The following is a 72,089-nucleotide window of genomic DNA, read 5'->3' as shown; positions in this document are numbered from 1 at the left end:
CTCTGCGCAAGCATAGTAACCGAAGAAGATGACACAGCAGATATTATAATTATATGCAAATTAAACACCAATCATTGTAACTGGGAGTGTACTACTTAGTAATTTTTGTGTATAAATGTAACAGTAAAATCGGCATAGGTGTGCTTGATTTGTGGGGATTCCACCGAGCACCCAGTGCTGCAATAAAGAAATGCCTGCTTATCTACTTTGTGTAGATGGGTTTTTTGTTTCCCAGCTAACAGTTTTGATGACCCAGATGGGACCTTACAAGTGAGACTGAAATAGATTGAGTGCTGATTGAACTCCAGCCGGCACCAAGTAATTCTCGGGGAGAAACATCACCCTTGACTCATAAAGCTCCTCACAACATTCCCTGGAAAAGGAGGTGTAAGGCACTTCTTTAAAATTTTGTTTGGAAAGCCTGTCTTGTGATAAAACAAGGCAAGAATTTTGTTAGAAAGCCTGCCTGTAAGATGCAGCGCAGGGTTAGAGCTAAGAGGGTACCCGTTTGCATTCAGAAGCCTAGGCGTCCGCCTGTCAGTCATAAGCGAAAGCTATTGCTGGGTTGGACTTTGTTTGGTGGTTTGTTCTGGTAATTACCTTTTGTGTGTGTGTATATATATATATTTATTATCTTTTTCTTTTGGACTTTGATTGTTCTGGTAATTATCTTTTATATATATATAATGTCATCAGGATTTGTAATATTGTTTAAGAGTAAAAAGTGCTGGAAATTTGGTGACAGACAAAAAGATACCAAAAACATCGCTGTTAGGGTGACTGTCAGCACATTGGGGAGATTTGCATGATGATCTACGTAAAAGCCAGATGATTTAATACTGTAATCATTGGTGGCCTTTGTATGTTTTGGAGGATCAGGAAAAATGGCCAAAGAATGGAACCTTGAGTTATAATACTATTTTGCAGTTAATATTGTTCTGCAGAAGAGAAAGTACATGGAATGAAGTGCCATATGTAGATTTGTTCTTTTATTTGAGACAGCAAACAGATTGGCAGAATGAATGTAAGCTAATCAGTTGAGACAATTTGGTGATGATGTTAACGTCAGAAAATAAGAAAACAAAGAGTTGCGGTTTGGCTTGTGATATTGGAAAGAGGTGTATTAAGTGTATAGTACCAAAAGAGGATGAAATGGAATTAGAACTAGAGGTAGCATAGCACCTCCAGGGGAGGGACAGAATTTCCCTCCCTCACATTTAAAAGAAAGAAGTATTGAAACAGAACTGGATAGTAGCGGAGTGGGGGATGAGATGGAAGAAGTAGTGATTCATACTCCAGTGTCTCGAAGAACTAGACACCAAGCCCAATTATTAGCTCCCTTGAGACAAGGAGTAGAACAGAATGGGCCAGTATATGTAAAGGTGCCGTTTTCAATAACAGACTTAATGGCGTGGAAACAAGCAGCAGGGGTGTACAGAGAAGATCCAGAGAGGGTAGGAAGAGTAGTAGAGACAATTATTAAGACTCAGGAGCCTGACTGGAATGATTTAAATGTAATATTGGATAATTTATTGGATAGTACTGAGAAGCAGATGGTATTGAAGGTTGCAAAGGGACAGGCAGAAACAGCACATATGAATGAAATTCCCCCTGGAACTTTGGAGCACAATTTTGCTTCAGGAGATCCCCAGTGGGATCTGAATAATGTGGAACACAGAAGAAGGTTAAATCGATATAAAAAATGGGTGCTGTATGGAGTAAGGCATGCAACGCCAAGAGCCTTAAATTGGTCTAAATTATATGAAATCAAACAGGATAAAAATTAATATCCTTCTGTGTTCTTGGAAAAATTAAAGGAGACTGTTAGAAAATATACTGATTTAAAATTGGAAACTGAGGCAGAACAACAACAATTGGCTGCGATTTTTACGGGACAATCAGCACCCAATATAAAAAGAAAACTCCAAAAGTTAGAGGGAGATGATTCTAGGAATTTAAATACCATGCTTGAAGTAGCATGGAAAGTTTATAACAATCAGAAAAGGAAGAAGAACAAAGGAAAGAGAAGAAAGAAAGAGGTAGGGATAGCAGATTGGTGGCTCTTTTAAACAGGGAATGCAGTAAAGGGAAGAGGATGAGCCAGAGGAAGAGGTTTTAGAAACTTTGGAAACAGAGAACAAAATGCACCCTTAGCAACAGATCAATGTGCATATTGCAGGGAAGACGGGCAGTGGAAAAATGACTGCCCTAAATTGAAAAAGGGTCGGAGAGAGGCAGCAAGACCCTGGACGACTGAAGAGGACTGGAGGGGAACTCAGCTGAGCTTCTGGTTATAATTAAGCTGGGATATGATAAGGTTGAATTCTTAGTGGACACGGGATCAACATATTCTGTTTTGAATACTTGCAAAGGGAAATTAGGAAACAAAATGGCCAGTATAATTGGAGCAACTTGGAAGCAGGAAAATAGGCCATTCTTTCAATCCCTAGATTTTAAATTTGGAAATAAGGTAATTACATATGAATTTTTGTACGTACCAGACTGTCCAGTACCTTTGTTGGGGCGAGTTTTATTGTCCAAATTAAACGTGCAGATAGTGTTTGAGGAAGGAGAAATTCTTTTAAAGATATCAGAGTCAAATACGGGGGAAATATTAATGATAAAGGAGGAAGTTAAGGAACAAATACTACAGGAGATAGAGCAGGCTGTTATACCTATAGCCTGGAATATAGACATACCTGGTAAGTCAAAGAAAACACAATCTGTAAAAATAGTGTTGAAAGAACAAGCAAAACCAGTAAGGATTAAACAATATCCAATTAAACCAGAGGTTAAACATGGAATCAAGAAATTGATTGATGAATTTTTAAAATTTGGAAATCTGGAGGAATGTGAGTCAGAATATAATACCCCAATTTTACCATTAAGCAAACCTTCAGGTGAATATAGGTTAGTCCAGGATTTAAGGGCTATCAATCAAATAGTCAAAGACATACACCCTGTAGTTGCAAATCCATATACACTTTTAACTGCATTGAGAGAGGATCATCAGTGGTTTACAGTGCTTGATTTAAAGCATGCTTTCTTTTGTATACCACTGGAGGAGGAAAGCCAAAAATTATTTACTTTTGAGTAGGAAAATATGCAAACAGGATGAAAGACATAATTAACATGGACAAGACTGCCACAAGGGTTAAAAAATAATCTGATGATCTTCAGTAACCAGTTGGCAAAAGATCTGGAAAGATGGAAGCAAAGTCATACAGAGCCTAAATCTGGACATCTGCTTCTACAATACATGGATGACACCTTGATTGCTACAGAAGAGAGACCAACCTGCATGAAGGTAACAATAGACCTTTTAAACTTTCTTGGACTAAATGGATATAAAGTGTCTAGAGATAAGGCACAAATAGCAAGCTGAACAGTAACATATCAGGGTTTTGAGATTCCGAAAGGACAACAACAATTTGGAACAAACCGTAAAGAGGCAATTTGCAATATTCCCGAGCCTAAAAACATTCATGAGTTAAAAGCATTTCTGGGAATGGCTGGATGGTGTCGCCTCTAGATAATGAATTACAGTCTGATAGCAAAGCCACTACATGAAGCTCAAAAGGTTGTAACTTTTGTATGGGGCCCAGTACAGTGAAAAGCATTTCTTGATTTAAAACAGGCTTTAATGACTGCACCAGCATTGGGACTTCCAGATCTAACCAGAGATTTTCAGCTGTCTGTTCATGAAAGGCAACATCTTGCACTCGGGGTGCTGACTCAGAAAATGGGAAGCTGGAAAAGGCCAGTTAGATATTTCTCCAAACAACTGGATACTGTAAGTAAAGGATGAACTACTTGTCTTCCAGTAGTTGCTGCTACAGTGATGATAATACAAGAAGCTCAAAAATTAACATTGGGAAGGACAATAACAGTATATGTACCACCCATGGTAATTACTGTTTTAGAACAAAAAGGTGGTCACTGGTTATCCCCTAGCAAAATGATGAAATACCAAGTGATTTTGACAGAACAGGATGATGTCATTTTGAAAACAACTCACTTTGAACTCAGTGCAGGAAGAAGGACAGTTAGAACATGACTGTTTGGTGACCATTGAACATGTCTATTCTACTTGAGAAGACTTAAAAGGATAGACCACTGGATGACCCTGACTGGAATTATACACAGATGGTAGTAGTTTTGTGGAGGATGGAATATGATACGCAGGATATGCAGTGACTACTGAGAATTCTGTTGTAGAAGCAAATTCACAGAATGTCAGCTCTTTTCACTACAAGATAACAGAAAGGGAAGTTCCCAGTCTATCTAGACTATTCACTGTTTTAAATACTTCTATGGCACTGCTTTTGTATACTTCAGAAAGGAAGCTAGTAACCCCACGATCAGCAGCGCTTGCTTATACAGACTTAGACCACTGAAAATTCTACTTTGTTAATGATGGTAGTAGCAGCAACCCCCCTATGTTAGAGATAAATAATCAGAGAATAACTTGCTAGACCTTATTCATATCAAGTAGAATTTTTCAGCTTCTACTGCAATAAGAAAACCACATTTAGTGTGGTACTACATCATGAGTTTGACATCTATGCTGATATAATCTTGTAGGAAGTTATGCCTCAATTATGCTACACGGCCAATTGGCAACATACGTTCAACTATCAGGGACACCTGGGGGACGGGGTTGCAATTCTCATGCACAGTCGAGTGAGGGTCAAAAATAATTAGTCAATAGAGCTATTCACATACAAAGGAAAAAATGGCCTGCAGTACCTAGGCACAAAGATAAATTTTAGCCTCTGTTTTAATTGTCAGCCTGAAGTACTCCAAAAACTAAATCTAGAAACATAATTTTAAAGTTGAAAATTTGTTTAGTCTAATCCTGCCCTCACATTTATATAGCAACATGGCAATGGATACATATTACTTCTGCTATCTGATATTTTTCAGTTTACTATCTATTGCCCTTATTTTGCCATCAGCAAGTATGTCAAATAACGTATTTTCCATTAAAAAAAATAAAATAAACCCCCCTACCCCACAACCTATAAATGACTAAAGCACTACAAATGGCTATATGTTAAGTACAGGAAATAAAAAAAAAAAAAAAAAAAAAAAAAGAGATTCTATTCTCCCCCTCTGCATTCATGCCTTCCATCTCTGCTCTAGTACTAATAAGTGCTACTTGTAATAACAAAACATTAAGAACATTTCACAGGCAAACATAATTCTCATGTTGTGGGTTTTTATAGCTTGATTTACCTTAAGAATAATAAATATTTTATGTCTTCAGCTTAAACTAACAAAAAATTCAACCCTTTGTTCCATGAAAACCCATTCAGATAAGTTTTTAATAGCTGTTCCTTGGTTAAATTCTCACAATGCTTATCTTAGAAATTAGCAATATTTCTCTTAATTAAAGGCATTATGGATTTTTTAACATCCACAAACAGCAAACAAAACTTTCATATTTACCTCAGAAAATCCATACTCACTTTATTCATTCTGGAAGAGGAAGGGCACAATTGACTACACCAGAATTTTCACCTCTGGCATCACTACTCTGTCACATTCAGCTTCACAGAATCTCCAATGCATTACTTCCTATTATCTAAACAAACATTGGGACAGCTACAAAACAAGAAAATGTAGTGTTCCCGTTCATGCCAAAGATATAAGAACTTACAAACTTCTAACTACACATTTGGAGATAACATCCAGTTTGCTGATGATACCAAACTGGGAGGCGCTGTTGACTCTCTTGAGGGACAAGAGGCCTTGAAGAGGGATCTGGATAGATTGGAGTATTGGGCAATCATCAATGGCATGAAATTTAACAAGACCAAATGCTGGGTTCTGCACCTGGGACAGAGTAATGCCTGAAACAAGTGTAGATTGGGAGACTAGTGGCTGGAGAGCAGCCCTGCAGAAAGGGATCTGGGGGTGCTGGTTGACAGCAGGCTCAATATGAGTCAGCAGTGTGCCCTGGCAGCCAAGAGGCCAAACTGCATTCTGGGATGCATCAAACACAGTATAACCAGCTGGTCAAGAGAGGTGATTATCCCTCTGTATTCAGCACCAGTGTGGCCCCACCTTGAGTGTTGTGTGCAGTTCTGGGCCCCACAATTTAAAAAACATGTTAAGGTCCTTGAATGCATCCAGAGAAGGGCAACACAGCTGGTGAAGAGGGCTGGAAGGCTTGTCCTACGAGGAGCAGCTGAGGACTCTGGGTTTGTCTAGTTTGGAGAAAAGGAGGCTGAGGGGTGATCTCATTGCTCTCTACAGCTTCCTGAGGAGGGGAAGTGGAGAGGGAGGTGCTGATCTCTTCTCCCTGGTATCCAGTGACAGGATGTGTGGGAATGGTTCAAAGCTGTACCAGGCGAGGTTCAGAGTTGACATTAGGAAGCATTTCTTTACCAAGAGAGTGGTCAAACACTGGCAAAGGCTTCCTAGAGAGGTAGTTGATCCTCTATGACTGTCCTTGTGTAAGAGGCATTTGGACATTGTCCTTCACAACATGCTTTAACTTTTGGTCATCCTTAAAGTGGTCAGGAAGTTGGTCTAGATGATGATTGTAGGACACTTCCAACTGAAATATTCTATTCTAGAACGAAAGGACCTATGGATACTGTATTAAAATAAATATAAAACTGAAAGAATAATTCTAAACAGGACATCTCTCCCTTCCAATATACCACAGCTATCTTTTGTTGATAACTAGGTGTACTGCATCTAATTTCCCTGACATTCTTTTATTATTTTTTTTAACCAAAAGGCAAGTCTATGAATATTGTCTATAATAACCTTATAAAAGGCTGTCCTTGTGTCCATTAGATGACAGAGTAGTCAGAAAAACAATACTGGTATTTTAAGTGAGGACATTTAAGTGAGGACAATGAATGTATGATAAGCATATCACTGAACTACATCTAAAGAGGTCCAATAAACCTAGACCACGAATTACAGGATTCATATTATACAACTATCCTCAGTTAGCCGTTACTCGGTAAAACGATTTGGCCTTTAAGCTCATAAACCTCCTAAAAAAAACAAAACACAAAACCCCTCAAAACTATAAAAACAAAAACCAAATAAAACACCACCACAGGCCTCCCCCAATCCCACCACAACCAAATTACATCCTCTAGTCACTCTCCCCCCCCATGAATATAGGCTGCTTTTCTTCTTCTTAACAGACTGTTTTGTATTTCACCCATTAGATATGCATAAAATACTACTTAAAATGTATTAGAATGCTGGATTTACTCCTTTTGTACAGTTTTCTCCACAGTCTTGCATTAATACTTACTGGAGACTTAACTTTTCAGTGTAAATATACACAAATACAATGACGTAACAGAATCACTCAGTAACTGCCCTTAGAAGTGGTGGCAGTCACTCACAAGTAGTAAGGGATAGTTTTTAAAAGAAACAAATGTTTCTTCTTCTATTTAGACTGTGGTTCCATAGAACTAACAAGAACAAGATTTGAGCAAATACACAAGCATGCAATCTCAAATTCTTACATAGTTAATTACTGAAAATCTTATATTAAGATTTGGAGAAAAAGCTGAAGTAAATGGAAAAAATAAAACCTGTTTTGAACTACCTGGATGGAAGAGCTACATGCACCATTAGAAATTACTCCAATTAAAAATTATAGGTAAGCAGACTTCTGGGCACTCACAGCAGCAGGCTTTTTGGGGGGATGTTTTTAACTCAAAAGGTAAACATACACCTCTTTTATTAGTTGCATATCACAATTGTAACACCTAGAAAATAAATATTCTTTGCTATTTTCAGCATTTATAAAAATATATATTACACATCTGTTTCTGGAAGTACAACAGGTACAGGCTGCAGTGATAAGAACAGTCAGTTTGGATCTTGAATGCAACACAGCAGAATTTAAAACAGTGACTGGAATATTTTAGGAAGCAAGTTGGTTGGGAGCCTGTGAGCAGTGTTTAAAAAGAATAATCAAAATCCTTGCCATATAGATGCATTTTTATCACCTGACATGGTAATGCATAGTAAAGATAAGAGTTGGTGCTACATGTCTGATCTACCCCACATCCACATTAGCTCACCTTTAATATGCAGAGTTTGGGAAAAACCTATGCCTTCCAGCCTTTCTATTTTAGTTTCTTAGTGGCTATGACAGTTAGATCCACAAGGCATGCTAAGATAAACTATAATTCTACAGCCCAAAAAGGAAAAGAAAAATGAAAACCTTCCTTCATCCCAGGCTCAAGTCCTCAGTCTCTTTCCAAATGCAGCTCTACATGTGATGATAGTGAAGCAAGCTACAGTAAATGGCTTCTGCTAAGAATAAACTTTCCAGGGAAAAAAAAGGTAAAATATTTATGGCTGCACCAACTAGGAAGATAACTTAAGCAATCAGCACCCTATTTGCACCAGAAACTACACAGATACTCCTCCAGGAGGAATCAAGAGGTCTCCCTTTCCTAAAAATTAGTATTTGATACTAACAGCTGATTAAGTCCCTCTCCTAGCTCAAAGATGAAGGGGAAGCTTATAAATAGGGGTGGGAAGGTCTCCTCTCCCTTCAGCCCCTCCCACAAGCCAGCAGTCTAGTAGGACCCCATCAGGACACATCTTCACACCCTGTCCTGTTGCAACCACATTCTGCTCACTCAGCAATTAGTTTCCTCTTGACCTCCATTTGTCCTTTTAATCAGAAGAGGAATAAAAAAAAATTAGAGTACAAATAGTTCTGTACAATAATATTCCATGCATCTCTCAATATTATTAAAACAACCCAGTGGACATAGTTATTTGTTGAAGCCATTATTTGCAGCTGGACCCAGGGCATTAATATATCTTTATATCTTTCACTAAAGCTTAAAAAGCAAATGCAAGTTTCTCTCATACACATTCAGTCTTACAACCTACTGTCATCCATTCCCACATTCTCATTGGTGCATAATTCACACAGCAAGTACCTGCCCCAGCACTGCACTCCTGATGCTAATGGCTGCCATTGCCTCATATTTTTTTCAGTTGCAGCATCCTTAGCTGAAAAGAAATCCCGTGAAACAAAGAATATACTCCTACAATGTTACGCAGTTTATAATATAACCCCAGCACAATACATGTGATCCTACATGCAGCCATCCAGACTCTCCTACTGTTTTTCCAAATAAACCCTATCCTTCCACAGGAAAACTTAACAACTATCATCAGTACAACATGCAAATATATTTGTAACCGACAGGGATTCCCCCTTCCCCTCCCCCCACACATCTTATTCCTAGTCCAATCCTCCCCCTATCTAGTCCAACCCTAAAAAGAGCAGCCGCCTTATACCTTGACTTGATTCCTTGCAGACTATCTCAGCACGCAGGACAGCAATTATGACACCAGTGAAATTGACAGCATAAATAACGACAGAAAGCCTAAGAAACAAGCATTTCCTTCAACTGCTGCTATCTCCAACTCCACCATCTTCTTTCCCCTCCTACTCTAACAATCACCAGCAGAGCCTGCTCCTGCCTACTCCTCTCTCCCCCCGCCTCCCTCCACGTGACCAACTTTCTCTCTCCAGCCTCTAAAACACTAACAAAAGGGGTGCGGGATGAAGCTGTTTTTCTGAGGTAGGCACAGCTGATGCAGGCAGGAAACTAGCTATTCCTTCCCTCAGTAGAAGAGGATGGTGCAGGATCCTAGCCACTCTCTAACAGCAAGAGCAACAAATGCATTAAATCGGATCCTGTTGCTTAGGAAAGGGTATGTATGCAGCTTGCTTTAGTCGCTGTCAGCCCAGCCCATGCAGGAAAACATGCTGCAGTAGAAAGCTTCCTCCATGCACCTTGACAAGTTTATTTCTCTCCCCTAACAAACTAATCCAAATTTCATCACAGACAGTACATTTTAACATGTTTGAACTTAAAAATGCAGCAAATGCAAAAAACCTGCCTAATTATGTAATTGCACCAGTCTATTAGCTACAGATATCAGTGTAAATCAAGTAAATGGATCTTGCAATGAATTCTAAGGAGGTTAGCTATATAGTTACGTGCACATTAACCTGATTTGCATGTACAGCTCAGCAGGGCTGCCTTAAGCCATTACAGCTGCTGAGAAAGTCTGTAGCACCTCAGTTCAATTCATTAACTAGCCCATTTCTAGCACTAGCTCACCTAAAGCCACATAGAAAGCAGGGAGAAACTCACAGCAGGCACCAAACTGCATACTATAGAGGAAAAAAATATTCCTTCTCACCTGGAGAAGCATTTGAAGTAGGAAGTTTTATTGCTGTTTCAATTGCTTTAGTGCAGAAGAGACTGTAAACAATGCAGGTAAATCTTTCCTTCAATGGAGTTGAAGGCTGCAAGTGACCAGCACCCAGATACCTTTTCCCTGCCCCAAACATACCCCTAAAGGCTCAGAAACTTCTTACAAAGTGTACTAAAGAGCAAATTTCACATTAAGGTTATCATGCACAAGCAATTTCCTTTGATAAAATAGTATTTAATCGCCCTGTTTCACTGGAAGCAATGTGTTATCTGAAGGTTTTTAAATTACTGTCCTCTTCCTTATGCCTTTGTCAGCAAGGTCAAACAGCCTTACATCATCCTCTCCATGTGCCAGTGCCCCTATGCAAGGAATCACAGCTCAATCTGCTCTTCTCCAAGCTGAATAGATGAAACCTGTAAAACAGTAATTTCTCAGGATTATTTTTCAGCCCCAGAACACTTTTGTGGTCCTTTTTCCAACATTCCCACATCTTTTGAAAAGTGATCATAAGATCTATGCAGCTGACTAGTACAAGAGCAATCCTCAATGGGTCTGATACTCTTCCTTCTCCTTCTTTACATTAGGGTACATGGGATCTGGCTGAGATGGAGTTAATTTTCCCCATAGCAGCCCTCATAGTGCTGTGCTTTGTATTGGTAGCTAGAAAGGGGGTGGTAACATACCAGTGTTTTGGCTAATGCTGAGCAGTGCTCACACACCATCAAGGCTTTGTGAGCATCTCCAACCTTTCCCCACCCTCTCACCACTAGGTCGGGAGTGGGCAAGATCTTGGGAGGGGGCATAGCCAGGACAGCTGATCCAAAGTGACCAATGGGATATTCCATACCATATGATGTCTGCTCAGATATAAAAACTAAGAGGAAGGGGGGGCATTTGTTATTTACAGCATTTGTCTTCTAGAGTAACTGCTATGCATCCTGAAGCCCTGCTTCCTGGTAAGTGGCCAAATATCACCTGCTGATGGGAAGTAGACAATAAAATATTTTGTTTTCCTTTGCTTCTGTGGACAACCTTTGCTATTGCTTTATTAAACTGCCTTTATCTTGACCCACAGGGTTATTTTCCATCTTATTTTCTCTCTTCCCCCCCTCCCCCCATTCTGCTGAGGAGGGAGTGACAGAGTGACTTGGTGGGCACCTGGGATCCAGCCAAGGTCAGCCCACCACAGGCCTACAGTTCTCAGCAGGTCAGGTGGGGAGGGGCATGCCTAACAGAAGAGGAGCAGTGTCCTGGTTTTGGCTGGGATAGAGTTAATTTTCTTTTCAGTAGCCAGTACAATGCTGTGTTTTTGAGTTAGTATGAGAATAATGTTGACAATAACACACTGATGTTTTTAGTTGTTGCTGGGTAATGTTCATACTAAGACAAGGACTTTTCAGTTTCTCAGGCCCTGCCAGCAAGAAGACTGGAGGGTCACAGAAAATTGGGAGGGGACACAGCCAGGACAGCTGACTCAAACTAGCCAAAGAGATATTCCATACCATATGACATCATGCTGAGTATATAAACTGGGGGAAGAAGAAGGAAGTGGGGGACATTTTGCATTATGGTGTTTGTGTTCCCAAGTAACCGTTACGCATGATGGAGCCCTGCTTTCCTGGGGATGGCTGAACACCTGCCTGCCCATGGGAAGTAGTGAATGAATTCCTTGTTTTGCTTTGCTTGTGCATGTGGCTTTTGCCTTACCTATTAAACTGTCTTTATCTCAACCCACAACCTTTCTCACTTTTACTCTTCCAATTCTCTCACCCATCCTACTGTGGGGGGAGTGAGTGAGCAGCTGTGTGGTGCTTGGTTGCTGGCCAGGGTTAAACCACAACAGGATCCCTCCATCAGCTGGGCTCACATTCAGTCTGCCCAGTAGTTGTCCCTGGATCCTAGTCTCCCCAGTTGCTGGCACCTGGATGTACAAGTCCCCAAGGACACAGTGACGTTCCAGTGGCTGGTACAGACTGTCACATTGCGCACACACACACACAGCTGGCCAGGACTTTCCAGGTCCATATAACTGCCCCCCTGCCATGCTCTCATCTCTAGAGATATACAAGCAGTCTCACACCTCAAATTGGATGGAGCTACCCCAATCCCCAATGCCCTGTGTTCTCACCCTTAGAGACACAAAGGCATTTTCACGCCCAGAGCTGGCCCTTAGAGACCCATTCACTCCCTTACTCCCAGGCTTATTCACCTATTCACCAGCCAGTCCGGCTTGGTCTTTGCTCCAAAGCCTGACCTCCTTTGTGGGTGTATATATGAGCTTTTATTGGGTAACTTCACAAAAACAAAATTTATTTCTTTTAAGTTTTAACAGTCAGAAGAACTATTTTGTGTACTGAGCTGTCACATTAAGAAGGGGGGGTTCCTCAAACCCTTTATATTTGATCATATTTTATCATACACAGGACTGGTTACAAGTTTCTCGCTTCTAATGTAAATTAGTACGCATCCCCAGATAGCACTACTGAAGTTTTTCACTAACTACAGATGCTCCCCAAGTGGGGTTTTGCCCTCTTTCAGGCGGGCTATTTGAGTTGGAGGTCACAGTCTCCCACTACCACAATTACTTTTGTCCTACTTTCAACTAAGTTTCTGTTGATGTATGGGGGTTGTCACACCTTATCAGCTTGTCTTCTCTTTTAGCTAGAACTTCCTCGCTTGAATGCTTCTTTCTTAGATAATGGTGTTCTTTTCACCATCTGTTCTTTGTCACTCATCCTTCCCAAGGCTGACTCCCTTGATTAGAAGTCCCTTCATTTGTAACAACTTTAGAGTGGGTCAGCTTGACCTAACTTTGTGCACAGATGTGTTTTGCATATAGTTAAACACTAAATTAGTGTGGTAATTTGGGAGTTTAGACAACAGTGTCTGTGTGTCCCCCCCCTCCGCCCCCCCCCCTTTGGACTTATTTCAGTCCAGGACCAACCAGTACATTTTCTTTACATTTAGGTGGAGCTTGAGTGACTCTAGTCATACAGATTGTTGTCACTGATTGGTATCACGTGCCCAGTGAAGTGTGGTAGTACCTTGGAGGCAGGTAACTTTGGGATGGAGGTGTGCGTTGGTATTACAATGAGTTTATTTCATCTGAGGAAAGTAATTTCGCCACAATGGTTGGCTCAGCCATGGACATCTCATAGATTCTTCATGCGACAACTGCTATGCATCTTATCAGCTATGTGGTGCCATCAAGTTCCCATTGCTGCAGGGAGACCAACAGAGCCTGGCCGCAGTGTCTCCACTCCGCTGCACCCTCCTTTACTCCTATCAGCATGTGCTGAAGTGGCAGGATGTGTTGCTTAGGGAGCCATTGTGATATAGATTCCGTGCATGCCAACCACCCTGAAATGGATAACTGTCTTTTACACCCAAAAGCTTTCTGTAATACTACGCTTCTATTAGGTCACAGTTTTCTCTAATCCCCCCCCCTCCCCCCCAAGTAATTTTCCCACATGAGCATAAAATAACTTAATTCACTGTGGAGTGGCTGGAAGACAACGGACATATTATGAGCAATCCAGACCGAATAACTTGGTTGTAATAACAGGCCGCAGCCCTAAGAAGCTGCAGGTGTTGTGAAGGACATGTGCAAGGCCAAGGGAGATGGGGAGGCTGTGTATTCACAGGGAGATAAGAGAATTGGATGGAAAGATGAGAAAAAACAGGATGCCTGCACAAGGGGGGAGCAGCGTGTGGGCACCACACCGGGACCAATCATAAGGGAGGTGGAAGCATGTGAACGAGTGGTTTTAACCTATCACCTTTTACATAACAAAGCCTGCGTAGCATGTTTATCTTTTGCTGAGAGTATAAATTGCTCTAAGTCTTTCAATAAAGTGGCACTAACTTGATCACATTGGTTGTATAAGTTGTGTCCGAGCCTTCTGCGTCAACAATTCACACTGATTCACAATTTTTTCCCTATGACAATCTTGTTGCTTTATAAAATAGTTACTTGATTTCCGACAGTTTGGGCTGTTTTTATCCAGAACAGTGTCAAACATGATGGGTAGTTTACTAGAGCCATTAAATTCAGAGATGGTACCTTGCATTTGGTATACCCATCTAGGCTTGTTCATGTTCTCCAGGTACATAAGGGAATACCTTGTTTTGCCTTGCCCTCTACTTCTACTTTGGCCATCTATCTACATATGTTTAATTTCAATAAGTTGATGTGTTGGCTATGTCCTAACTGGCTGTAGTTGCTGGAACCAGCAGGATGGTTTTAGAGTTGTTCATAACAGGTATTGTTAACGTCTTTGTTAGGTTATGTGATTAAAAGTTCTTCTCCATAAACATAAAGGATCAGAAGAACAATGTCAGGTGGAGGAACCCAAAAAACCTAATCAGGGCAAATAGAGCACCCTGACCCAGCTCCTCCCAGGGCTACTAAAGGAGAGCCATCAGCCTGTTGTCCAGGTGTGTCACCCACCAGAGGAGTACAGAGGATAGGCTTTCCCCATAGCACCTTACATACATGGAGTTTGCTGCCTTCCAGGGGTATGGGACTCATGGGATCCAGGGGAAGAGTATTTTGGGATTGCACAAGATCTATAATGGGATGTTTAGAAGAAGGACCAAAGTCAGGGAAAGGGAGGGATTGAGGTGATTTGGGGAGGAACAAATGTGGGAAAACAGAGGGAGAAGGGGATAAAAGGAATCAGTCATGTGTAAATGGGTGGCTTATCGGTATGGTTCTCTGGCCATGCTCTGCTCCTGATCAGTGCAGTCTGTCCTGTTGTGCTGGTTTTGGCTGGGATAGAGTTAATTTTCTTCATAGTAGCTAGTATGGGGCTATGTTTTGGATCTGTGCTGAAAACAGTGTTGATAATACAGGGATATTTTAGTTATTGCTGAGCAGTGCTTACACAGTGACAAGGCCTTTTCAGCTTCTCACTCCACCCCACCAGTGAGTAGGCTGGGGTGCTCAAGAAGTTGGGAAGGGACACAGCTGGGACAGCTGACTCCAACTGACCAAAGGGATATGCCATACGATATGACTGTGACGGATACACTCGACCCCTTAACCAAACTAGCAGTAGTTTGGTACAGGCTCCAAAGGAGGTAAAGGCCTGAGCCATAGCTGGGCCAAGAACTCTTCTAGTTCCAATCTGTACTCTGAAAACTCACAAAGGAACAGAGTGACACAGTGAGAATCAATGCATATGAGCTTGGAACACCGATTATATGATTAACACGTGAATAGCGGGTAGCTTTTCCAAGATTCATTTATAAAGGAATGAAGTTGTGGGTACAAGGAGTCTCGTGCATACTATTAAAGGAAAAATTCACACAGATGTGGGTACCACTAGGCTTGCTTTAATCATAACTCAGAGTTGGGCCACCACCTCAGTGAGTGGAAGGGAACAAAGGGATACAGCACAGCTTATATACACTTATCAAATCATTAGTTAATGTCCAAAGTTTTCAGAAGTTTCCTTTGGTCTTGTCAGTTCTGTGAATCCATCATCTGACCCTGTCCCAGTTGATTCATCTATTCGGTTCCAGTGTCTGCCTCGGTTCCAAGGTCCTCCTCGGATCATGATCTTCTTTCTGCTAGCTTTAACTCACACAATCCTTCAAGCACACTTAGTCTTTGAACAAGCAATTCCTATTCACATATACTGATTTTTTTCTAAAAACACCTGTGTTTCTGAGAGCACCTGTGCACACAAATTGATCATCTATTGTTTTTCTATTCTCCCACTGATTAACTTGACTAAGTTTTCAACCAGCCTTGGATTAGGGCTATACAAGGGCCGAGGCCTGGTTCTGCCATTTAGTAGCTTCAGCACTTTAAATTTCTTAATTCAAAATACATTTTCTTTAACACATACCTTTCCCGTTGCATGTAATTTGACTACAAGCCAACCACTTTATTCCATAAATATGACAGCCTAAGTGAGCCTTCTTTGAGCTCTCCCTGCTAGGCAGCATGGCTGCGTGGCAGCATTCTCCCCTTGAGCTGGGATGCCTCTCAAGATTGCTCCTTGAGGCAGAGAGACCTTTTAGCAACAGCAGATCTTTGGTAAGCAACTGATATTGCTCATAACCTTGTAGTATGGTGACTTTGAATTGTGCCCTTGTAACTTTGATTTTTGTCTTGGTAATTTTGAATAATTGTTCAAATGGTTGTGCCATACAGTAATAGAGTGAACTTTGCCAATGAACTTTGTTAAGTCGCGCTTTTGCAACATCATATTAAAAACACTTTTTCTAACACCTTTTACAGCAGTTCTTTAAGCAATCTAAAACACCCATTCACAACAATGACATCATGCTCAGCAATAAAAAGTTGGGGGAAGAAGAAGGAAGGGTGGAACATTCAGAGTGATGGTGTTTTTCTTCCTAAGTAACCGTTATGCATGATGGAGCCCTGGTTTCCTGGGGATGGCTGAACACCTGCCTGCCCATGGAAAGTAGTGAATGAATTCCTTGTTTTGCTTTGCTTACATGCGCAGCTTTTGCTTTACCTATTAATCTGTCTTTATCTCAACCCATGAGTTTTCTAACTTTTATGATTCTCTCCCCCATCCCAATGTGGGGGGAGTGAGCAAGCAGCTACATGGTGCTTAGTTGCCAGCTGGGGTTAAACCACAACAGCGGGACAGATACTGGAGAGACCAGAGGGTCTGAGAGTTGGCTACTGGAGGGACCAGGAGGTCTAAGACAGCTACTGGAGAGACTAAGGGATCTGGGAACTGATTACTGGAAAGGCCATAGGTCTGGACCTGCTAGCAGAGAGAGATTGTATATGTGTATATGTGTATCTGTATGTGAGGTATCTGGGACAGCAAGGGATCCAGGGGCCAGCCACCGATGAATTATTCTACAAGGAATTAAGGGATATCTCTTGATCAAGCAGGTGCTGATCTCCTCTCTCTGGTGACCAGCGATAGGACACGAAGAAATGGAATGAAGCTGTGTCAGGGGAAGTTCAGAATGGACATTAGGGAAAGGTCCTTCACTGGGAGCGTGGTCAGTCACTGGAACAGGTTTCCCAGGGAAGTGGTCATGGCACCAAGCCTGTCAAAATTCAAGGAGTGTCTGGATGATGATCTTAGTCACATGGTTTAATTTTAGGTAGTCCTGCAAGGAGTAGGGAGTTGGACTCGATTGTTATGGGTCCCATCCAACTTGAGGTATTCTGTGATTCTATGATTCTACTGGATAGACTGAGCATCTAAGGACAGTTACTGGAGGTCGTGTGTGCGTGTGTGTGTGCGTGTGTGTGTGCACGCCGGGTGGGTGGGGTGTCAGTGCCAGCAACTGGAGTGGGACTGTGGCCTTGGGGACTTGTATGTTCAGGTACCAGCAACTAGGGAACCTGGCATCCAGGGGCAGACTGAGTGTCTGAGCCCAGTTGCTGGAGGGATCCACCTTGTATATATGTATATATATTCTCACTAGTGGACTTCCATCCCAGTCAGCCAGAGAGGGGAACAGGATGAGGCCTTTAGTGCTGTTTTTGCTTCTGAGTGCTGTGGTTTTTTGTTTTTGTTGATCTATGTAGTCAACTCTGTGTATGTACATATATATTCATATGTATTGTGTATATGAATGCCTATAAGGAATATGTTGTCAGCCTTGCTACTGGCTGGACATGGCAACATGGAGCTGCAAGAACCTTGCCTCTATTGAGCTACTGGATTCAGCAACTACTAACAGTCTTTCTTCTGGTTTGTGATATGGAAGTTATTTTCAAACACAAAATGACTAGATTCTTGCTTAAAAAGGTTTGGCTTTGTTGCACAGTGCCTTAGGAGTCTTAGCCTTTTTTATTGCTAAGGGACTTCTATATGCAACTCTGTAGCCTGTTTTCCGCTCAGCTCTGTAACTTTTCACCCAAAGTGCTGTGGCAGTAGTTTTCATGTTGTTTGTTCTCTTGGTGTTTGTTAGGTTATGTGATAAAATCTCATCTGCACACCCATAAAGGAGCACAGAGAGGCAATGGCAGTGGAGGAGCAGGGCAGGGGGGAGAGGAAACCCAAATAATACTCTGCCCCAGCTCCTTTCAGGCCCATCACAGGACCCATCAGCAATCAAAGCCCCATCTCCAAAAGCCTAGAGGAGCAGGGAAACCCAAAGGCAGGTGGGGAGGGAACCCAAATTACAGGCTCAGAGGAAGGGACATCCCGTCTGGGCCCCTCCCAGAGCTCTCCCAGGAGAGCCTCGTCCCCATGGTGTAGGTGTGACACCCATCAAGATGAGTCAAAGGGATCAGCTTTAAGACTGAAGGGGGGGTTACTGCCTAGGGGTATGGGACACATTATGGGATGGAGGAGAGCATTTCAGGATTGCGCAAGACTTATTATGGGAAGCTTAGGGGAGGAACCAAAGGTGGGGAAAAGGATAGATCTAGGTGATTAGGGGAGGAACAAGCATGGGAAAACAGAGGGGTAAGGGGATAAAGAGAGTCCGTCGTGTATAGTTTGCTGGTCAGTACACTTGTCTGGCCTTGCTCTGCACCTAGTCAGTGCAGTCTTCCCTGTCTTCTTCTTATGTTAATTTCTAACTCTTCCTGGATGAGGGACTCTATTCTGTGTGCATGTGTGTGTATGGGGATCTGAGTGCCAGCAACTGGAGTGGAACCTAGGGTCACAGGGTCTCATGTGTCTGTGGTGTCAGCAACTTGAAGCGAGTGTGTGAGTATGTTATCGCTAGTGAAGATCAAGCTGGACTAGCCAGCCAGTAGGTGAAGTAGCCTGGAAGCCAGGTGTGTGTGTCTCTAAGGGCAAGACCACAGGGATGTTGGCTACTGGATGGACAGGGGAGTCCTGGACAGCTGTGTATGTATGTGTATGAGCAAGATGGTCTGTACCGCCAACTGGAGTGGAACAGTGGTCTCTGGTGCTCGTATGCCCAGGTGCCAGCAAAAGAGAAGCCTGGGATCCAGGGGTAACTACTGGGCAGACTGTGTGGGAGCCTATCTACTGGAGGGATCCACATTGTACGTAAGTGTATATATTCTCACTAATGGACCTCCATCCTGCTCAGCCAGACAGGGGAGCAGGATGAGTTTGTTGATACTGTATGCATTTGTATGTGCCTGTTTGTGTTGATTTCTGTGGCTTGCCATGTATATTTGTATATATGTGGTGTATACATGTCCTTTATGTGCATGTGCCTACTGGGAATACATCTTCGGCTTCTCTACTGGTTGGACCTGAGGGCATGGAGCTGCTCTCTCAGGCTGCTGGATTTGGCCCTATTCACTTATAGCAGGGGTCCTCAAACTTTTTTAAAAGGGGGCCGGCATGTGGATTAAGTGGCAGGAAGTCATCTGCAGCTGCTTGGTTTCCCCCCCCAACCCCCGGCGGGGGGGCGGGGTGTGTCTGTAAATACCGGGGGCTGGATTGAGGACCTGATTTGAAGAATCAGTCAGTAATATGCAGGCGAGTGGAGGTTATCTTTATTCGGCTGCGCTGGGTGCATGGGGGATTGCTCCACCAAAGTCATGCACACTGAGGGGACCTTTCAGTCCCCTCTTTATACAAGCTACTCATACCTATTCATTAGTTTTCCAAGAAATTGTTTACATATTCATTACAGTTCTGAGAATTCATTTACATATCTCGTGCCTGTGCAATGTCCTTGAGGAGTTGTTTCTACGCAGACTCTATTCCTTAGCGGCCATGTTTAAAGTCTTCATCTTCGCCACGTTGCATGTACAACAGGAATCTAAGACCAAATATCCCTTCTAAAGATAACCAACCCAAGGACTTAGCAGTCTGTACATCCGTCATGTGGCAATAAGGGTCCTTGGACATTTCCCGACTTTTAACTAAACATAGGTGCGTCATCCTTTACATAAGTGGTACAGCATTCACTATTCATTCCCCCCTTTTCTAACAGCTATTGTAAATTCTTTTACAAATACAGAAAATCATCATATCTTATGATCATTCTTCAACAGCACCAAACAAAACATTGAAGTAATATACATATTAATATTCCTAAAACTATTATAAGTATTATAACAAAAGCATGCTTTAACCATTCTAAATTAGGTCACCACGAAGTCAGTTTGTTCCATATAGCTTCAAAACTTCATGAGAAATTGTCTTCAGTAATTTCATGCAAAATCTGAACCTTGTTCCATATCTTATGGATGTCTGTTTCAGTTTGATTACTTTGGTCTATGTATACACAACAACTTTGGTTTATTATCATGCATACTCCCCCTTCCTTTAAGGTAATTAAGTCTAGGGCCATTCTGTTTTGAATTACCACCTTACTCAAAGATTTTACTTCCTGGTTCAATCGGCTGATTGCGTCTGTCATTAAATTAAACATTTGTTCAATTTCTGCAGACATATTTACCACAGTCTTTTCTAATTCACTAACTCCTAACCACGGAATAAACCACCTAACAAAACTGTGGTATCCAGTATGTCTCACAACAATGGGATTTTCACTTCTCTTAACACATCTCCAGACATTATGATAGATTCCTGAAGGTGGACACGTTTGGTTATAAATTCGATCTTGGGTGGTTAAGTATCCTATGGTACACATACCTGACCATCCTGGGGGAAACTGTTTCCTGCTAAATCCATCCCCACATAACCACCAATATCTTTGGGGAAGTTTGCAAGGTCCATGTGTTGCAGTTAAATTTGTTCCTAAGAATCTCCCTGCTTTATACCAGCCATAAGCCCAATTAGCATCTTGTCCTGATTGATTGTGACTTTGTAATCGGGTATTATTACAAAAATTTATTACTGTTATGTTTCCAATTTGATCCACATTCCAATTTCTTACATAGACGGTAGTCTTATTTATCCAATAATCATTCCATCCATCAGATTGGGAACAAGTGTTTTGCCCTGGGTTTCCAGGACATGTTCCTCCTGTCTTGTTTGAGCTTTCCAATGACAGTTATTATCACTTTTCATAACTACTGTGGTGGTTAGGTTTAATATTTGTAAATCAAATCTGGGACCCAACTTATATGTTTTATTATCAAATAGGCAATATCCTCCACCATCGTTTGGCTTTTTCCAAAAGTTCTGCCAGGTAGGCCATTTGTCATCGAGATAATTCCAGTTTTGAGAGGCCACTCCATACAGGGGTGTTATCAAGCCTCCTTTACGAAGAGAGGTACATATCCAGCATTCCTTAGCTTTCGTAGCATTAACAATTATTTGCAATGTTTGAAGACAGGTATTGTTTACCCATGTTTCAGTTTCTAATATCTCTACAACAGTTACAATTAAGATCAGAATAACTTTACACAAATGTCCCTGATCCTTTTTGACAGTCCATTGTGTCTCCGGAGATTTCTTTACGATCTAAAGAACCGTAGTTTCATGGGTCCTGTCGGGGTAACGGCCCATGATTTCTCAGGAGCCTTCTTAATCCGAGAATAGTGAATCCAGGCTGGTTGTTCTCTTATCTTGATGGCGGTGAAGGTCGTCAGCAGCACCTGATAGGGTCCTTACCACTTTTCTTCCAAATGTTTCCCTGAAAAAGTCTTTATATACACATAGTCACCAGATTTAAAGGAATGGAATGGTTGATCCAACCCTCTGGCCCTTGTTCCTAATATTTATTTATAACTTTTAATTATCCCTGGAGGGCCTTCACATATTCACACAAATATCCCTCTCCCAACTGTCTTAGATCTTCTCCAGCAAATTGTAACTGGTATAGTCTCCCGTATATTTCGAAAGGGTTTAAATTTTCCTTTGTTCTTGGCTTAGTTCGAATTCTTAATAATGCTAAAGGGAGAGATTGTGGCCAAGTTAGATTTGTTTCTTGCCCTGTTTTTGCTATTTGTTGTTTAATTAAACGGTTCGTTTTTTCCACTTGCCCACTTGCTTGAGGCCTATAAGGAGTATGTAATTGCCAATCTATTCCCAATACCGTTCTCACTTGTTGTATTATTTTGGCACAAAAGTGTGAGCCTCTATCAGAAGAGATTGTTGCTGGTACCCCAAAGCGGGGGATAATCTCATTCAACAATCCCTTCATTACCTCTCTTGCTTTATTTGTTTGACAAGGGAAAGTTTCTGGCCAACCTGAAAATGTATCAGTCATAACTAATAAATATCGGTACCCCCCTTTTCTTGGGAGTTCGGAAAAATCAACTTGCCACTGTTGTCCTGGATAATTTCCTCTACTAATGTTCCCTAGTTTTATTCTATTTGCTACATTGGGATTATTACATAAACATACTTCACATTGCTGAGTCTCCTGCTTTATTACAGTAAAAAAGTTTCGCCCTATCAATTTCTGATTTAGACTTTTATATAAAGTATCAGCTCCCCAATGAGTCTTATTAATAATAGGGCTGTGGTCCATATTAAATTGGATGGTACCACTATATGACCATCTGTCAAATAAGCCCACATTTTTCCTAGTCCCTAGTTCACCAGAACTCCTTGATGGTTCTTCAGCATAGGGCAATCTTGCTTCCAGTGCCCACTTTCCCTACAATATGCACAGTGATCCGATCCCATAGGAGAGGGATTCACTCTTTCACTTCTGCCTGACATTCCTCCTCTGTCTTTGCCTCTCTCTTCTACCAGTTTAGCACGACCCAGCTCTTCTTCTCTTACCTTCTGTACACGTTCCCTGTTCCTTTTTTAGCAACTTTTCTACATCATGATTATCTAGTAACAATCAACTCGAACCTTTATCTAGTCCTATTAGATAATCCTGATAAGTGTTTCTCAACGAACTTTCAAACATCTAAATTTCCCCATCAAAGATTCACCTTTATTCTCCTCAGACCCCCACCCACGCAGCCTGCCCTAAAGGGGCCGTTACCGGTCCTGTTGTACTGCAAATGCTGCAGCAATTGGGGTAACATTTTCAGGTCCTTCTGCTCAATTGTCAGCAATAGCAACCCCCTCCTCCTCACCATCAGAAGGATTGGAGCAGGAGATGCTCTTCCTGCTCTGCAGGTTACACAAGCCTGCCTCTGCAACAGCACTTCTGTTTTAACTCTTTCTTACCCTGAATGCAAATCTGCTACTTGTTGCTTTAAGTCTGTGTTCTTACATATCATGCCTTCGCAGGCAAATAGCAAACACCCTGCCATGCGCCCAGCATGACTCGGCCGCACCTGAGAGCAGGTATGGGGGTTTGTACAAACTCACCCCAATACTTTAACACTTGCACAGGGTCTTTGATTCTCCACCCCTCCACCACCCCCCACCCCCCCCCTTCTTCAGGTCTTACATACATTAGTACAAGTTTTTATCTTACAACGTGTTTCATTCTGGTTGCTCCACAGAAGGAACCACAATCTGAGCTCTCTATTTTTTTTTTTCTTACACAAAAATTTCAACAAGAATATCTTTCTAGTTTAGCTCTCAATTTTTCCCTATCCTTTCTAGAGCCATAATCTAAAATCAGGTGGTGTTAATCCCACACTCCTGTCAAACAAACATATCTGCACACATTACTTCATACCATTTTTCCTCTCGCCTCAAGAATACCATTTCCTGTAATAAAACATTATAATTCAGTGTCCCATTTAAGGGCCATTTCTCTCCCTCCCCTAACTTATACAGGGGCCACTACTGATTGCAGTACTTAATCAAAGTCCTCTTGATATGGAGAAATAGTGTGAAATGGGGACAATGGACATCGATCGTGATTGTATATGTCTGCTCAAGGAATGTGGGTATGGCGACTGGTCATAGGTGTGGTGTATGGTCACATAGTCACACAGCTTTGAGGAGATGCCTACCCTTCTTCCTCTGACAAAGGGGCTATTTATAAAAAGGATGAGAAAAGGATGAGAGACATTCCAATGTTATCTAGAGGGAGGGAGTGCTAAGTCTTCTTGCTGGAGAAGATCAGATGGTCACAAGGACATGAATCACCTACAAACCTGCAAGACCACTACATTCCAGGCAAAGGACTGATAAGCTAATTAAACATACGAAGGGAGAGTAAGCAGGTTTAGGTAACGAATATGTATAGGCGTTAATTGAATATTAATTTGTTTTATTGTATAAATGTGAGATGGTTGGTCACTTCGGGCATGCACGCTTGTGGAGGAGCGATCCCCCGTGCATCTGCGCGCAATAAACATACCTACTTTATAACTTTCGAGTTATAGTCTAATTCCGTACGTCATTTTGGCGAGCCAGGCAGGAGGATTTCTGCTCGGCTGAGGGACCAGCTGAGGGACCAGCTGCGGAGCGGACGCTCCTAGGCGCGCCCCGGGAGATTTCCTCGGAGGAGCCTCCTCTTCTCAGCTGTTCACCTGGGAGCAGAAGAGAAACCCCTGGATCCACGGATAAAATGGTATGTGTAGAAACGGGGCGGCTGGTGAGACGCACGGAGACGTCCAGCGCGCAGCGTAGTCCCCAGGAGGAAAGGTACCTTGGGAGGGGGTTTGCTGACCAAGGGGTGGCCGCTAGCGATCTTGAGGGCAGATCGAGCAAACCCGAGGTTACTGCCATTCCTAAAAGCCCAGAGGCCTCGTGACGGAAAGCGGGGGGCGGGACGGAATAAGGTGGAATCTCACAGTAACAAGAGGGACGTCATAGCAAAAGTAAAAGGGAAACTTTTGCGTAGGAAAAAAAAAAAAAAAAAAAAAAAAAGATGGAAAAGAAAAAAGGGGGAAGCTAAAAACTTCCTTTAGGTTGTCTTAAGAATTGGGGAATTCCTAGAATGTAACAACTGAAATAGCGCTCTGTGTCTTGTTTGTTCTATGTGTTGTCTTGTTACATGTTCAAAACTTGGAGTTATGAAATGTATGTTTGTAAGAAACTATGGACTAGGGTATTGTTTATTAAGATTTATGTTAAGCCCAATGTAAAGATTAGGCAACAAAAGATAAGATAACCGCCAGGTGTCCAGGATGCTGCTTGTGAAAGATAAGATAACCGCCAGGTGTCCAGGATGCCGCTTGTGCATATGAATGAAGGGTCAACACCTCCACTACTTCATGAACACGAAAGTAAAAAAAGTATAAAAAGGGACTGTTTGAACTGCTCAGTACGGCAGTTGGCGAAGCGCAGACTCCCCTGCCGTCCAGCGCTGTCTTTGCTCGTATTCTACTTGCTGTAATTAATAAAAATTTTAATTGGATTATGATCTATTGTGGTCTCAATTTATAACAATTCTGGTGCCGTGACTCGGATAAGGAACGGTGGGCTTTGGTCCTCCGGGGAGGCGCCCCGTGACATTTCGCGGCCCCGCGACCAACAGCTTACTCCAACCTTACCGACGAACCTAAATTCTAGAATAATGAGCAAAGGAGAAACCGGTAAAATCCCATAAAATTCTGTGCACGGGAGTCCGGACGAAGACGCAGGACGCGTAAGTATATTGCGAATTTGTTCGCAGGTTTGCCGTTCGGGCGGGATTGGGTTTCCTGGAATATAACGAGTGAGAGGTTCGATATACTGAACCAAGCGAGTGCGGACTCTTAAGTACTGCGTTTCCCATCTCCCGCGAGGGACTGGGCCAGGAACAAGGGGAGCGAGTGAGTGTATGTTTGTGGATATTCCAGAAGATGGGGGCGAAGGGCAGCAAGCCTTCGACTCCCATGGGAAGGGTACCCATTGTACCTAAGAATACCCCTCTGGCATATATCTTAGACAATTGGAGATATTTCCCTGGAACTCTAGGGAAAGATAAGCAGAAGATGATAGAATATTGTACTAAGATATGGGGAGGGAAGAAGATTTCTAAAAATGTCTTTTGGCCAGTCTATGGGTCAGAAGAAGATTGGGTAAGACAGCAATTAAACCTCTGGGTTAATAATAAAAAACCCCTTAACCCGGAGGAGAGTCAATATGCGGAAGTGTGGCTAGAAAAGACCGGGAGCTAGACTTTACCCACTGAATGAAATGAAAACTAAACAAAAGAAAAAGCAGGAAGAGTTAGACGAAACCCTTCTAACCCCCCCTCCTTACATTCCTCCTCCTGCTCCCGCAGAGGTCCCCAGAGCGTCCACTCCCCCACCAGAGTCGGAACAAGGGTCTCCCCCTCTTCCTAGACGCGTAACTAGAAGTCAAAAAGGGGCAGCTCAGATATACCCCCTAAGGGAAATACCCATGGGGGGACCTCAACCTGTGATCGGATATATTTCCGTACCCCTAAACTCGGCTGACCTACGAGATTTTAAAAGAACCGAGATGGGAAACTTAATTGAGGACCCACTCGGAGTGGCAGAAAGATTAAATCAATTTTTGGGACCAAACCTTTATACTTGGGATGAGATGTAATCTATCCTTGGTCAATTATTTACTACCGAGGAAAGAGATATGATTAGACGAGCAGGAATGAGACTGTGGGATGCTCAGCATGCCTAGGGACCCCAAGCAGATATTAAATGGCCACTTCAAAAACCTAATTGGGATAATCAGGATCCAGTGCATAGAACTCATATGCAGGACCTGAGAACTATAGTAATTCAGGGGATTAGGGAAGCAGTACCCCGTGGCCAGAATATCAATAAAGCATTTAATGAAATGCAAAAGAAAGATGAAAGCCCTACTGAGTGGCTGGAACGACTGAGGAAAGCCCTTCAGCTGTACTCTGGGGTAAATCCAGACGACCCTTTAAGGCAAGCGCTCCTCAAAACTCAGTTTGTGGCAAAATCATGGGAAGATATCAGAAAGAAGATTGAAAAGTTAGAAGACTGGCAGAATAGAGGGTTGGATGAATTATTGAGGGAAGCTCAGAAAGTCTACGTAAGGCGGGAAGAAGAGAGCAGCAAGCGACAAGTAAAAATGATGGTAGCAGCGGTCAGAGAGAATCACAAAGGGCGGACTGGTGAACACAGATCTGCTGAAAAGAAACAAGGGAACGTAGTAGTAAAGAAGGAACAGGGATGTTGTTTTTACTGTGGAAAGAAGGGACATATAAAGAAGAATTGCAGAGAAAGGATCAGGGATGAGGAAATATTGAAAACGGAATAGGAGAGTCAGGGGCTCTATATCTTAGGGGACTGGAGTCATCATGAGCCCTTGATAAAATTAAAAATAGGTCCCCATAAACAAGAGTTCACCTTTTTAGTAGACACTGGGGCTGAAAAATCGACTATTAAGCAAATACCTGAGGGATGTAAAGCTTCCCCTGAAAAAAGTACAAGTAATTGGGGCAAAAGGAGAACCCTTTAAAGTAAGCAAAATCAAAAATGTGGTATTCGAAACTGAAAATAAATTTGGAATGGGTGAACTCTTGCTCGTCCCTGAAGCAGAATTTAATCTGTTAGGACGAGATTTAATTGTTGAATTGCAATTAGAAATTAAAGTAAAAAATCAAGAACTAACGGTGTCTGCTTATCCTTTGACCGTGGATGATCAAAAAGAAATTAACCCCGATGTCTGGTACTCTCCGGACACAATTAGTAGACTGGAAATCCCACCGATTAAAATCCAAATTTCCGAACCCCACATACCTGTGAGGGTAAGGCACCAAGATAACCCTGAATGACAGAGACTTTATTTTATTATTTTGCCACATTACCTTTTGGTATAAAGTGTGTATTGTTGTTTATATTTGCTATAATTATTTCTTTTTTTATTTATTATATATGGAAGAGTAAGAAGTGTAATTGCTAAGCTCATGCAGCCACACAATATTGAATATAGAAAATATGCTGATGTGAATGATATATGCATTTTGGATATACGAATTAGGTGTAATAATTTGAACTGCAATTGTTATCCATTTGCTTGTTTCAGGTGTAAGGTATGCCAGGATAAATGGTGGACACACTGTGAATGTAGATACCCTCCAATAGGAGTTTGCACACAGTGTTGGAAAAATCCAAAGAACTCTCACTGAGTGGAGACTAAAACAATTAGAGTCTAAACAAGAAATTATTCGGGAATCCCAAGAGTGGTGGGAAATTTTTGCTAAAGGAATAAACCCTCAATATTATTGTTACCACTCCACCGAACCAGTCCCCTTTGTAGCTGAAATTTTAGTTATAAAGTGCAGGAGGGAAGTACTAACTGTGTCTTGCTTGGCCCCATTAATTAAAGCTGCTAAGTGGGAAGCCTATGTAAACAGGCAGAAAGCCCGAAACAGCTATTCTCCTGAAGAATTCCCTTGCTGCCGAGAAGATGGTACACCCCGTGGCTCGAAGCAACCGAGTCGACGGGCGAGGCAGAGGAGAAACAAACCGTGGAGAAAAGAGCCAGAAAAATGGGATGCAAAAGCAGCCATGGCCGAACTTCCCCAGGACTGGTAAGAATATACTTAAATTGGCAAAATTAACAAACACCCTTTTTCCTGGTATGCCATTAATTGTGCTATTGATAATAACCCAAGCAAAAGGGGGAAACCCACATGAACCATTTAAGTGGGAACTAATATCTTGGGAAGGAACGAAAACAATAGCCACTTTTAGCAACCCAGGGCCACCTGAATTCGTAGTGAAACTTTGTGATTTAGTACCAATACCTTGTGAAAAAGGACCTCCATTTTATTTATGCCCGGCCTCTGGACAGCCTTACTGTAATTATCCCGGACACTATTATTGTGTGCTGCGGGCATTTCGGGCGAGCGGGAGTCAGATTCAAATACTCACAGAGTTCAAGATCTGATCCGTTTATTGTACAAACCAGGTAGACTTTTATAAGGCATTCTATAAGCGTGCAATAATGTGATTGGCTATTTTACAAGCGTATAATAATATGATTGGTTAACAATTGTTTACTGGGAAGATTTCTGTTTCTGCTTGTTCTGGCATGTAGGCTCCTTTCTGCGGTTTCCCAGCTCCTCTTATCACGTCCCGTTGGCCTTGGTTTTGAGCAAACATCTGCAATTTGCTCCTTTTTCTTCATCCCACTGTTCTGGCCGTAACCTCGTCTTATTTCTTCAGTATTTTTCCACTTGCTTCAGAGTTCAGTATAATCATTCAATACAGCAAGAGCCCCAACACCTCCCCCTTTCTTTTTAAATACAGCATTAATACTGCGTTCCACACAGCTCTGAAAACATTGTAAAAAGCAAGGCACTAAAAGTAACAAAAGAATAACAAACAACAATATAGACAGACCTTGTTTCAATAAATCCCTCAACCACCCTCAATTCTTGTTGAGGTAAATAAATTGATACATTTAAACGGTAAATCAACTGTTGCAAAAAATACGTATTTTTAACAAGTGTAGTATTCCACCAGGTACAGTTATCACTAAAGCCAAAATTCGTGTCATTATACTTCTTATCTAACCAACCCCAATATGATTGATTTATAGCCGTATAGTTTACTCCCAAAGGCTCAAAAGCTAGTTCAAAGCAGAAACACATTTCTTGTAGGTGACATCTGAAGCACCTTTTTTTTTCTTTTTTTTTTCCTTTTTTTTTTCTTTTTTTTTTCTTTTTTTTTCTTTCTTTTTTTTTTCTTTTTTTTTTTTCTTTTTTTTTCTTTCTTTTTTCTTTCTTTTTTCTTTTTTTTTCTTTTTTCTTTCTTTTTTTTCTTTTTTTTTCTTTCTTTTTTTTTCTTTTTTCTTTTTTTTTCCTTTTTTTCTTTCTTTTTTTTCTTTCTTTTTTTTTCTTTTTTTTTTCTTTTTTCTTTCTTTTTTTTCTTTTTTTTCTTTCTTTTTTTTTTCTTTTTTCTTTTTTTTTTTTCCTTTTTTTTTTTCCTTTTTTTTTCTTTCTTTTTTTTTCTTTCTTTTTTTTTTCTTTTTTCTTTCTTTTTTTTTTCCTTTTTTTTTTTTTTTTTTTTTTTTTGGGGGGGGGGGGGGGGTTTGTAATCAAGTCCGTATTTTTCCTTGAGAAGCTTAAGCTGTTCCTCTTGTTTCAGGAGAGTTTCCAACTCTGATTTGTCGAATAGGTCCGTATTTCCCAAAAATATCATACGTTTCCTCCGCTGTGATTTTATACGGCAGGTTCCGAATATAAAGGATCCGATTGACCTCTGGGGGCAGCCAGATGTTAGCTCGCTTGGCCGCTTGCATCGCCATGGCGCGGATCAGAGCGGGAGGGGGGAGGGGTGGGGTGCCGCCTCGGAGAGAAACCGCGGCCGGGACGGGGCCTGCCGGGCCGCACGCCGCCGCTCGCCGCTTGTTCCTTTTCAGGACACCAGGGTGGTAATTCAACATCTAATCCCCACGCTATTCGTTCAGCAGTGGTCAGTACTGGATAAGCTTTGGATGTATAATCGGGGGAATTTTCACACGGAGGTTGTCCCTCTGGCTCTTCCTCCGACTGAGCAGTAGGATCCACTGCAGCCTTAACAGCTGCAGCGACTTGAGCCTCGCCATGTAACTGCGCGACCATACCCCGTACAGCTCGATACGTGCGAGCCAAAGTCTTTACCCCCTTAGTCCCAACTTGCACAGATTCCCATAAGTCCTCTCCTACTTTCTTCCATATTTCATTATTATATACATCTTGCGTAGAAGCAAGGTAACCACGGCGGCGACTCCAACATAGCAGATCAACTACTGCCTGCCGTGAGACTGGCGTTTCAGTTTTTTCTGCCAGTTTCATCAAACTGTCTACGATTGCTTTTTCCACCACTGATGCAGTGATTCCCATCCTGCTTAAATTTCCTGACTCACCGGTCAGCCGTGCACGTTCCGCCTTTCTTCGGGCGCCCAGCTCTCCCTCCGCTGGCAGCAGGATCCTCGCCGGCTCCACAGCTCGTAACACGATCCTTAATGAATCCTCCTGACCTTTTAACCGATCCTGTCGACCCTCATCGGATCACGTCGGGGGTCACCAGATGCTGCGGGCATTTCGGGCGAGCGGGAGTCAGATTCAAATACTCACAGAGTTCAAGATCTGATCCGTTTATTGTACAAACCAGGTAGACTTTTATAAGGCATTCTATAAGCGTGCAATAATGTGATTGGCTATTTTACAAGCGTATAATAATATGATTGGTTAACAATTGTTTACTGGGAAGATTTCTGTTTCTGCTTGTTCTGGCATGTAGGCTCCTTTCTGCGGTTTCCCAGCTCCTCTTATCACGTCCCGTTGGCCTTGGTTTTGAGCAAACATCTGCAATTTGCTCCTTTTTCTTCATCCCACTGTTCTGGCCGTAACCTCGTCTTATTTCTTCAGTATTTTTCCACTTGCTTCAGAGTTCAGTATAATCATTCAATACAGCAAGAGCCCCAACAATTGTGGTTATTGGGGATGTGAGACAATAGCCTCAGGCTGGACAGTAAAGGCTCCTGATAAATATATAAAAGCAACCTGGACTCCTAACGGATGTGTACCTGAACAAACGGGTGTAGATCTTACAGGTCTGCGCGACGTGGATTATGTAGCTCCACGTAACAAAAAAGTCTGTACCCACATCAAATTTCAAGTATTGCATCCCCTAGAAGACGAGTGGTTAGTAGGACGAACATGGGGAATACGTGTCTATGCAGGAATTCCTAAAGATTGGGGAGGGCACTTTCTCATAAGAAAAATTAAAATACCATATGATTCACTCCCTGTTGGGCCGAATGAAGTATTGAATTCACCCACTTTCCCTAAGAAAAAGATTGTCCCCACAAGTGTTACAACCACTCGTCCAAACTCCCTATCAGTAACAGATAAAACAACTAATGACACGGTGACTGAGTCCTCTTTAGTTAAGGATTCAGGAGTGTCAGAATCTAAAGACCCCTTATGGGATTTAATGCAAGCCTCTTATCGTACCCTTAATGAAAGCAAACCAAATTTAACTAAGGAATGCTGGTTATGTTACAATGTTAGACCACCATATTTTGAGGCAATCGGAATACCAGATAGGATTCAATGGTCTAGTGGTTCAAACCCACAAGAATGCCCATGGGATGACCAGAAGAACCATACGCAAGGAATTACTATTCAATTGGTAACAGGTCAAGGAAAATGTATAGATACAGTGCCCGAACAATATCAGCCCTTGTGTAATCAATCACTAAAGCTAACATAAAGAAACATAAGAATCAAAATGACAAATGGGCTATCCCGACACCAGGAGCTAAATGGGTTTGTTCAGACTTCGGAGTAACGCCTTGCCTATCCCTAAACGTGTTTAATCAATCTCAGTTTTGTGTACAGGTGATTATTGTTCCTCGTCTGATCTATCACACCTCTGAGGAGGTGTTACGCCACTTTGAAGGAGACCTGAATAGGCAAAAACGAGAGCCAATTACAGTGGTAACCCTAGCTACACTGCTGATAGCGGGCGGAGTTGGAGCAGGTACAGGCATAGCCTCCCTAGTAAAAGGTCAGGAATTACAAAGTTTGCAGATGTCTGTAGATGAGGATTTAGCAAAAATAGAACAATCTATCCAAAATTTAGCCACTTCAGTAAAGTCTCTATCAGAAGTAGTGCTGCAAAATAGAAGAGGATTAGATCTATTGTTCTTAAAGGAAGGAGGGTTATGTGTAGCTCTCAATGAAGAATGTTGTTCTTTTGCTGACCATACAGGAGTAGTCCAGGACACCATGTCTGAACTCCGGAAAAGGTTAGATCAACGTAAGAAAGATCGTGAGGCGGGCAGGTCATGGTATGAAAACTGGTTTAATATCTCACCTTGGCTAACCACTTTGTTGTCTGCTTTAGCAGGACCACTTATTATGTTGGTTCTGGGACTTATATTTGGGCCTTGTATATTACGCTACACTTTATTAGAGAACGGTTTGACATAGCTAAATTGCTTATTTTAACTACGAGGTCTAGGGCAAAATATAAGAGTGTATCTATTAATGAGGATGAAGATTGTTGCGAATGCGTTATGCCACGTGAAAACTATGCCTATTGTAATTGTGAGGTATTACCTTGTGAGTGTTATGATAAATGTTGGGATTGTGGAAAAAGGTTTGTTCGCAGTGCCGAGAATGAAAGCAGCGTCTAATAAACAATAATAGGATAAAAAGAAAAAGGGGGGATTGTAAGAAACTATGGACTAGGGTATTGTTTATTAAGATTTATGTTAAGCCCAATGTAAAGATTAGGCAACAAAAGATAAGATAACCGCCAGGTGTCCAGGATGCCGCTTGTGAAAGATAAGATAACCGCCAGGTGTCCAGGATGCCGCTTGTGCATATGAATGAAGGGTCAACACCTCCACTACTTCATGAACAGGAAAGTAAAAAAAGTATAAAAAGGGACTGTTTGAACTGCTCAGTACGGCAGTTGGCGAAGCGCAGACTCCCCTGCCGTCCAGCGCTGTCTTTGCTCGTATTCTACTTGCTGTAATTAATAAAAATTTTAATTGGATTATGATCTATTGTGGTCTCAATTTATAACATGTTGAAAAATAATAATATTCTGGTAATTCTAGGCAAATAGCGGAAAACTTAACACTCTGCTTAAGACCAGGAAAAATTTGGTTTTTTGTTTGTTGTTTGTTTTTTGGCAATTGTTCATTGAAATGCATACTTTGTGAACTGTCAGTGTTCCTAAAAGTTGTACATAAGTGCACGGTACCGTATAACATATTGCTTGTGTGACTGAGGGTTGCCCGGAGAGTGTGAATGGTGTGATTGAGATGCATATTTTGATTTTCCGTGTATAGATTAATTATTTTGACTGAGTGTGAGTGCAAGAGTGCTTGAGACGGGCGTTTGAGTGCAAAACGAGTAAGGAGCTCTATCCGCATTTCCGACCTTGGGTGGCTAAGGCGGCCGGAGAAAAACAAAGTAATTAAAATTGCGAAATAGGAAATGGAAGGAGTAAGCCCTGTGAAAAATCGCCCTTAGGTTGTATATTAAAACATTGGAGGGATATCGTAGGACAGGGTGGTACCGAAAATAGAAGGAAATTGATTAAATATTGTAATCAGTGGTGGCCTTTGTATAAATTGGAGAGTGATGCGAAATGGCCTCAGGAGGGAATAACGTTAGATTATAACACTCTCCTGCAATTAATGTTGTTTCTGAGAATAGAAGGAAAATGGGATGAAGTATCATATGCAGACATGTTCTTCGTCCTCCAGGACAAACCCAAGTGGCAAAAGGACTGTGGAATAGTACCCCCTCAGGATCCTATGGTACTAGCACTAGAAAGAGTGCGGGATTAACATCACCTGATCTTTGATGATGGCTCTAGAAAAGGATAGAAAAAAAACACCTGAGACCTAAACTAGAAAGATGTTCTTGTTGAAATTTTTGTGTTTAAAAGCTCAGGTTGCGGTTCCTTCTGTGGAGCAACCAGAATGAAACACGTTGTAAGATAAAAACTTGTACTAATGTATGTAAAACCTGAGGGGGTGGAGGGTGGAGCATCAAAGACCTTGTGAAAGTGTTAAAGTATTGGGGTGAGTTTGTACAAACCCCCGTACCCCCTCGAAGGTGCGTCTGAATCATGCTGGGATGCATGGCAGGGTGTTTGCTATTTGCCTGCGAAGGCATGATATGTAAGAACACAGACTTAAACAACAAGTAGCAGATTTGCATTCAGGGTGAGAAAGAGTTAAAACAGAAGTGCTGTTGCAGAGGCAGGCTTGTGTAACCTGCAGAGCAGGAAGAGCATCTCCTGCCCCGAACCCTTCTGCTGGTAAAGGGGGAGGGGGTTGCCGTTGCTGACAATTGAGCAGAAGGACCTGACAATGTCACCCCAGTTGCTGCAGCATTTGCAGTACAACAGGACCGGTAACGGCCCCTCTAGGGCAGGCAGTGGGTCTGAGGAGAATAAAGGTGAATCTTTGATGGGAAATTTAGATGTTTGAAAGTTGGTTATGAAAGATTTCTCAGGATGATCTAATAGGACTAGATAAAGGTTCGAGTTACTAGGTAAGCATGATTAAACTTCAGTAAAAAAAATAAATTGTTACAGTTGTGGGAGCTGCTGGCCACCAGGAAAACATCCTGAAACCTTTAAAGTACAAACTAAGAAAACAAATAAGAATGCCAAATTCACCAAAATCTTTGTTGGGATGAGATTTATTAGAACATCTAGACGTTTAAAGAAGGGGAAATGAAACTAAAAGTTAAAAATGATCAAGTAATTGAAATATTGAGCTTATCTTTAATTTAACAGAAAAGAGGAAAAGAGGACCTCCCTGAAGTAAAAGAAATTTTTAACCAGGTGTATCTGAAAATAAATTCCAGGAAAGGTGAAAAATGCTTTACCTGTTACAGTAAAAATGATAAGGGGGAGGCTTGCCCAGTTCAGATAAAAACAATATCCCTTGGTCAGCAAGGCTGTGGGGATATTGGCAGAAAAACTGAAATAAAATACACTCTCTAGTAGTTCTACTAATGTAAATCTGTGTGTTTTTCCATGACAGTGACTTGTTATGGGATGTGCAGATGAAACTCTGCATTGACAACGAAGTACAAGGAATAAGGTTGGTCAGGTGCCTCCTACCATAGTCAAGGGCAAGACTGGGTTGGCCTCTGTGTTTGCCATCAAGAAGAATCTTGAGCTCCGCTGTTGGCTGCAACCCAGCAGGCATTGAGCGGTGGGGACATATGCCATGCCAGACCTTGATGTGAGGAATGGCCCCCTCTGTTATAAGAGGGTCATCCAAAAAGGAAGAACATAAGATGGCCCATTGAGGCACTGATTTGGAAATTGGAAACCACCTGGCCGACCATGAGGCCAGACAAGTAACAGAGGAGGTAGGAAATGAGGAATTATCCTTAATACCAGACGATAAAATCCAAACTGTAAGTACAGATCAGGAGACAAACTATTCTAAAGAAAACTTAAAGGTAATTCAGGACATGAATGATAAAATAAAAATAAATAAGTGGACTTATTTAAGGGATGGTTGTATAGTGGTACCATCCAATTTAATATGGACCACAGCCCTATTATTAAAAAGACACATTGGGGAGCTGATACTTTATATAAAAGTCTAATTCAGAAATTGATAGGGTGAAACTTGTATACTGTAATAAAACAGGTGACTCAGCAATGTGAAATGTGTTTATGCAATAATTCCAATACAGCAAATAAAATAAAACTAGCGAACATTAGTAGAGGAAATTATCCAGGACAACAGTGGCAAGCTGATTTTCCGAACTCCCAAGAAAAGGGGGGTACCAATATTTATTAGTTATGTCTGATATGTTTTCAGGTTGGCCTAAACCTTTCCTTGTTGAACAAATAAAGCAAGAGAGGTAACGAAGGGATTATTAAATGAAATTATCCCCCGCTTTGGGCTTCCGGCAACAATCTCTTCCAATAGAGACTCACACTTTTGTGCCAAAATAGTACAACAAGTGAGTACAGTATTGGGAATAGATTGGCAATTACATACTCCTTATTACTTCAATGTTCTGTTTGGTGCTGTCGAAGAATGATCAGGAAGCATAATGATCAGAGAGCATAATGATAGTTTTTAGAACAGGGGGGATTGAATAATGAGCTACGTACAATGAGTGATGAATGGTATACTACTTTTTTAGAAAATGATGTGCTTATATATAATTATCCAAAGTTGGGAGGTGTTCAAGGACCCTTGTTGTCAACATGATGAATACACCAAGACCCTTAGTGTCAGCACCACGGATGTACTAGACACAAGGTCCTTGGATTCGTTATCTTTATAAAGGCCATCTGGTCCTAAGCTTCTGTTGTGTGTATAACGCTACCTAAACAAGGAATTTGAGTCATGCTCATTAGTCTATCGAGGAACAGAGTCTGCGCAGAAACAAGAAGGTAAAAAAGGTTCACTGGAGGAAGACTCCTGATCTTCATCCTGAAGACCCCCAGATGACCACTCCTCAAGGACACTGCACAGGAACGAAATATGTAAATGAATTCCCGGAACTGTAATGAATATGTAAATGATTTCCCGACGGAAACCATAATTGGTGGGATACTCTCTTTGGCTGGTCACCTTCTGCAACAGGAATTCTTAACACTATGGTACACCCCATTGTGATCTTATTGATCAGTTCAGGAATTTCCTTAATACTAACCATTATGTTATATTTGTGGGTTTGGAGAATGTTTAAAAGGGTAACGCTTATGTATGATGCTTTATATCATACGGGAAGACTGCTTAAGTAAAAGAATTTACTTAGTTTGATAGAAAAGGGGGGATTGATATGGAGAAATAGTGTGAAATGGGGACAATGGACACCGACTGTGATTGTATATGTCTGCTCAAGGAATGTGGGTATGGTGATTAGTCATGGGTGCGGTGTCTGGTCACATAGGCACACAGCTTTGAGGAGACGCCTGCAGTTTTGAGGAGACACCTACCCTTCTTCCTCTAACAAAGGGGCTATTTATAAAAAGGATGAGAAAAGGATGAGAGATATTCCAATGCTGTCTAGAGGGAGGGAGTGCTAAGTCTCCTTGCTGGAGAAGATCGGATGGTCACAAGAACATGAATCACCTACAAACCTTTCAGGACCACCACATTCCAGGCAAAGGACTGATAAGCTAATTAACATACGAAGGGAGAGTAAGCGGGTTTAGGTAACAAATATGTATAGGTGTTAATTGAATATTCATTTGTTTTATTGTATAAATGTGAGATGGTTCGTCACTTTGGGCATGCACGCTTGTGGAGGAGCGATCCCCCGTGCATCTGCGCGCAATAAACATACCTACTTTATAACTTTCGAGTTATAGAGTCTAATTCCGTACGTCATCAGCACAGTACTATTTGGTGACTGGTAACCTTGACTCTAGGCTCCTTAACCCCTCTCTCCAAATAAAAGCACTTTGTTATTAGACAATCCATTGCTGTATCAAAATGTTAGGCTATATGTGACACTGAACAGGTCTGGTATATTAAAAAAAAATCCAAACATGACTGTATTCATTTACAAATGGGCTTTGGCATGAAGAAAAGCAATAGTTGCTACCAGTTTCAAATGCTGCAGTGAATGCTCATCTACCGTGTCTGCAATTGTCAGTGAATAACAGTTGGTTCTGGGTGCAGAAGAGACTTCAGTCTAAGCAGTAGTAAGTCCAGTTTCCTAGCTGTCTGTTGACTGTTGTGCCATACACTTGTTTTTCATCTATTATTACATGTGTGCTTTAGCAGCGTGTTGGGTTAAAGGGGATGGAGTAATTCAGCAGAAAATACACACCCCACCACCCCACCCCAAAATGACGTGCGGAATTAGACTCTATAACTCGAAAGTTATAAAGTAGGTATGTTTATTGCGTGCATATGCACGGGGGATCGCTCCTCCACAAGCGTGCATGCCCAAAGTGACGAACCATCTCACATTTATACAATAAACCAAATTAATATTCAATTAACACCTATACATATTCGTTACCTAAACCCGCTTACTCTCGCTTCATATGTTTAATTAGCTTATCTGTCCTTTGCCTGGAATGTGGTGGTCTTGCAGGTTTGTAGGTGATTCATGTCCTTGTGACCATCTGATCTTCTCCAGCAAGGAGACTTAGCACTCCCTTCCTCTAGATAACATTGGAATGTCTCTCATCCTTTTCTCATCCTTTTTATAAATAGCCCCTTTGTTAGAGGAAGAAGGGTAGGTGTCTCCTCAAAGCTGTGTGACTATGTGACCATACACCACACCCATGACCAGTCACCATACCCACATTCCTTGAGCAGACATATACAATCACGATCGATGACCATTGTCCCCATTTCACACTATTTCTCCATATCACCACCACCTTCCAACTGTCCTCACCGAGGGTCGAGATTAGGTGCGATTAGGTGCGGCTGGGTTTAAATTTCTGAGTGATGTCCAATTTACCACTATCAGCCCAGTCACATTTAATATGTATATTAAACTACCACGGTTCTGGATACACTAATAGCAGTCTGCACCACCAGTCCAGTTGTGCTCATGAACTGGCACAGCCACACTCTAGGGTATGGTCACATTCAATGAGAAAATGCGTAGACCAGCTACTTAACAGTGCAGTTTTATTTGTGCAACAGATATACAGGTTTTTGGATTGCTGGTGATAGTGACTGCCTGCAAAAGGCATGTGCAAATAAATAAAGTATAAAATGCGTGGAAAAGTTACAAACAATACAGCCTGGCTACAAATACTAAAAAGTAACTCTCTAGAGATATTTCTAAGTATCCTGAAGAAGCACTTAGTTTAAGTCTCACCCAAAGCATCCCAAGGGGGGGAGAAGAAAGGCTCAGCCTGTCGGCCGATCCCAGGAGTCAGTCTCGGTGGTGTCTTTCCCACTTTTCCCCTCGTTCATTCACTTTTTATACTTCTCTTTACTCTTAGGTGGAGCTTGAGTGACTCTAGTCATACATTCCTTTATTATCATTGTTGCAAAGTTCTCTCGCTTTCATTTAAAGATACAGTTAATTTTAAATTTACTATGCATGCTCCCCAAGCAGGGGATTCATCCTTTTAAGGGGGGCCATTTGAGGAGGAGGTCGCGATCTCCCACTACCACAATTATTTTACCCTAGTATCCTTGAGTCTTATCTCTTCAGCAGTTTGTTTTCTTTTAGCAGTTAGCACGTCCTCCTCAGAAGACTGCTAATTTACATTCTTGTTGAGCTCATCTACATCTGTACTAACTGTCCCTTCTTGAAGTGCTGAGAGGGCTGAGTTCCCGACCTTCTCTTGCAGATAATGAGGCTCCTGCTTGAATCTTCACCACAGTTGTTGGCCCAGCAACGGACATCTTCTCATATATTTTACAGCCACTATGCTGTAATGGCTGTATGGTACCATCACGTTCCCCAATCCTGCAGGGAGTACAGAAGAGCCTGGCCACAGTGTCCACTCCGCTCCATCCTCCACTGCTCCTCTAAGACAGCAGGTTGTGTGTTTTAGGGAACTGTGGTGATGTAGATTCTGTGCATGCCAACCATCCTAAAGGTGATAGCTGTATTTTACCCTAAAAAGCTTTCTGTAATACTACGCTTCTATTAGGACCCAATTTTTCTCTAATTTCCCCCCCTCAAGGTGATTTTCCCACACACCATGCTGTGCATCTGCAATAACAGGCTGAACACAACAGTGCTAAGTGAGGCACAACCAAACCTACACTGGGCAGTGTATGTCCAGAGGCCAGCCCTGCACTTCTGTATACTGCAAACCTTGCTATAGCCCGTAGCTACAACACTCTGCCCAACCCTCAATATCAGGTCACCTAAAAAAGGAAAGTGCAGAAAAGTTAACAGGGAGACAGGCTTCTCCTCTCAGAATTCCCCAAGCCTCCTATATCCTTTATTCCAAGAAGGGTAACAGAACTGCAGTACTTTTGTAAAAAAATACAGTACATTCTGGTGCCAGTACTGCAAAAAATTCAAGTGATATTTCCACTACAAATTTCATTTCTAAGTAGAATGAATCAATCTATTACAGTATATAAAGCAAAAGTGTCCAATCCTTTGCAAGATCTTTAGCCATAATAGAAAGAGAGATTATCTTAAAACGCATTTACATTTATAATCTTACTAGACTATTTTCTCTAGGAGTTCTTTTATTGCATTTGTAATATTACAAGTTTTGACTGTTTTACCTCCAAAAAGTAATATCAGATCTAAAGGGTGCATCTTGTCTCTTATGCTTTACATCAGGAGGGAAGGAGATCTGGGAACTGAGGCAGAGTGCTCTTTCTTAACAATCTCACTGGAGTACACCACTTTGATTCATGTGAAACAGAACCAATTATAGAACTTGCCTAATATAAAATCATGATTGCAACACAACCTGCTTCACATTCATTTTCTACTGTAACACCTTTGTTCTGAGGCTATAATAAGACATGGATACTTAATCACTAATAGCAGCATTTTTGCAGAGCCAGTCACCACAGCAGTAGAACAGCAATGCAGTCTAATAAGCAGGCAGTCCTGAAATCCTTGTTCAAGTTGAGACAGTAACCACAGAAAAGAAAAAAAACACACCCAAAACCAAACCAAAACCATACTGTAATAAGGAGTAGAAAAGAAGCGATTGGAATATTGAAAGAATCTTTTTACAGTACCTCCCCCAGAGAAAATAAATTTTGAAGAGAGCTGAAACAACGCCATTTTGTACACAAATTCCATTTTGTTTAAACAAGTAGGCTATATACTACAGTTTCTCTTATTTATCTGACATAAATATAATGACATGTAAACTCAATCAAAACTCATTACTGGTAATTAAATTAAGATAAATAAGGAAGGACTTCTTCTTAATCAGTGCAGTTAAGCTCTGAGCACAAAATAGTGTTTGGACAATGAAACCTGTATTGGTTTAACTCTGTTTAGGAGACAGATGCACTGAAATGCTGAACTATATAGACTGTTTAAGAAGAGGGCGCCTTGGAAATCACTAAGGAACAGATAGGATATTACAGAAATCAGACCAGGAAGAGTGCAAGCAGGAAATGCTAAAGTACATTAAAAAACAACCCCAAAAAACAAAACACTCCCCCACCTCCCAAAACAAAAAAACCCACACAAAACCAACCACACACACACACAAACACCCACCAACTGCAATCAGAATGACTTAGAAGCTAAACAGATATCACAAAATATTTACAGTAATCTGTGGGAAGAATAGGTTCCCTACTAGGTATCAAGCATACAACCAGAAGGTCCATTCATTGGCTCCATATTGGGTAGGATCACTAAAGACCAGAAACAAAGTCAATCCCGCAGTCCATAAAAATAGAAATTAAATGGAAACAGGACCAAGCTAAAGTAGTTTTGCTCTTCATTAGAAAAACAAGACATAAATTACCAATATCATTTAATTCTCTTTAAAGTCAGAAGTCAGCAAGTGATTCCCAGTGCTGCTGCTGCTAATGTTTTAGGAAGAAACCAAACAAGCTTTTTAAAGTCAAATCCCTTTAAGAGTGACTTACTATATTTACAATCCCCAGAAATCACGATGCATATCATTGTGATACACACGGCTACACAACAAGCCTGTTCTGCTATATATAAAGACACTCAGCTACAGTCATTATTTAGAGGTACAAAGTAGATGTTTTACTACCTAATCCTTATTAGGAAACAATTGACAAAAGATTTAAACATTGCCAGAACACTTGCATTACTGTTCAACATCATGATTGTACATTTGCACCTTTGCTTTTAAGAATGCCATTGAAACTTCACTTGATATTTACAGTATATAACACTTGGCTAAAACCACATAGAAATATAGAAGTATACCTTACTGAACATAGTAGTGGTAAATACACCTGTATCTCTGCAGTTTGTTATTGAGAAAAACACCAACTTTTTTGAATGGAGAAGTGACGAGCGAGGGGAAGCAAGCAGCCGACTCAATGTGAGTGATAAAGCAAGCTTTGATTTATTACAGCGCGATTATGTCTTATATACAGTTCCAGTTAATTATGCCTACAAATCATCTGCTGATTGGCTAAGCTCTAAAGGGTTACACTTTCATACGTCCTCCTATTTGCGGTTTCTGCGGATAGCTAACTACATATATTTTTTTTTTCCTCTCTTGTCTACGCGAATTCCTCAAAGTTATTTACAACATTAGGCACAAGGTCAGCATGACCTTATCTCTCTTCCCTTATTGCAGGCCTGGTAATTTTCCATTTCTAGCAAGTCTGGTAATTTCTCGCTGCGGCCTAGCTTGGTTCACTCCAGACTTATGTCAAAAGCTGTATCACACAGTCCTTCTATGGAACCGTGGCCGTTCTCTTTCATCCATTCTGCAACAATTCCCCCTTTTTCTTTTTGGACAAGGAAAACTGGTGCAGTTACATGCTCGAGTAATTTTTTAATACAAGAGAGAGCACAGCTTAAACATACGAGTGCAATGATAACAATTATTACTATAAGCAACACACTTTACAACAGCCCTTTCAAACTACCAGAAGACCGCCCTAATAATAGAGCACCATAACTTTGTCCATTAATTATCAGAGGTCCTCGGACACGAGTTGCGATTTTTTGTGGTTGGTTGTCAATTAATGTTGTATCTACTGCTGTTGCCAGGTCCAGGCCGAGGCTCCTTCGGGTGGCGGGTTGTAACACGGTGTCTGCCGATAAGAGTTGGTCATGTCTCCTGGAGGGGGTGTCGTGAAGGTGACAGGAGTCGCAATTGGGGTCGACGCGCTGTGGCTCCTCGCGCTCAGTTTCCCGTTTCCCATCTGCCGACAGACATTGGTGCTGTGGGTCCCTCGCTGACAATTTTGGCACCACACTTGACGTTGTCGACATCGGTCACGGGTATGTCCTGGCTTCCCGCATCGATAGCAGGGGAAGTCTCGGCGCGTGGTGGTCGCTGGCTTTGTGGGCGCGGTAGCCCCAGGGGGGCGCAGAGGCACAAGCGCTGCAAAAGCCTGACTTTGGGCTTGCACTAAATCTCTCCCTACTGCTTGGATTGCTTCCACTAGCAAGGCTTGCTGACCTACTGGCACCCAACTCATTCGCTCTAGCATTGTTTCTACAGAAGAATCTAAGGGCAGGGTTACTAAAATGCCTTTGGTGTAACTGTTACTATTCTCCAGAATACACTGGCACAATAACGGCCCTTTCATAAAGTTAGGTATATCTGGTGGGCTCACTGTAAGGCCTGGTAATTTTCCATTTCTAGCAAGTCTGGTAATTTCTCGCTGCGGCCTAGCTTGGTTCACTCCAGACTTATGTCAAAAGCTGTATCACACAGTCCTTCTATGGAACCGTGGCCGTTCTCTTTCATCCATTCTGCAACAGAGAAGGCAAGTAGGTGTGGAATCTTCTGGGATATGGATCTAATATAGTTTTAGACAAAGTAAAGCATTGAAAAGTCAATTTTGTAATTTGATTGAGTGCAATAACAATGGTATAAGTAACCTAAGTGTCCAGTGTCTGCTTGTTTCATTTGATCTTTGCAATAGGCAACTGTAGAATAAAAAAAAGATAGAATAAAATTTTGGAACAGGTTTTGCCAATATTGCAACCTGATGTCCTTGTCTGAGCCCAACACTTAGTAGAAAAAGGATTAGGTAACTAGAGACCTCCTGAGGTCCTTTCCAACTTAAATTATCCCACTAGCCTATAACTTTGCAAGTGCATCTAGGCATTAGTAAGAGGTGACCACATCTCTGAAGTTGTTTGTAAGTAAACTCAAAACAGGAAATTATTTCACTGTCAATTTATTGCTACAATACCAAAAAAACCCCCACACTAACTGATTAGCAAGCAATGCAGAAAAAGAGTGGCTATCTTATTAGGAATTGTAGCTACAACAATTTATTACAATGCTGTTCTACCAGCAGAAAACAGACTGTATTTACATTTGTAGCATATCACAGTTAACAGGACTGGTATTCCCCAAGAGCTTACTGCACACTGAAATTAGGTCATTTTACCTTTAGCAAGCAGCAAGACACTAATACAGGGTATTCTAACACCAAGAGGTTCAGATTCAAGAAGATACCAGTTAGCACCTCTCAAGGAATCTATTCAAGATCTTAAATTAGTTCTAGTTCAGTCTAAGTGAAATATTCAGATCAATAAGAAAAGGAAAATAGACCACAGAAAAATAAGTTATACATGAAAGAAAGGTGCTTTTATTTGGAAATCATAGTTTGGATCCTATATGAGCATATTGCAGTATATGACTTGTTAAACAACCTAGTTTGTCTAATTAAAAGGCCAAATGCATAGGTCTAGGTTGTTATATACATATTGCATATAGTTTTATTTCAGTTAATGGAAAACTAAGAAATCCACTATTTGAGAATAGTTTTCATACTGTAACAAATGCATGGGTGTGATTTTAATGTCAGTGTTCCAATAATTACTGCTCAGTAGTTGTGCAACTTTACTTTGTATGAGTTTACAGTTGCCAAGTCATGAAATGCTGTAAAACAAAACAACCAAACAAACCAGTAACAGAAAATACTAAACATACCCAACTAATGATTTTGGCACAACTCTGTGGCAGAACACACAGGCTCTGTAAAGACAAACTTGCAGGAGAGCCTCACTAGTGACAACTACAGTAATGACTTTAATGAGCTGTAAAGTATATTAAATTCATAACACAGTTGTAGTTACTTTAATGCCACAGTACATTTCAAGCAATGTATGTGTTCATGAGTGTACTGGGCTTGCACAGCAAGGTTGTGGTAGCAGGGGTGGCTACTGTGAGAAGATGCCAAAAGCTTCCCCTATGTCTGACAAAGCCAGCTGGCTCCACCAGGGATCTGCTGCTGGCCAAAGCAGAGCCAATCGGTGACAGTGGTAGCACTTCTGTGATAACATATTTAAGAAGGGGGAAAACTTGCTGTGCAACAGCAACTGCAGCCAGAGAGAAGAGTGAGAACACACAAGAAAAATAACTCTGCAGACACCAAGGTCAGGGAAGGAGGTGCTGCAGGCACCAGAGCAGAGATTCTCTTGCAGCCCATTGTGAAGATCATGGTGAGGCAGGCTGTCCCCCTGCAGCCCATGGAGGTCCATGGTGGAGCAGATATCCACCTGCAGCCCATGGAGGACCCCATGCTGAAGTAGTCTCCTGGAAAGACCTGCAGACCTGTGGAAAGATGAGCCCATACTGGAGCATGTTTGCTGGCAGGACTTGTGACACCATGGGGGACCCACGCTGGAGCAGTCCCTTCCTGAAGGACTGCATCCTGGGGGAAGGACTCACATTGGAGAAGTTTACCGAGGACTGTCTCCCATGGGAGGGACCCCACACTGGAGCAGGGGAAGAGTCTGAGGAGTCCTGCCCCTGAGGAGGAAGTTGGTCCTCTGGTTCAGCTGCACTGTCTGTCACAGGGGTTGGAGTAGCTGCAGTGCCTCTCGTTTTGCCATCAGATTCAGAGACCTTCTCTTCCCCTTGAGGATACTGAATAGTGTTGAACAGGGCTCGGTAGGCATGGGCTAGGCCCCAGCATGCTGCAGTGATTTTTGCTTCTCTGGAATTGGCAGGGTGACAGCCTACTTTTCCCAAATATTTTACTAGTTTTTCCAGCTTCTGCACTTGTTTAGGGGTGAAATTCCAAAACACTGGAGGTGCACACTGTCCTAAGTACTTGCCCATGCTATCCCACACCCCCTGCCTCTCATAACTATCCAACTTCAGGACAGATCTCTGGGTGGCATTCTTAAATAGTTGTTTAACCTTAAACAAGACCTGGAACACATTCAGCATTCCTAGAAGTAGGATCGTGCTGGTTTCAACATCCCAAGGATATTCAAAATTTTCAAAACTGTCAAACGCTACTGTAATTAACCTGGCCGGGAAGGGGAAGATGTGGGAGGATGTCTCCTCCATAGGTTGGCTCTCCGAGGAGAAAAGGCAAAAGGTATAATTGTTAATAGTTCCCATTAGAGGGCTCCCAAAGTACAGAGATGACAGCAATGCTGAGTACACAGACCAGATTAATTTCACAACCAGCAAGTCTATCATATCAGAAGCCAGCACTATAGTACAACACAATCATAACTTTAGCCTAGGCCCCAAGGACAGTAAACGGCACCACAGGGAACACATACTGCAAGTCAAGTACACAATGCAATCCCATGGTCATGGGCAGCAACTCTGAGAGCAAAGAAACCAACATTGTGGCCAGTATTTATCAAAGCAATGCAATGAGTACTTATAACAATTTCCTTCAAACACACTCTAGTCAGATCTGTCATTATGTCAACCCTTTGTGCCCCACATTGGGTGCCAAAAAGGACTGACATGGTTTAACCCTAGCTGGCAACTAAGTGCCACTCGCTCACTCCCCCCCTCCCCTGGCAGGACAGGGAGGAGAATTGGGAAAGAGGTAGAAGTCAAGGGTTGAGGTAAGAACAATTTAATAGTTGGAATAAATCAAATATTATGATAAGAGGAACAATAACTATAATAAAGAGGAGAGAGGAATAAAATCCAAAGGGAAGGGAGAAAAAACCCTCAAGTGATGCACAACAATTCCTCACCATCAACTGACCAATGCCCAGCTAGTCCCCTAGCAGTGATCAGTAGGGCCCAACCAACACCCCCCAGTTTATATACCGAGCATGTCATTCTATTCTATGGAATATCTCTTTAGCTCATTCAGGTCAGCTGTCCTGGCAGTGTCCCATCCCAATTTCTTGTGCCCCTCTAGCTCTCTGGCTGGCAAAGCCCAAGAAACTGGAGTCCTTGACTTAGTATAAATATTACCTAGCAACAACCAAAAACATCAGTGTGTTATCATCATTACTCTCACACCAAATCCAAAACACAGCATTGTATCAGCTACTGAAAAGAAAGTTAACCACCAGGACAATTACCTTAATCCAATTTGTTTCACTAACAATCCTATAGCGAATATTGAATTTCAGTTTCATCACAGCTGCTGAAATCTGGTTCTCCCAGGAAAGCTTCAGAACAGTAGGCAGTATTCCAGAGTTGACTGATAAGTTGTATGGAGACAGAGGTTTAACTATAAAATAAGTTAGAGTCAACTCTGCAAATTTATTAATTTATCATGCCTCCAGCTGTTGATACACTGTACTGTAACACTATCATTAAGACCTCTCAAACTACTTCATGTCAGTTTCTAAAACAGATTACTTAACAATAACTTGCTACCTGAATGGTGATCAAATCTCTCACCTTCCCTACCTTTGTCCAGCACAGTTGAAGGTCTAGTCAACAATATTTTGGCAGTGTAAATTTTTATACTGAAGAAACATTAATATGCCAAGTCAGCAATATGCACAGAAGCCACAGTTGTACATACTATCAAAGTTTAAGAGGCATATAGTTACCAATCTCAATGGGATCAAAAACAACGGGATCAGATTCAGCCTTCCTGAGAGCATTTGCTGCTTCTACCCAGGCTTCCAGATTAACAAAGAACTGAACATCAGAAATGGTACAAGAATTATTTACATCTTTTGGTATGCAGTCAGGAAAGTTGTCTCTTGGCCTGAATTAAAAAAAAAAAAAACAAGAAAAAGGAGAAGCACAGTAAAAAGCATTAAGTTTGGTTTCCTTTAAAGAATCATTTTAAGTAGATCAGAGTGATCAATCAGTTTACAGTTCATGTTTCCCCCTCTTCCCTTATCTTTGTAAGCAGGGGTGAGCAGGAAGAAAAGGCAAAGAAATTAGAATAGATTGTTCAGCCATAAATACAAGGTTGCATTACAATAGAAACTAGAAACAAATGTCTTGTCATATATTTTGAAAGTATAACCCAAAGTATTGCAATACATAAAACCCCAACTTAGCTTAAAAAAATAAAGATCAAGAATTGTTACATTTAATCATAAGCAATATGTCTAGTAACTATAAGCATACTCATGCATTAGAAGGAGATAGCCAGTTTTATCTGCATACCCTTCAAGAGTACAGTGTTAAAACTATTACACATCATTATTTTTGTTCACCATCTTCTGCTGCACTAGCAGCAGACAGTACTAGTATCATCAGGAGATTTCCATATCATTATCCATACTTTTACTACACTCATTACCAAAACACTTCAGAGAAACAGGGAAGACTGAAAGCTGCAGGCAGCTATTCCTTTTTCCAAAGAGGAGCAGGAATTCTGTCCACTCCATTTTAAACTACAGGAGACCATTTGAAGAGTTTGAAAAAATAGTTAAGTTAATTTACTTTTTATAAAGACTTTTGCTGAAGCTTTCATGTTAGGATTAATCATGAGCAAACCATTCTGAATTCTTAGGGACAAATAGAGAATACCTCTACAAAATCCAGTCGCTATATGTTGGTTTCTTCACTTGTTTAGAATATGATTGTCACCACAAAAAACATAATATACATGATTTGGGCCCAGTCACCTAATGATTATGCATACTGTGCTCAAGCCACACTGATCACATTTGAAGAATGGAAAAATAGGACATAGCTGTTACTCCAAAAAAATGTGCAAAGTTTAAAGTCTAACTTAAGTTACTTTAAAGGTGAATTTCTTTAACTCTTCCCTTCCCCCAAAAATAGACAACAATGACTCAAAAAACTGAATTTAAGTTAATAATTTGTCCAAAGTATCAAGGAATTCCAAGGAAGTTTTGTTTAGCCTACAAAGCATTCTTCAACAGTATTTAGATATTCTATCAAGAGCTACTTACCATCTGTATTTCAGCCTAAATTGAGTGTCCAGGAACACATGCCTTCCAGGGTTCCAGGTACAAGTCATAGGATATGCAAGTTTTGACACCTGATGCACAATGCAACTTAAGTTCTTGGGCTTCTCTGGGGGCACTGTACAGAAAAAGTTAGCAATAATTAACCTATATACACCTTTCAATCCAGTAATAATCATGCTAAGTGTCCCATTAGAGTGATTTCAGTGAACATCAGAAGTATTTAGTCATACAAATTTCTAAACAAGGGGGTAAGAAGTACTAGAGACCATCCAGCAATAGAAGTCACAAAGCTTAAACAGCTGCTCTAAGAAACAGTAGGCAGTATAAGGAACAAGCACCTGACAGTAAAAAACCACACAGAAGATTTCTCATTGAGGCAGAAAGAGATATCAACTTTCTCATCTAAATCTATTTTAATTCACACAGGAAAAAAATGCTAGCAAGCAGTATAGCTGCATTGGCATATACTGGCTTTGCCAATAACCTGAGCTCTAACCCCCCACCCCCCAGCTAAGGAAGAGGGGTGCTTTACTTACAAACACCTACAGGAAAGATAAAGGATCTTTATCAGTGTACTTTAGTAGCACATAAGAACATTTTTCAGAGCACAGCTGAATTATTATTATTTTTTTTCTTCTTGAATTCAAGTCATAGCATACAAAGATAACACTACTTTTATTTCTAGCTTTTTAGGAAATTGCTATTTACAAGAGTGTAGTGTACTTGAATTTTATTTCTTTTCAAGCAGAAAATGCTATTTTAAATAGAACTAACTATAAGCATGTTCATAAGGTTTGTTACTGAATAGCTGTATTACCAAAGCTGATGTTCTCATTCTCTACAGAATTTTTCTTAAATTGATGGAATGAAGACATAGTAGCTTTAATACAAATGCATATCAAGATTCATATGTGAATTACAACTGCAGAATATTATCTGTACTGTCATTCATTTTATCATCTTAGGATATTGTATCTGTCCTCACCTTTCCTTGTATTTTGTCTGTCCCATCTTTTCTAGTAATAAGTTTACTCCCCAGAAATTGAAGAAATTGTTTTTTCTGTGAAAGCATTTTTAACTCATGCTAAAACCACATTAAATTATGAACTCAAGACTGCCTTTTGTATACAGACCATGTAACAATTGCAATACCTTTTTGACAACACTAGGAGGTAACATAATGCATCAGCCATTCACACTCAGGAATAAGACACATGAACACTTATCCATCATTTTATAAACTGTCCACCAACTAATTAAGCAGTAGTATATGAAGTTATTTCTATTTCTGAGGACCTTGGTCTTGTCTCAAAGTGCACTTGGTCAGAACTATGCAAGTGCTATTGTGCTTAAATAAGGAAGGTTTATAACTAAGTATTTTCTTCCACATAAGAGTAAAGCAATCCAAATAGTATGTTCCATCCTTAAGGCAGTTCAGGACTGATTTGGTTGTACAGATTGATTAAATATTTCTCAGTCCATTAATGAAGAAAGCATTAAGCAGGACACGACCTTATTGTATTTCCTTGAACACTGAAACAGCAGCAAGTAGTAAGAAGTTAATTTGTTTCCTAGGACCTATGCCAGTTAAATTCACACCATCTTTCTGAAATTTAAATCTTCCTGCTTCAACATTTTTCTATTTATGAAATCCTCTAGAGTATTTTTTTAAAAACCTTATTCTGTGCATATTTACCAGCTTTGATGGCATATGATTGGACAGTGGTTTTATACAGTTATGTAGGAGTTGATGAAATAGAAGTCTCTCATGTACACTTTCCATTGTTCACATTCTCTTGCCTGTTTCTCAGAAGCAATTTTCTTAGGATCAGAATAAAAGACAAGAAAAACAGTACTTACAGCCTAATGTAACTGTAATTCCATAAATGTTCTGCTCAATCTGTCCATCTGCTAAAATACTGCAGGTCAGAGGAGTAGCAAGTAAAGAAGTGTAATTAAATGTCACAATGGAAACCATTCTGTTTATTTCATGATACTGTTCTTTAGGTACCACTCTATTTTTAATTTTCTAGATAACCTGATTAGCATATATATTGCCAAAGTCAAAACAGCTCTCATTCAAAATGCATAATGCTGTGAAATTGGAACCAAGGGCCAATACAGGAGACTCTGGGATGATATGACCACATGACTGTACAAGTCCACCTGAAACTAAAAAAACCAAAAGAATGGCATCAAATTAAAAAAACCCAACAAACTACAGAGCATTCCATAATCAATATTGCTGATACAACAATACTGTAACATTAAAAATATTACAACATGTGTCTAAGCAGGAAATTAATTAGTTACTTGACAGTTATAAAACTGAAATGCATTGATGGACCACCAAGCATAGATTTAAGGGGCAAAACCAGTGTAGTGTTCCCTAGACTTTGCAAAAGTATTTTACCAAGCAAAAAAAGCTCAATTAATAAACAAGAGCCTTTAGAGAAGAGAGTCAAGGACTGAATGTTTAGTTTGTTTTGAAGGAGATGGGTAATATACTTGAGGCTACTCTTACAGTTAAGTAACTAATTTTCTGTTGAGAAAGTTAAGAAAAAAAATGGGATAAGCATGCACCTTTATTGTGACTAGTTTTAGAAGAGTTATGTGCAAACAGTTAAATAACTGAATCATTACAAAAGCTTCAATACATATACTATAGGAATATCTGCAAATTATAGTGAAAAAAATATATATATAGTGAACTGCACATTTGATGAGTACTCTTTTTACAAAGGAACTTCAATAGAATAAAACTGTCACTATTGCTACACAGACACATGAATAGAAAAGTGACAAGTTTTAAAGATGAAAGGTCAGCTGACTGAAATACTGCCTTGAATCAGCCACCATACTACTTATGGATAACTGGCTAGCTGAAAAAGTTCACATAGACATAGTCCAGCTGGCTGGACAAAAATGCACATCGCTCTCAGCTTATCTGAAGTAAAGCAAAAATACACTGTCTTTGGCTGTTCTTGTTACACAATAACAGGAAGATTTTGGTGGGAAAAGAATGTTGCAGGTGGGAACAGAAAACTACAGAAGAGAAACTAGGGGTGGGCTTGGTATTTAGGCAACTAACCAATAATGAGCTTAACTTTTGTAATATGTATGAGCTAATTATAAGAAGGCATAAAAGGTGACTGTAAGGCACAATAAACGAAGTCTGCTGATCACTCATATTGAGCGACTGTGTCTTCCCTCCGTCGCGACAAATGGCGCCCGAACAGGGACCCTAGAGAGGGCTGAACCTGCGAGCCACGGTTCGACGGAGATTCGGGTACCGGTGCTGAAAGCAGCGCAGGAGGCGGAAGGGCACAGTCCCCGCGCCCGGGAGCACCTACAGAGGGTCCCGCCGGCCACGCGTCGCCGAAGTCTCGCAAAGGCTGCAACAACGCTGACGAAGGTATGGAGAGACAAGCGACGTACGATTCGCTCATATGCTTTTTAGAAAAGCGGAGCATTCAGGACACAGATTGTAAAAAGGAATTACCCGGGTTATTAGCGTATGGGATAGCGTCCGTGACCCCCGCGGCAGCGGCGAGCGGCGGCGCGCGGCCCGGCAGGCCTCTTCCCGGCCGCGGTTTTTCTCCAAGGCCCCTCCCCCCCCCCCCCTCCGATCGGCGCCATGGCGATGCAAGCGGCCAAGCGAGCTAACATCTGGCTGCCCCCAGAGGTCAATCGGATCCTCTATATTCGGAACCTGCCGTATAAAATCACAGCGGAGGAAATGTATGATCTTTTTTGGAAATACTGACCTATTCGACAAATCAGAGTTGGAAACACTCCTGAAACAAGAGGAACAGCTTAAGCTTCTCAAGGAAAAATACGGAATTGATTACAAACCCACCAAAAAAAGTGCTTCAGATGTCCCCTACAAGAAATGGGTTTCTGCTTTGAACTAGCAAACATCTCTGAGCTTAAAGAGAAGCCTTTTTGCCTTGATGGAGATAATTTATTCTGTATTCTATATTTATGCTGTATTCTGAATGTGGAAATTGGTTGGGACTAGGAGGCTGGCTTAAAGGCATTTTGCAAACGGGATTATTATTTTTGATCATTATTGTAATAATAGTTTTTTGATCAAAACCAGCCAAAATTATTTGTAAGCATTAGGCATATCTGAAGAGAATGCCTTTATTTGAATCAGCAGTTAAGGTGTAGTTTAGTCTGAGGCTGTGGTTTTATCTGCTTCTGGTGAATTTTTGAAGTGATGAAATCAGAGATACAAGGTATACTAAGAGTTATGAGGGAATAAGGTAATAATCTAAGTAAGGGTGCTGTCTTTTATATCTACAAGTGCAATATGCTTTTATGTAGCAGAGAGAAACTTAAACAATACTGTTGCTTGAGCGAGATGTGCATGTGACAACTTGGGAAAAGGGATATCACAACTGGAGAGCAACAGTGTTTCTACGTCTGGCAGAGTGAAATCTTTCAAGACCTGAGTTTAGACAGTCTAAAATAAATTGTTAGTATTCAGAAAACCCATCTTAAGCCTCTTTTGCTTACATAGTGTTATGGAAGTCATAAAAGTCATAAAAGGTGACTGTAAGGTTCAATAAACGAAGTCTGCTGATCACTCATATTGAGTGACTGTGTCTTCCCTCCGTCGCGACACCATACTAAACGTCTTCAGGATGATCATTTGCTATACAATACAATTGGTCTGTGGCTCTAACCTGATCAGAGAGCCTACAACACTAGTTCACTGATAGCTTATTACTTTAGCAGCTGTTTAGTCTAAGACATGCTTTCATTTAGATCCTATTTAGTATTTGTGAAATTAAACTTCAGTCTGCTATAGTTACCAACTCCAGTGATATCGGTGGAACCAAAGCAATCTTCCACTGACCAGTCACTTCACTGTATCTGTACACAGACAAGTAATAAATGGAAGCAGAAGTTAGTATTAGTTTAACATTGCATTATTGTACTATAAGAGCACAGCCTAGGTCACTCTATCCTAATAGATCTCACTTTCTGCCCCCCACCCCCAGAAGTATCTAAAGAAAAAGCAAATATGTACTTCAATCATCTGATTAAAGTAGTTCTACAAGTCTCTTACATTTGAAGACAGAAGTCTTACCTTCAAGAGAACAAATATTCAAGAACAGATATAAGCCATAGGCCACCCTGTTCCATCCAGAAAACATGCTGCACAGAATTCCTAGAACAGAGAATTCCTCCCCCCCCCCCCCCCTCATTTAGTCTATACTCTTCACTTTAGGTCACTGTCAAATTCATATCTTATCTATGAAAGTTCTCAGGTATGCACGTTTACTTTCCTGAAAGAGTATCTTCCCTCTCTAGAGAAAGAATAGGGCATATTCTTTCCATTTTACTCACTGCTATAATAAAATCTAGTATCTATTTAAGACAACTGATATAGTTTAAAGCCTCTTTAGTTACAAATTTAAGAACTGCATCAGAGCTTAAGGCTTTACTGTCATATATGGAAACAAACTTCACTGGTACTTCTGTGGGAGGTTATCAGTTAAAATAGAGCACCTAACACTGTGACTCATGTTTTAAAGTAGAACCCTATGAATTTGATTATGATTACCATACTTACCTAGCTTTCAAAGGCACCGATATAAACACCTTACACAAGGTTCAGAACAACTCACCACAAAACTATTTACAAAAGTGATTTAAAGTAAATTTAAGTTATAAAGCACAACACTTCAATATCAAGAACTGTTGATTACTACAGAAAAAGCATTATCTAATTGAAAAACCTTTCAAGGGAGTATGTAATTCCTCAAATGTTGGATAGTTTAACATCTTATGTTCTTTAATTCTGTATTACAGCAGAGCTCATTGTTTTCCCTTCTGACAACTTTATAAAACAGTTTAGAGGAACTGAAGCATTCACAAGGCAGCTTCCACATCAGTTGCTTTGAAGCCAGTCTCATCTGGATTTCTCAACTTGCAGTTATAAAGCAGCTCTGAATTACTAAAAGCAAGCAACCATTCTCTAGACACTAGCCATATAAGCTCTATTATGTTTAGTTACATTTATGCATCTTTAAAGGAATAGGTAGGTTGACTTAGACAAATAGGACATCTAGTCCACAAACTTATTTCTACAAGCAGACCTCATTGTGTTCTTATAGCTAGAAACTAAACGCATAATTTTTAAGTTTACCAAGATTTGAGGTGAGATTTCCTGTAGCATCCCTGCTTCTTAAGTTTTATTTTCACTAATCTGACAAAGCTGCTATGGAAAACAAGATTTTCTGAGCATTACCCCTATAAAAGGCAACTCACTAAATTTAAAGGAACTCCACATTATTCTTTGGAAAGGAAAGTTTAAAAGCTGCATTTGCTGCTACCACAAAAGAAAGAAACTGTAGTTTATGACAGGAAATATGCCTTGGTTTTGATTGTATGTAGTTAGGCTGGTTTTGGCTGGGATAGTTTTAAATTTCTTCTTAGCAGCTAGTATAGGGCTGTTTTGGATTTGTGCTGGCAACAGTGCTGACAATACAGGGATGTTCTAGTTACTGCTGAGCAGTGCTTATACAGAGCTAAGGCCTCTTCCGCTTCTCACCCCACCTGACCAGTGAGCAAGTGGTTTTGTGATGCTTAGTTGCCAGCTGGGATTAAACTGTGACAGCAGTTGGGCCACCACATCAGTGAGCGGCAGAGAACAAAGGGATACAGCACAGCTTATATACACTTATAAAATCATTAGTCAATTGACGTGCGAAATTAAACTCTATAACTCAGGATAGGTTATAAAGCAGGTATGTTTAATTCACCGGCAGGCATCAGGGTGGATAATTCCAAAAGCACCTGCTGCCCGGACTTCTTTGTGCACATGTGATTTAAAGTATACATTCATACATATTCAATAGATGCCTGAGAATAGGTTGGGTTAGGATAATTAGTCTACCGAAGTCATTAACATAAGTTTCCTCCCATTTGCGCTTGCGCACTGTCTCCTGGTCTCCTGGTGGTGGTCATGGGGGAGGGGGGGGGGGTGTCGTTTAGGATGAAGGCTTAGTAGTCTCCCTCGCTCTGAACTTCTGAACTTTTCACCTTCACTCTTCCCACAGACTTGGTGGTGCCTTGAGTTTCTTCCAAACCATAAAACAGGACAGATCCAGTTTTCCTATCTCAAGGCACAGATGTTCGCATACCAGTGTCTTCTTATCAGCACACAGAGCATCCCAGGTCCACCTTATCAGTACAAAGGGCCTCAGGACTGAGCCTAATTTGCAAAGTCATACTGTGACTTTGCAAATGAGGCAAGGAACTCACACTGTGAAACTCCTTTTTGTACACACAATGAGAATTTTAATTATTCTAAGTTTTCCATATCCTATTAATCTAGTAATTTCTAATCTTTCTATCACAATATCCAAAGTTTTCAGAAGTTTTCTTTGGTCTTGTCAATTCTGTGAATCCATCATCTGACCCTGTCCCAGTTGATTCATCTATTTGGTTCCAGTGTCTGCCTCTGTTCCAAGGTCCTCCTCGGATCATGATCTTCTTTCTGCTAGCTTTAACTCACACAATCCTTCAAGCACACTTAGTCTTTGAACAAGCAATTCCTATTCATCTATATTAATTTTTCTAAAGACATCTGCGTTTCTGAGAGCACCTGTGTACACAAATTGATCATCTATTGTTTTTCTATTCTCCCACTGATTAACTTGACTGGGTTTTAAACCAGCCTTGGATTAGGGCTATACAAGGGCTGAGGCCTGGTTCTGCCATTTAGTAGCTTCAGCACTTTAAATTTCTTAATTCAAAATACATTTTCTTTAACACACTAGAAAGAATTTTGATAGCTGCTTTTTGGATTCAGAGGTGTGTAACTTCAATCTTGCAACTTCATTGATCAGCAGGGGAAAAAGTAAAATACATCAGACCAGACTAAAATCAGTTATGTGTTGAGTTGCAGTGTGATATTATTTTATTTTTTGACACTATGGTAACAACTGCTTGTTTCCTGTACTGTAGGTGACTGGGTTTTCCACCTAATCTTCCATTGCAGGTGATGGAGCATGAGTTTCAGTTCTCCTGCCTTTCAGAAGCTGAGTACAGGGGAATAGTACTATAAACTAGATAATTTCTTTGCTCCCTTGAAAGGGATACTAAACATTCCAAAGTGCAAAATAGCTGAGACTTGGACTTGTTTCCAATGTGTAAATCAGTCTGCTCAGGACAGATAAAATGTGTTCAAAGTCTGGAAAACAGCTGAATATAGAAACGGCATTTATTTAAAAAGATTAATCTTATTTTGAATTCATATGAAAAACATTTTACTTTAAAGAAAAGTTGTGATAACTCCATATTATTCCTTACTTATAAGTTGACTATTGCTTTTTAAGTCTTGGCTTTTATGTTCCTTCAGGTGATTTACAGTATATTTTTATTAACCTGGGCCATACGATTTGTTTAACCTGAAATAAGTAGTTACCAAAAAGAAAACCAATAACTTTAAAATGATGCAGTACTTAGCTGACATTGCTGCTGTTCTAATGTGGCACTGATTGTCATACCAAATACTTTTTCCAAGAGAAACATATTGAACATTCTTTAAAAAAAAAAAAACCAAAACTTTTTTTGCCTTTTGTATCTGTTTCCTCTTTTTTTTCAGTGTGGAAGCTGCATTTGCTGCTGTTCAGCTGCTTTTAGCAATTAGCAGGAAAGTGGAGCTGCTTCTTGCCACCTAGCTTGTAGCTGGCATCAGGGTTCTTGGGAGCTTCAGATCCTTCTGCAATTCAAATAGCTTTAAAGAATTACATAATTATTACTAATTATGTAATTAATAATTTAGATCTATACCTAATAGAGCACAACAAGCTTTAGTTAGCAAGCAGGTTTTTTGATAAATGTCAGAGCAAGTGAAGACACTGAAATAGTTTCTTATGTGCTGGTTTTATTCAGTGCCTGAAGACCTAAACAAAAAGAGAATACTCTTCTGAGTTTAGCTGTATTTGCTATGTGACTTCATTTGAAATTTGTGAAACCAGTTGGGATTTTAAAATGCAGAAAGGCAGGGGTGGGTAAAAACTTAGTTTTCAGATATTGGAATACATTACATTCCTAATAAGCAAAAATAGATTGGTTTAGTTATTACCATATACTTGTAATGAACATGTAAAGATGTATTGCACTTAAAACCGTATTATAGTTTTCATACTTAGCCCAGTAAGAGTATTTGAATGTAACAAAAATGGCTTTTTGATTCTCAGTTCCATTTAAATAGTCTGATGATAAATGTCTTGCTAGTAAAACATTATATAAATGCTTATAACCTAATTGCCAAATCTTCTAATCAGCAATATTTCTAGTATAAAAATCTTTGTATAGCAAATTTTGGTGGCCTTCAAGTAATAAACTCACAGGTATAGATACAAATCAAGATTCTGCTGAGTGATTGATGGCTATTATTTTAGTCTTAACTGAAGCACCTATGTTGGTGAATCATACAAAGACTGCTGTTAAGGCTTGAGATTGGCCATCATGCAGCTGTTGGTTTCTAATTCTTGTGAATAGATACTTTATTTACATTATACTGTTTATCTTTATCTGTAGAAACAGATGGCTTGGATGTGCTGATGCTTAAGGAATGGGATTATAGCTTGGTATTGATATATCAGTACTTAAATATCTTGTCTAGTCTTATTGACCTATATGAAGTATGCCTTGCATCTTTCTTTCATTATTAAAAAATAAACTGCTGTTGTGGTTTAACCCCAGCTTGCAACAAAGCACCACAAAACCACTCACTCCCCCCACAGCGGGATGGGGGAGAGAATTGGAAGGGTAAAAGTGAGAAAACTTGTGGGTTGAGATAAAGACAGTTAAAACACAAAATTCCTTCACCACTTCCCATGGGCAGGCAGGTGTTCAGCCATCTCCAGGAAAGCAGGGCCCCATCATGCGTAACAGGTACTTGGGAAGACAAAATGCCATCACTCTGAACATCCTCCCCTTCCCTCTTCCTCCAGCTTTATATGCGCTGAGCATGACATCATATGGTATGGAATATCCCTTTGGTTAGTTTGGGTCAGCTGTCCTGGCTGTGTCCCTTCCCAACTTCTTGTGCCCTTCCAAGCCTACTTACTGGTGGGGTGGCGTGAGAAGAAGAGGCCTTAGCTCTGTATAAGCACTGCTCAGCAGTAACTAGAACATCCCTGTATTGTCAGCACTGTTGCCAGCACAAATCCAAAACATAGCCCCATACTAGCTACTAAAAAAAAATTTAAAACTATCCTAGCACACCTGCATATAAGCTATATCAGAAGTTTAAGACATAAGGTCATTATTCAGAAGAAGTGCTGCTAAACACCAATTTTTCACCATTGACTACTTTGAGTTCAGACTAAGTTGCAAGTCTGGACAGCAAAAAACTCAGAAGTTTTAGCAATTACACAGGACAGCCCAAAGTCTTCTGTTTTACAAACTGGTACAGTCTATTAAGAACCTAAGGTGAAAGTTCCACATGATGCTGAACTAACACTGAAGAAGCTAGTCAGTTCAGAATTTTATTTAAAAAAAAAAAAAAAAAGCCAAATAAACATTTTCTCTACTATGTAGTTGTTGTGGACCACAAAGTGAAACAGTTCTTCCTTGCCAAGTCTAGTTCATTACAACATTAAGCGAAGAGGAAAGGGAGATAGAGAAAGAAAATGTTAGAAGTTTGTCAGGTTACTTTCATAGTCAAGTCTGCTAAAGTGGCAAGGGAATCAAAGTTTATCAAAATATTACACAGTAAAAGCAACATGTTGAATTTAGAACCACTGCTGATGACAGTCCTTAAGATAACATGTTCTGTGAGTTAAAGAGGAAAATCCCTGTTAAAATGCTGAGATTGCTTCAGTGAAGACAGACATGAGAAACTCACACACCATGAGATCACCCCATTTAATACCCAAGTCATATGGGGCTTTATTACTCTTCACATCCAGCTACCATTTTGAAACGTAAGCACTAAGCCTTTATGCCCAAATCTTAAACTGATTCTTCAGGCAGTGTCCTATGAAAACCTAATAACTCCCCTGAAGTCAAACTCTATATGCACAAAGTAACAGCAGCATTGTTTTATGACTAGCCTGTGAATAAGTTTTTGAAAAAACATCAGCAATCATGAAAAATGGAAATCATTCTGAGTGAAGAGAACTCTTAAAAATTATTTTAATCAAAAAAGATTCATAAATCATGAAAACAGCCCCAAAATGAATACACGTATGTGTCATATGAGGAGTTACCAGCTCTCTAGTTCAGGGAGGTGAGAGTTACTGTTCAAGTGACCTACAAATGAGTAGGTGATAACTCATCACGACACATACCTATATTCATTTTAGGGTTGTTTTCACGATGACAATTTCAGACTATAGCCAAAATAACATTGTGTTGCCAGACAGATCACACCACAACCACCACAGAAAGGTGTTAAGGCTATTCAGGCTCACCACATCAATCATAGAAGGTTGTTGGTGAATAGATTTCCAGAAACTCCTCAAAAAAATTAAGATCCAAGTTTACAGCAGTAATCTCTCACCAAGAAGCCACATAGCACAGGCAGACAGAACAAGGAAACAGTAAATAAGAGCAATACTGCACGTAGCAGATACTGTTTGAGGTTTTGCAGGAGCGGTCTGGAAACTAGGACCATGCGTGGCAATCAGTTAGCTGAGGGGAATGTGCTGGAGCTTGTCTAGACAACAATTAACATGATGAGACATGTTTACAGAGCACAGGGGAGTGGGAGAGGGATGGCGCCATCCTTGGCGCCAAGGAAAGGTAACACCTTGCTGTTAATTGCTGGTAGTTAACCACCAATCAGGGATTGCCTAGTATGCAAGGCTTAGCTTCAAGAACCAATTAGTTTAAAACGCGCAGCTTCTGAAAGTGTATAAAACCTCGTGCTTCTGTACAATAAATTGACATTTGCTTGCATCAAGCTGCGTCCCGTCTCTTCATTTGCCGCAAATTGGTGACCCCGACGTGATGCGTTTAAGGATCTAACGTGAAGGGCTTTCGAAGCGCCTATCTGAGCGACATGCAGCGAATCCCACAGAACTTTGAATGATCTGCTGAAAGGAAGCAGGAGCCGGCCAGAAATCCCTCCGGAGTTGAGAGGTGAGCTGTGGGAAATCCGTAATGGGGAATCAGGCTTCGTCCCCAGAAAGAGACGTATATGGACTCATAAAGGGTCTTCTAGTCCGATCAGGGAGTCCGTGCCTCAGTCTCCTCAAATGGTGACCCCTATGGTGGTGTTCCGAAGCCTTGGAAGAATAAGGACGGAAAAAAGACAGCTCGTGGAAGAGGGCTGCGTTCCGGAGGAGACGGCTTGGCTGAACGATCGTCTTGCTGTCTGGACCAGGCGGACAACCTAAACCCCGAGGATAACACCTGTATTCATCGAGACAGGTGAGCAGCCAAGAAACTTTAGAGACTTTGAAAGAATGAAAGTGTGTACATACAGCAGCCAAATGTATGATGCTGCCGCGGAGGGGAACTCCGTGTCGGGAATGCATTTAACACCTTGGTGGCAAATTCTGACTACTCTTTGCCAAGTGTGGACTAATTCTACTAACGGTGCTAAACCAGAGGAAGCTGTAAATTCCACCGACAGCGCGACTCTTCTCAAGACACCGTCAGCGATGGCGATTCTGTCCACACCTCCTCTGCCCCCAAAGCTTCTGTCACTGATTGCAGCAACCCTCACAACACAGGAGCAAGCACGGGAACAGGACAACTCGGACAATGATTCCATTGACACTGATAAACCTTTTGATCCAGGTCCTATAGATCTGGAAAAGGAGCTAGACCTTTCCCCCACCCCCTCGTCTCTCCGGATGCATTGATTGTATTTTTGGGGCGGGTGAAAGGGAGCCTGAGGGATTGGTGGCAGGAATGCAAGTGGGAAACACTTAAGTGAGGGGTTTTGGGAGTCGCTAGGGCATGTTCGGTATTTTGTCAGACAAATCAACCTGCAGAGTGGCAGCCTGTGCAATACGAGGCTGGTAAAGAGTTAAGCAAAGCAGTGCGGGAAGGGAGGATTCATAATACATTTGCTATGTCCCTTCTTGAAGTGATGGCAGAGCCTTATACACTCACACGGCATGATTGGAAGTTATTGCTTTGTATGGTACTAACTGATACAGTATATGATGTGGTTATTTGATTTTTGTGAGCTATGTGTAGTGGCCTTGACTGAAAACCTTAATCGGGGAATTGCTGTTAACTGTGAGCAGTTAGCTGGAGCAATTAACTGCCGATTCTGTGACTCAGGCAAGGTATGCCAGGGACAACTGTTTGCAAATGAATGAGATGGCTATTAAGGCAGTGTCTTGCCACAGTGTTGCAGGGTCCTAGAGAGTCACTAACTTTAATACTAACTTTATTGATTGGCTTCAGAATATTTTGCAACAGGTCGAACATCAGGAAGCTCAAGGGTTGCTTTTAAAACAACTAGCTGTGATAATGTCAATGAAAATTGTAAATGGGCAACTTTCACAATCGCAACCCCAACATGTGTCAAATGATTGTAACGCAGAACTCACAGCAGACTGTAATTCTCAGGCTGAGTTCTGGAATGCAGCATAACACATTTTTGCTTCTCTAATCTCTTCTGTAAGAATAGTACACGCTCTTAACTTGCTTAGTGAATTAGGCTGCTAGCTTGCTAAAGAAAGTAATACTACAAATGCTATTTTTTTTCTGGCTTATTAACAGATGTTGATTCTGTCCATCATATGTTGCTACAGAACCGAGTTGCTATTGATTTTTATTATTAGCACAGGGACACAAGTGTGAAGACTTTGATAGGATGTGTTACGTGAATCTGAGTGACCACTGTGAATTAATTTACAAAAGTATACAAAACTCAAAAGCCTTAAAACAAAGATCTGCAACAGAGCCAGGGGCGGGATGCCTTTGGTCTCTTCTCACGGCTGGAAAACTTTGGGCCATGACTCAAAAGTATTACAGGATTTATTATAATTATCACCTTAACCACCTTATTGATGTTTGCCTTATGTCTCCCGTGCCTTTTTTTTCCTGTATTCAGTGTTTAGTTGATTGTAACATAAATCAGGTCATGGTGTAAGAAACTATGGACTAGGGTATTGTTTATTAAGATTTATGTTAAGCCCAATGTAAAGGTTAGGCAACAAAAGATATGAAATCGCTTATGCAAACAGCCACCAGACACCGCTTGTGTAAGATAGGATAACCGCAATTGCTTACACAAACTAAACCAGATACCGCTTGTGCAAGATAAGATAACCGTCAGATGTCCAGGAACCGACAGAAAAAGGACAAACTACCCCATATAAGGACATATGAGTGAGGGGTCAACTATGGGACAAAGGAGGAAGACTTCTTACTTCGGCCTCAACGACCACCAGGAGGCAGAAAACGACCCCCTAACAACAACTGAAGCATGCGCAGAGTACCTCCACTACTTCATGAACACGGAAGTAAAGATGTATAAAAAGGGACTGTTTGAACTGCTCAGTACGGCAGTTGGTGGAGCGCAGACTCCCCTGCCGTCCAGCGCTGTTTTTGCTCATATTCTACTTGCTATAATTAATAAAATTTTAATTGGATTATGATCCGTTGTGGTCTCAATTTATAACAATTTTCTGGTGCCGTGACTCGGATAAGGAAGGGTGGGCTTTGGTCCTCCGGGGAGGCGCCCCGTGACATTTCGCGGCCCCGCGACCAACAGCTTACTCCAACCTTACCGACGAACCTAAATTCTAGGATATTGAGCAAAAAAGGACCGGTAAAATCCCATAAAATTCTGTGCACGGGAGTCCGGACGAAGACGCAGGACGCGTAAGTATATTGCGAATTTGTTCGCGGGTTTGCCGTTCGGGCGGGATTGGGTTTCCTGGAATATAACGAGTGAGAGGTTCGATATACTGAACCAAGCGAGTGTGGACTCTTAAGTACTGCGTCTCCCATCTCCCGCGAGGGACTGGGCCAGGAACAAGGGGAGCAAGTGAGTGTATGTTTGTGGATATTCCAGAAGATGGGGGCGAAGGGCAGCAAGCCTTCGACTCCCATGGGAAGGGTACCCACTGTACCTAAGAATACCCCTCTGGCATATATCTTAGACAATTGGAGATATTTCCCTGGAACCCTAGGGAAAGATAAGCAGAAGATGATAGAATATTGTACTAAGATATGGGGAGGGAAGAAGATTTCTAAAAATGTCTTTTGGCCAGTCTATGGGTCAGAAGAAGATTGGGTAAGACAGCAATTAAACCTCTGGGTTAATAATAAAAAAAACCCCTTAACCCGGAGGAGAGTCAATATGCGGAAGTGTGGCTAGAAAGACCGGGAGCTAGACTTTACCCGCTGAATGAAATAAAAATTAAACAAAGAAAAAAGCAGGAAGAGTTAGACGAAACCCTTCTAACCCCCCCTCCTTACATTCCTCCTCCTGCTCCCGCAGCCCCTCCAGAGGTCCCCAGAGCGTCCACTCCCCCACCAGAGTCGGAACAAGGGTCTCCCCCTCCTCCTAGACGCGTAACTAGAAGTCAAAAAGGGGCAGCTCAGATATACCCCCTAAGGGAAATACCCATGGGGGGACCTCGACCTGTGATCGGATATATTTCCGTACCCCTAAACTTGGCTGACCTACGAGATTTTAAAAGAATCGAGATGGGAAACTTAATTGAGGACCCACTCGGAGTGGCAGAAAGATTAAATCAATTTTTGGGACCAAACCTTTATACTTGGGATGAGATGTAATCTATCCTTGGTCAATCATTTACTACCGAGGAAAGAGATATGATTAGACGAGCAGGAATGAGACTGTGGGATGCTCAACATGCCCAGGGACCTCAAGCAGATATTAAATGGCCACTTCAAAAACCTAATTGGGATAATCAGGATCCAGTGCATAGAACTCATATGCAGGACCTGAGAACTATAGTAATTCAGGGGATTAGGGAAGCAGTACCCCGTGGCCAGAATATCAATAAAGCATTTAATGAAATGCAAAAGAAAGATGAAAGCCCTACTGAGTGGCTGGAACGACTGAGGAAAGCCCTTCAGCTGTACTCTGGGGTAAATCCAGACGACCCTTTAAGGCAAGCGCTCCTCAAAACTCAGTTTGTGGCAAAATCATGGGAAGATATCAGAAAGAAGATTGAAAAGTTAGAAGACTGGCAGAATAGAGGGTTGGATGAATTATTGAGGGAAGCTCAGAAAGTCTACGTAAGGCGGGAAGAAGAGAGCAGCAAGCGACAAGTAAAAATGATGGTAGCAGCGGTCAGAGAGAATCACAAAGGGCGGACTGGTGAACACAGATCTGCTGAAAAGAAACAAGGGAACGTAGTAGTAAAGAAGGAACAGGGATGTTGTTTTTACTGTGGAAAGAAGGGACATATAAAGAAGAATTGCAGAGAAAGGATCAGGGATGAGGAAATATTGAAAACGGAATAGGAGAGTCAGGGGCTCTATATCTTAGGGGACCGGAGTCATCATGAGCCCTTGATAAAATTAAAAATAGGTCCCCATAAACAAGGGTTCACCTTTTTAGTAGACACTGGAGCTGAGAAATCGACTATTAAGCAAATACCTGAGGGATGTAAAGCTTCCCCTGAAAAAAGTACAAGTAATTGGGGCAAAAGGAGAACCCTTTAAAGTAAGCAAAATCAAAAATGTGGTATTCGAAACTGAAAATAAATTTGGAATGGGTGAACTCTTGCTCGTCCCTGAAGCAGAATTTAATCTGTTAGGACGAGATTTAATTGTTGAATTGCAATTAGAAATTAAAGTAAAAAATCAAGAACTAACGGTGTCTGCTTATCCTTTGACCGTGGATGATCAAAAACAAATTAACCCCGATGTCTGGTACTCTCCAGACACAATTAGTAGACTGGAAATCCCACCGATTAAAATCCAAATTTCCGAACCCCACATACCTGTGAGGGTAAGGCAATATCCCATATCCCTAGAAGGACGGAGAGGATTAAAACCAGAAATTGATCAATTGTTAGCACAAGGAATCTTAGAGCCTTGTATGTCACCCTTTAACACCCCCATTCTGCCTGTAAAGAAACCAAATGGGAAATATCGGCTCGTACATGATTTAAGGGAAATAAACAAAAGAACTATCACCCGGTTCCCTGTAGTAGCAAATCCATACACACTGCTAAGCAAGCTAGGACCCCATAACTCCTGGTATAGTGTGGCTGATTTAAAGGATGCCTTTTGGGCCTGTCCACTGGCAGAAGAATACCGTGATTATTTTCCTTTGAATGGGAAGACATAGAGACAGGCCGTAGACAGCAATTGAGATGGACCGTGCTCCCCCAAGGGTTCACTGAGTCCCCTAATCTGTTTGGACAGGCCCTGGAAGAGCTCTTAAAAGAATACCAAGTACAAACAGGAAACGTACTGTTACAGTATGTAGATGATCTGCTCATAGCAGGGAATAATAAGGAGGATGTAAGAAAAGAAAGCATTCGACTCCTAAACTTTCTTGCACAAAAGGGACTACGGGTATCACAAGAAAAGTTACAATTTGTGGAGGAAAAAGTGAAATATTTGGGGCATTATTTGTTTAACGGCAAGAAGATATTGGATCCAGAGCGCATTAAAGGAATTCTGGAATTACCTATGCCTGTCACTAAGAGGCAAATTCGGCAGGCATTAGGGCTATTTGGGTATTGTAGGCAATGGATAGAGAACTACAGCTTTAAAGTTAAATTCTTATATGAACAACTGTCTAAAGACAAAATACCCAAGTGGACCCCTCAGGATCAAGAGCAGTTTGCCAGTCTCAAAAGGGAGCTAAGTCAAGCACCGGTTTTAAGCCTCCCAGATTTAAAGCGGCCATTCCATTTATTCGTTAACATACATGAAGGAACAGCATTCGGAGTATTAACTCAGGAATGGGCCGGACAAAAGAAACCGGTGGCATACTTATCAAAGCTGTTGGACCCTGTGAGCAGGGGTTGGCCGAGTTGTTTACAAATCATTGTTGCTGCTGCCCTATTACTTGAAGAAACGAATCGTATTACCTTTAATGGAGAAGTTGTCTTATATGCGCCTCATAATATAAGGGGGGTGCTTCAACAAAAAGCAGAAAAATGGCTTACAGATAGCTGACTACTAAAGTATGAGGGAATACTCATAGAATCTCCAAAACTATCCCTAAGGACTATCGGAGCGGTTAACCCTGCAGAATTTCTATACCCAGGGGAAAGTACTGAGTTAGTACATGATTGTCTTCAAACGATTGAACAACAAACACGAATTCGACCAGACCTAGAAGAAGAGGAATTACAACATGGAGAAATATTTTTCATAGATGGGTCATCTCGAATAGTGGAAGAAACAGCTGTCCGGACTGCTGAGCGTGGATGGACTCATGCCAGTCGCATTAAAGGCCCAGTGACGAGACCCCACTGGAAAGTAATCAGTACTCCAGGTGACACCAAGATAACCCTGAAAAGATAACGTAATGATAGAGACTTTATTTGATTATTTTGCCGCATTGCCTTTTGGTATAAAGTGTGTATTGCTGTTTATATTTGCTATAATTATTTCTTTTTTATCTATTATATATGGAAGCGTACAAAGTGTGTTGAAGGAAATTGCTAAACTTATGCAACCACACAATATTAAGTATAGAAGATATGCTGATGTAAATAATATACGTACTCTAGATATACGAATTAGGTGTAATAATTTGAACTGCAATTGTTATCCATTTGCTTGTTTCAGGTGTAAGGTATGCCAGGATAAATGGTGGACACACTGTGAATGTAGATACCCTCCAATAGGAGTTTGCACACAGTGTTGGAAAAATCCAAAGAACTCTCACTGAGTGGAAATTAAAACAATTAGAGTCTAAACAAGAAATTATTCGAGAATCCCATGAGTGGTGGGAAATTTTTGCCAAAGGAATAAACCCTCAATATTATTGTTACCACTCCAACGAACCAGTCCCCTTTATAGCTGAAATCTTGGCTATAAAGTGCAGAAGGGAAGTACTAACCGTGTTTTGCTTTGCCCCATTAGTTAAAGCTGCAAAGTGGGAAGCCTATGTAAACAGGCAGAAAGCCCGAAACAGCTGTTCTCCTGAAGAATCCCCTTGCTGCCGAGAAGATGGTACACCCCGTGGCTCGAAGCAACCGAGTCGACGGGCAAGGCAGAGGAGGAACAAACTGTGGAGAAAAGAACCAGAACAATGGGACACAAAAGCAACAATGGCCGAACTTCCCCAGGACTGGTAAAAATATACTTAAATTGGCAAAATTGACAGACACCCTTTTTCCTGTTATGCCGTTAGTTCTGTTATTGATAATAACCCAAGCAGATGGAAACCCTCATGAGCCAATGAGCTGGAAATTATTGCAATTAGATACAAGCTAAGTCGTTGGTGAATTTCAAGGACCTGGCAGCCCAACATTCAACGTAACTCCATGTCAACTAATCGGGCAATTCACTCCTGTATGCAAAAGACAAGGATGGCAAGGTAATAAAAGTTCAACTTATTTTTGTCCTGCCTCTAATCCAGGGAAAGAATACTGTAATTACCCTGGACATTATTATTGCGCATACTGGGGATGTGAAACAATGGCTCTAGAATGGGGAATTAATAATGATAAATATTTGAAAATTAGTTGGGGACCCCAAGGCTGTAACCCACCTTCATATACTCACAGTGGACATATATTAGGGGGACAATACTCGTCAAACTGTCAATATCTGGAAATAAATATATCAAGTCCTACAGATGATAGTTGGTTAGTAGGAAAGATGTGGGGAGTTAGAATCAGAGAACCAGGGCCAGACCGAGGGGGTTTTATTAAAGTAATAAAGGAAAAGCTTCCACATGATCCCTTACCAGTAGGACCAAACCTGGTCCTGAATCCACCCACTTCCTCTGAAAAAAAGGTTGCCCCCGTAATTGTTGTAACCCCTTCTCCAGACTCCCTTTCGGAAACAACTAATGACACTGTGACTGAATTTTCTTTATCCAGGGATCTAGAGTTGTCAGAATCCAAAAACCCCTTGTGGAATCTAATGCAAGCCTCTTATCATGCCCTTAATGAAAGCAAACCAAATTTAATTGATGAATGGTGGTTATGTTATAATGTTAAACCACCATATTTTGAGGCAATTGGAAAACCAGGTAGGATTCAATGGTCTAATGGTTCAAACCCACGAGAATGCCCATGGGATGACCAGAGGAACCATACGCAAGGAATTACTATTCAATTAGTAACAGGTCAAGGAAAATGTATAGGTACAGTGCCCGAAAAGTATCAGCCTTTGTGCAACCGAACAGTCACTAACACCAATATAGAGAAACACAAGAATCAAAATGACAAATGGGCTATCCCGACACCAGGAGCTAAATGGGTTTGTTCAGACTTCGGAGTAACGCCTTGCCTATCCCTAAACGTGTTTAATCAATCTCAGTTTTGCGTACAGGCGATTATTGTTCCTCGTCTGATCTATCACACCTCCGAGGAGGTGTTACGCCACTTTGAAGGAGACCTGAGTAGACAAAAACGAGAGCCAATTACAGTGGTAACCCTAGCTACACTGCTGATAGCGGGCGGAGTTGGAGCAGGTACAGGCATAGCCTCCCTAGTAAAAGGTCAGGAATTACAAAGTTTGCAGATGGCTGTAGATGAGGATTTAGCGAAAATAGAACAATCTATCCAAAATTTAGCCACTTCAGTAAAGTCTTTATCAGAAGTAGTGCTGCAAAATAGAAGAGGATTAGATCTATTGTTCTTAAAGGAAGGAGGGTTATGTGTAGCTCTCAATGAAGAATGTTGTTCTTTTGCTGACCATACGGGAGTAGTCCAGGACACCATGTCTGAACTCCGGAAAAGGTTAGATCAACGTAAGAAGGATCGTGAGACGGGCAGGTCATGGTATGAAAACTGGTTTAATGTTTCACCTTGGCTAACCACTTTGTTGTCTGCTTTAGCAGGACCGCTTATCATGTTGATTTTGGGACTTATATTTGGGCCTTGTATATTACGCTATATTTTACACTTTATTAAAGAACAGTTTGACATAGCTAAACTGCTTATTTTAACTACGAGGTCTGGGGCAAAATATAAGAGTGTATCTATTAATGAGGATGAAGATTGTTGTGAATGTGTTATGCCACGTGAGAACTATGCCTATTGTAATTGTGAGGTATTACCTTGTGAGTGTTATGATAAATGTGGGGATTGTGGAAAAAGGTTTGCTTGCAGTGCCGAGAATGAAAGTAGTGTTTAATAAACAATAAAAGGATAAAAAAAAAGAAAAAGGGGGGATTGTAAGAAACTATGGACTAGGGTATTGTTTATTAAGATTTATGTTAAGCCCAATGTAAAGGTTAGGCAACAAAAGATATGAAATCGCTTATGCAAACAGCCACCAGACACCGCTTGTGTAAGATAGGATAACCGCAATCGCTTACACAAACTAAACCAGATACCGCTTGTGCAAGATAAGATAACCATCAGATGTCCAGGAACCGACAGAAACAGGACAAACAACCCCATATAAGGACATATGAGTGAGGGGTCAACTATGGGACAAAGGAGGAAGACTTCTTACTTCGGCCTCAACGACCACCAGGAGGCAGAAAACGACCCCCTAACAACAACTGAAGCATGCGCAGAGTACCTCCACTACCTCATGAACACGGAAGTAAAGATGTATAAAAAGGGACTGTTTGAACTGCTCAGTATGGCAGTTGGTGGAGCGCAGACTCCCCTGCCGTCCAGCGCTGTTTTTGCTCATATTCTACTTGCTATAATTAATAAAATTTTAATTGGATTATGATCCGTTGTGGTCTCAATTTATAACAAAGGTCACCCAGCTACACACAACCTTTGCCTTGTCGCAATTAACAAGCAAAAAAGAGGAGGACAGAGAATGTCTGAAGAGAGATGTAGGAGAGGAAGCTGGAGAATATTTGACCTAACAAGAGGTGATAGAACAGCTGGGTATTGTGAAGGAGACTAGGAAAGATAAACACTGTTATCTAGTGTTTAATAGGTGTCTGCATACTTGTAGAGATATATAGTTATGTAACTACATGAACGATTTCTGCCCTGAGCCTGGTGGAGCATACAGCTGCAGTTTGTGTCCGGTCTCAGATGTAAATAGGGGCTTCTCTGTTATGGTAAAAGTGTTTCTCTTTGCATAAAAAAGAGAGGGAATGAAGGGAATGACCCCAGAGGTATGTTCAGAGAAGGCATGCGATGTTTCAAACTTTTTGACTGAACCAGTTCTTGTTTGGTGTGCCCTTCCATCTATGTATAATGTTAATCTAAAAGAAGCTGATATTGTTTACACTTTGAATGTCGATAATTGTCTTTCTGTAGATGCTAATGTAGTAGGAGGCTATGATGGGAACGTGTCGCAGCGGTTCTTCTCTTATCCAGAGTAACAGCAGGGAAAGCATTAAAGAGTTAAATCACCTTGTTTGTTAGGCAGTTAAGAATGTGAGTCAAAATTGCCACTACTTTTCGTTGTTGGTTCAAGGACATGGCTGTGAGGATTTGGATGGTATGTGCTGCGTGGATTTTAGGCGCTCCATTGCAGCAACATGTTATCAAAATCTGAGAAACTTTCAGCCTTTTTTTGGCATCTATTCACTCAATTGGCAGTATTGTTTGTTTGCTATTACCTTGGTTGCTGTCATGTTCGCAAGGGCCCTGCAGAACATGGCAAACCTGGTACTAGCTTTTCAAAAACAAGAAGGGGAAATTGTAAAACTGTACGGAACAAAGACAGTGGGTTATTTTGACATTGATAATATGTCTTAGTTGGTTTTTTATTTGTTCTATTACTTGTGCCTTGTTTTTGCTCGGTTTCAGGGGTTCTTTTTGTGCAACAGGAAGGGGGAGATGCAGGAGCGGTCTGGAAACTAGGACCATGCGTGGCAATCAGTTAGCTGAGGGGAATGTGCTGGAGCTTGTCTAGACAACAATTAACATGATGAGACATGTTTACAGAGCACAGGGGAGTGGGAGAGG

The 72,089-nt window shown here is 41.0% G+C and overlaps 1 long non-coding RNA gene across 1 annotated transcript; it reads left to right on the top strand.

Moving 5' to 3' along the window:
- The first annotated feature begins 24,983 nt into the window (after window positions 1–24,983).
- On the top strand, window positions 24,984–68,353 carry LOC106112595 (uncharacterized). The gene is made up of 6 exons (XR_008745141.1): window positions 24,984–25,539; window positions 27,915–28,422; window positions 32,603–33,149; window positions 63,362–63,909; window positions 67,424–67,519; window positions 68,113–68,353. It is a non-coding gene; the product is annotated as an uncharacterized LOC106112595 (long non-coding RNA).
- Window positions 68,354–72,089: the final 3,736 nt, after the last annotated feature.

This window comes from Falco peregrinus, chromosome W, assembly GCF_023634155.1.
Source record: "Falco peregrinus isolate bFalPer1 chromosome W, bFalPer1.pri, whole genome shotgun sequence".
In the NCBI taxonomy this organism is placed as follows: domain Eukaryota; kingdom Metazoa; phylum Chordata; class Aves; order Falconiformes; family Falconidae; genus Falco; species Falco peregrinus.
Note: the sequence above shows the minus strand (reverse complement) of the source record. Positions and strands in the feature narration are given on the sequence as shown.